The 72,089-nt window shown below is 43.1% G+C and overlaps 1 protein-coding gene and 1 long non-coding RNA gene across 2 annotated transcripts; one reads left to right on the top strand and one right to left on the bottom strand.

Moving 5' to 3' along the window:
• Positions 1-24,612: 24,612 nt before the first annotated feature.
• On the bottom strand, positions 24,613-53,755 carry MAT1A (methionine adenosyltransferase 1A). Its single transcript, XM_006129927.4, has 9 exons — positions 53,408-53,755; positions 45,802-45,879; positions 45,188-45,310; positions 42,354-42,466; positions 39,144-39,287; positions 37,306-37,524; positions 31,703-31,885; positions 30,794-30,927; positions 24,613-29,438 (listed from the first exon to the last, which is right to left on the bottom strand). Exons 1-9 carry the CDS (start codon positions 53,499-53,501, stop codon positions 29,336-29,338), a joined length of 1,191 nt encoding a protein of 396 aa, XP_006129989.1. The 5' UTR covers positions 53,502-53,755; the 3' UTR covers positions 24,613-29,335.
• Positions 53,756-53,805: 50 nt separating this feature from the next.
• LOC142830375 (uncharacterized) lies at positions 53,806-55,814 on the top strand. Its single transcript, XR_012905562.1, has 2 exons — positions 53,806-54,100; positions 54,504-55,814. It is a non-coding gene; the product is annotated as an uncharacterized LOC142830375 (long non-coding RNA).
• The last annotated feature ends 16,275 nt before the right edge of the window (positions 55,815-72,089 follow it).

Here is a 72,089-nt window from a genome sequence, read left to right on the forward strand (position 1 = left end):
GCTTCCTCTGGCTGACCTTCCTTCAACTGCCCTGAGAAACAAATGCTTACCTATAGGATGTAGCTAATGCATTCTTAGCTCACTTCGTCATACTGTCTGCCATAGGTCACAGATTTATCACTCCCATCTGAGTGCACACCCAGCACTCCTGCTCTCTTCACCCCACTTCTCTTCACCCTGCCCAGGGATCTAAAAAGAGCCAAGTAGATTTTCCATGTCTACTGTTTCTGAATAGTGATAGAAATTTGATTTGTCCTTTTCATATGTGTTCATTTTTTTAATTGTATCCTTTGGTATATATGGTTGTGACAATTTTCTTCCACTATTTGATCTGAGGAAGTGGGTCTGGCCCACGAAAGCTCATCCCCTAATAAACCAGCTTGTTAGTCTTTAAAGTGTTACATAGTCCTGTTATTTGTTTCAGCTACTGTTTCTGAGGTATTGGCGTCTGTGCCTTTAAGGATGGGGCTAGAAAGACGGAGAGTCTGGACAAAGCTCCGAGAAGCTCTCCTTGTTCTCATTATGCAGCAAGTTGGATATTGGAATGTGCTAGAGAATAACAGGGCTCTAGCAAGAACCTCAAACCCTGCGTGATCATCACAGTTTTTTCTTGGTTTCCCCTGATATTCTAAATCCTGAAATGCATGGCCTGACTCCCAGCAAAGAGTTCGCAGCTCTGGCAACTATACCCTCTTCTCCAGGATCCTCTAATAAGCCGGGATATGTACAACAGACCTGACTCTCACACCGCATCCTTCCTGCTGTGCCAAAGCCCAGCATTAAATCAAAGCCCTGCAATGAAGCTGGAGCAATGATACCCTGCCTGAGCTGCTGCTGCTGCTGCTGCTGTCTTTCTGACAGGCTGCTACACTGAGGTCTTGACTGCTTACAGACCCATACGATCTCATTGATCTTCTTGCAAGAGTACGAGGCATTAAGTCTGGCGTGGTGGATAAATTCTGCCTTTTTCTGTAATTTCCACTCTGTTTTGGATCACAGAAAGTATCTTTCCTCTTGTCCTAGATTGCTATATGGTGGCACCATACAGTATCAGACACAGTATGGTATTTTATAGAAGTCTATAAAATCATGACTGGAGTGGAGAAGTAAATAAAGAAAAGTTATTTACTTTTCCCCATAACACAACAACTATGAGTCACCAAATGAAATTAATAGGCAGCAGGTTTAACACAACAAAATAAAGTATTTTGTGTCACAACGCACAGTCAACCTGTGGAACTCTTCGCCAGAGGATGTTGTGAAAACCTGGGCTTTAACAGGTTTCAGAAAAGAATCAGTCATAGATGGATCTATCCTCCATAAATTTATCTAATTGCCAGGATGGGCAGGAATAGCATTACTAGCCTCTGTTTGTCAGTAGCTGAGAATGGGCATCAGGGGAGGGATCACTTGATGATTACCCATTCTGTTCCTTCCCTCTGGGGCACCTGGCATTGGCCACTGTTGGAAGACAAGGTAGTGGGCTAGATCTGATCCTGTGCGGTCACTCTTATATTCTTATGTTCTTCATCCTGCAGAAGCAACATTTCGCTGGTGGACCACTGGATCCTTGGGCACCATTTTTGTGTCATTTCATATCCCAGACTACAAAGTATATTGCAACCCTTTTTGCCATGAAAGGTGCTATCTGCATGTAACATTGTTGTGCTAATCCCGCTCTGCTATCAACCTGCTATTTCACTCTGGTTTACAGTCTATCTCCAAGGGCTTGTGCAATGCCTCGCACAAGGGGGCCTGATCTCAAGTGGGGTCTCTAAGCATGATCTGGTTGCACATATATCTAATAATTATTCCAAGCCAGTGTTTAGTCCCCCAGGAACTACCTGTGCTCAAGAAGTGTATGGCTACCACTGGCAAATCTTAGTGGGCTATTGAATGAATCTTGTGTATGTGACGTAAACTTGCAGCCAAACCAAGGCTGGTTGCTCAGCTGCTGCAGTGAGTAGGGTAGAGGGACACGTCAAAAGCTGCAGCAGCACAGCTGAGGCAATTAATAAAGAGGCTACTGTGTGGAGAGCAGCGCTTTTCCCATCTCATCCAGCTCCATGTGAAGCGATGGCTACGTCAGTGGAAGACGCGCTCCAGGGGTTAGGTTGGTAAAACTACGTGACTCGGGAGTGGAGATTTTCACCCTCTGCCCTCAGCACCTTCCGTGCCCCCAGGCATGCAGGACACTGAGCAGCGGCAGAGCCAGACATCAGCCCCTGCAATGCTGCAGATCAGGCTGAGCAACAAAGCTGCCTGCTCAGAAATCCTGCCGGCAACCAGTACACTGGACTCCAGTGACTGCCGGCCTCCTCCTCAGGTTTGCCTGTGCCCTGCCCTGGCCCTGCACTAGCTTCACTCTATCTTAGCTGTCGCAGACCTGCTCCAGTCTTTTCTTAGCCAAAGGGGAAGGTGGGGGGTACGTGTGGGTGTGGGTGTGGGTGTAGGGTATGGAGGCAATCTGGTTTCCAACCTTTGGCATATTTCCAGACCAGAAGCTGATATCCTCCAATTCCTGCAGAGGTGCAGGTAAACAGAGCAGCAGCGGCCCACCACGGTCTAACCCTGCAGGTTGCCATTTTTTGTTGTCCCCCTCCGCTCTGGACCTGGTTTCGGGACCATCTGGGCTTTTCTTTGACCTCTGTCCACAAGCCTTTCACCTGTGGCCTCTACCTGGATCTCGATTTCAGGTCCACCCTTGGCTCAGACCCAATCCTCTGTCTAGCTGTGAGCCACACTCCAACCACTAGGCCTTATTGTCCAGGGCAGGGCCTGACATTGTGTTTCTTTCTCTAGCCTTGTGTAAACATGTGCCAAACATTGATTTGGCTCCGCTCGTGTCAGTGACATTGGGCACTATGGTCTAGACAGGCCACTGACATCCGTGCCAAGTCACACTGTTCAGAGCATGCTGTTCTGATGTACTGGCTGCTTGTTAAGATCAATGAAGCTGAGCTGGTGTTGGCACCCAAGGAAAATGTTTGCATGTGTTCCTCTGTATAGACAACACTCAAGACTCTTGTGTGCTGGGAATTGAGATCTAGGATTTCTTTATTATGCCTTTACACAGCAGGGCTTAGCTCGAAATAAGAAAGGCAAATTGAGCTATGTCGAGTGCGTAGCTTATTTCAAAATGGCTGATTTCGAAAGTGGGAGCGTCTACACAGCACTTATTTCGAAACAGAGCACTCTTCCTCTGAAAGTGGCCTTACTCCTCGTATGCTGAGGGTTACAGGAGTTGGAGTAAGAAGTCCCCCAGCTTGACAGTATTTTGATGTTATTTCAAAATAACTGTCTTCTATGTAAACATGGACTAAGTTATTTCAAAGTGATGTTACTGTGTACACGTACCCCTAGATCTGATTTATTGTGTGGGTTTGAAAAACACTAGTCTACCTCACGGGGCTGTTGTAATCACTGACTGCCCTGTATTTGATTATTTATGGGACAATAAAGATTGTTAATCTGAAATAAACTCCAGAAGATTATGAAGGTGTGATCAAGAGCTGACAGACAAGAGTTCCAGTTTCTAGACCCAGCTGGGCCATTCATTTGCTGTGAGCGTTAACCCAATCCCTAAAGCACTTTGCAAAAGTGGGCAAGATCTGTGGATGAAAAGTGCTAGATTATTCCTAAGCCTTCACAGGTAACACTGATTTTTTGTGTTCTTTCTCCATTTCATGTCCTTGCCCCAAGGAAAGTAAGCACAATGGATACAGTACTCTTCAAGCAGATTTTTTAGAAAAAGACTGAAGTGTGTTCTCTCTTCACAGATTCACTTCTTAACAGTGAGGAAATCATGGTGGATACTGTCTTGGCACCATGGGCGATAATCCTGGTGATCTTTGCTTCGGTGCTGATAATGAGCTTTCTGATGTTTTTCCCCCCTGTTGCGGTGGTGATCTGGAAAATGAAGCATATGCCCCAGATCTCTTTGCATGGAATGGTATAACCGGGCCTAATGGACAGTGTGATGCTCTGGAACCCCTCAAAGAGTCCTGTAACTAAGCAAGCTACAAAAAACTCGTTCACAAACAGCAACTATTTCATAGGATCCATCACAAAAACTGAGCTTTTCCCAAGCCTATTGCTGCTGAAGTCCTGCAAGACACTGCATATAACTTTATATTAACTTGCTACCATTCCTATCACTCTTCTTGTATCGAATCGGCTGCACTGTAATTTAGATGATTTGTTTCTTGGATTGCACTTCTCCTTATGACCCCAACTGACAAAAAAAGAAAAACAAGTAGCACAGACTGTACTAAGATACTCTTTACCTCCTCTGTATTGAACATGCCTTTGTCATTATGACTGTTTGCAAACAGTGCCCAAAAGACACATGGTACCTATATTCGTCTGAAAAGCAAATGGTAAGCCCTGATAGATATATAGATAATCTGATAAAAGCTGACTGCAGTAAAACTTGTGTTATCCGCCACGCTCATGGATTAGGGCATTCCAGTTATCTAAAAATTCCAGTTATCTGAGGATCTCAGCTGCCTGGCCCAGCTCCCACGGTGTCTGGCCAGGAGGGAGGGTACAAGAGGGGACTTGGAGATGCTTACGTGGCTTGGCACCCTGCTGTTGCAGGGAAAGCCTCTGGGCAGCATGCTCTTGTTCCTTGGGAGGGGGAGTTCAGTCCCCCCCTCCATGCAGTGGGGAACCCAGTGCAGCTGCAGCACCAGGTCAGCCTTCCCGCTGGCAGGGCATGGGTGGAGGGTGTAGAAACCCCAACTTTCCAGACCAAACTCTGCCAAATCCCCAGCATGGGGAGGGGCGTGAGGGAGAGAGAGCAGCAGCGCACGGGAAGCAGCAGAGCCTGAGCACGCCCCAGGGGGAGGGGAGGGTAACAGAGTCCGAGCCGAGTTCCGCACAGGCAGCAGTTTAAAAACACCGAGGTCCAAGAGCGGCTACTCGACGCCTCGGACCCGGCCAGCTCCCCCCTCCCAGCAGCAGCGGCCACTGTAAAAGCTGCTGCCTGCACACATGGAGGAGGAGGAGGAGGCTGTGTGGCACCAGAGGCCTTGTGGGACAAAGGCAGTCCTGCGGCTTGGGGAGAGGGTCTGAGTTGTACGCAGTGGTGGGGCAACCGCAGTGGTGGTGGATTGGCCAGAGCTGCGTGCCACCAGAAGCCCCCCTCCCCTCGCTGGCAAAGCTCCAATAGGAGTTGCCTACGGGCTCTGCACGGGGCGGGGGAGTCGAATTTTTTCACACAACCCTTAGTTCCACTTCCCGGGAAACACTACCCTAGGAAATTTGCCGGTTTCTAAAGTGTTCCTGATAGCTAAGTGCCAGATAGTGCAGGTTTTACTATATATTCTCCCTCAAAGGGATCAGTGCAATAAATGGCATAGTCATTGCTATTAACTAATCACAGCCTTATGTCTGTTTGGCTTTCAAACTCATTCTTCTGTTTGGATGGATGGATGGCTGGTTGGTTGGTTTTTTATTTTATTTTTTCCTCAAAATTCTAAGTGTCGGGGCACCAAGCTATTCCCCATCTGGAACTTTTTTGTGCTTTATAACCTGGTGCTCCTGGGCGTTCAAGCACACATGCCACAGGTATTGCCCCTGAATGATAGTTATTTTACTATGGGAAACAGAATGTGATTATTTAGGCTTAAGCATGTTCTGTAATCAGGTTGCTCGATGTGCTTCAGCACTTCCCATTCTGAATATTTTGGAGAAGAGAGATTAGAACAATTAAAAGCTTACTAGCACTCCTATTAGTAAAGTGGCCCCCAGTATTTTGTCAACATACCCAATGTCATATGAGACTGTGGGCCTGATTCTGTCCCCATGCTGTGTTGAATAGTATGATTTGTGCTATATGTGGTTAGTGCTTTCCACTACCATGCAGGTTTGATTCTCTGAGCCACTGTCTGTTCTGTGTAAATCTGGTATAAACACAGGAGCGGCCCAAGACTAGCTGCCAGCAACTGGTGCCCTAGGAAAACCATGCAATCGGCACCCCAAACCACCATTTGGTGCCCCATTGTGCCCCATTTAAGTTGGTGCCCTAGGCAACCACCTAGTTTGCCTATATGGACAGGACGCCTCTGCATAAACCTATGCCACCCATCAGACTTTGTAGTTTGTCCCTTTATTGCTCATTGCTACAGCAACTGCATAGAAACTACTCCTCAAGAGGTTAAGTCCTGCTGCTCTTACTTAGGCAAAAGTCTAGAGGTGTTTTGCCTGAACAAGGTTCAAGAACTACATTGCTTTATTTTGGTGGGTTATAGCACAGTGTGATTCACCACCATAGTGCCTCCTACTGGTCACTCAGGAATTAGCACACCAGTGCTAGAGCACCCCCTTCTGGCTGGTATCATGCCTACTGTTAGCTGTTGTTGTCTGCCACTTTATATTAGGACTCACATCCCTCCCAGACCGTGGTGTTGTCCCCACTGGGTACAGCTCTGCCACAGTGCCCCCCCCCCCACTTTGGAGTACTCCTCCTCTGGGAACCCCAACCCCCTATGCCCACCTTGCCTCAGTGACCCACTGCCAGTCTTCATCTAGCCCCCACCTTAGGGGCAAACTGCAGTCTAAAATGGCCACTCCTCATTGGCAAGGGGGCATATACCTGCTGCCTTCACCAGTCCTGGCTGCCTCCTGGCAGCCCTAATAGCCTCAGGCCTTGCTTCAGACCCTGCAGCCTGGGAGTTTACTTGGCCAGAGCTTCCCCAGCCCGGCCTGCCTTTCCCCAACCCTGCTCTAAGTCAGGAAGCCTCTAGTTTCCCTGACAGCCAAGTCCCTCCTGCTCTATGACTGGAGCAAGAATAAGTTGTCTCTTTCCTCGCCTCCAGGACCCTTTATTTATACTGCCTTCAGCTGGGCCCTAATTGGCTGAGACCTGCCACAGCTGCTGGCTCCAGGGCTCCACTGTTTCAGCCCTCTCCCAGGGCCAGTGCAGGGAAGACACCCTATCACAGTGGGGAAAAAGATAAACAAATCTGCTTCTTTTGAAAGGAAATCGCAATACTTTTTGCCTCACATATAGGGAATTCAGCTATTGCCTGCATGGTAACTGACAGAACCAGAAGACTTTATTCTTTTTTCCTTTTCCACTTCCATCTAATAAATGAAGGAGTTCGGCTGTCTTTTTCAGTTAGTAGGCTGAAATCAAACATTCTGGATAATTCTGCCAGGGGGCTTGTAATTACAGCCTTTTTAAAGCTGTAACTTCACTTCTCAGAGGCACAGAGTACAGACGCCCTAAAATGACTTTCATGATCCTTGGTGATAATGGCTAATGAGAGGGAAGCTACTGAGGATCAAGTGCTGCATAACAACTCTCTTTCTTTGTGACTTCCCTTCATCGTCATAAGGACTGGAAAAAGGACCTGATGTGAGAAAGAACACAAACAGTGAAGGTGTCTGTAATCAGATCTGGGGACACCAGATAGTGTACAGTAAACAAAAAATAGTGTACAGTAAACAAAAAATAGAACAAAAACCCTCCATGCAGATTACTGGGAAACTAAGTAGCCACCAAACCCTCTGTTTATTTTTTTACAGTTGTTTGCTTTCATGATCTGTAATGATGTCACCCAACATAGAGTTATACCATCTTTGAAAAGGATCTGGGATTGTTTTCTTGCCTTCAGCTCCAGGTGACCAACAGTGAAGTGTTGTTTTCCTCTTCATGTTCCTCATTTCACTTGCTAAACAGTGATATTGCAAAATGGACTTAGCCTCCATCTTCCTCCAAATTTAAATGACAGACCAAATCATTATGCATCTCTGCTACCAAACCTGCCTCAGTGCATAATTGGCTGGATAACCGTAGTCAGAGAGTGGTTGTTAACGGTTCTAAATCCTGCTGGAAAGGGATAACAAGTGGAGTTCCTCAAGGGTCTGTTTTGGGACCCATACTGTTCAATATCTTCATCAATGATGTAGATATTGGGATAGAGAGTACGCTTATTAAGTTTGCAGATGATACCAAACTGGGTGGGGTTGCGACTTCTTTGGAGGATAGGGACATAATTCAGAATGACCTTAGCAAGTTAGAGAAATGGTCGGAGGTAAACAGGATGAGGTTTAATAGAGAGAAATGCAAAGTGCTCCACTTAGGAAGGAACAATCAGTTCCATACATACAAGATGGGAAGCGACTGTCTAGGAAGGAGCATGGCAGAAAGGGATCTAGGGGTCATAGTGGACCACAAGTTGAATATGAGTCAACAGTGTGATGCTGTTGCAAAAAAAGCAAATATGATTCTAGGTTGTATTAACAGGTGTGTTGTAAGCAAAACTCGTGAAGTCATTCTGCCGCTCTACTCTGCACTAGTTAGGCCTCAGCTGGAGTACTGTGTCCAGTTCTGGGCGCCACATTTCAAGAAAGATGTGGAGAAATTGGAAAGGGTACAGAGAAGAGCGACAAGAATGATTAAAGGTTTAGAGAACATGACCTATGAAGCCAGGCTTCATGAACTGGGCTTGTTTAGTTTGGAAAAAAGAAGATTAAGGGGGGACATGATAGCGGCTTTCAAATATCTAAAAGGGTGTCACAAGGAGGAAGGAGAAAATTTGTTCCTCTTGGTTTCTGAGGACAGGACAAGGAGTAATGGGCTTAAAGTGCAGCAGGGGAGGTTTAGATTGGACATTAGGAAAAAATTCCTAACTGTCAGGGTGGTCAAATATTGGAATAAATTGCCAAGGGAGGTGGTGGAATCTCCCTCTCTGGAGATATTTAAGAACAGGTTAGATAGACATCTGTCAGGGATGGTGTAGACGGAGCTTGATCCTGCCTTGAGGGCAGGGGGCTGGACTCGATGACCTCTCGAGGTCCCTTCCAGTCCTATGATTCTATGATTCTATGATTGGCTTGGAATCAGACAAGGGAGTACAGAAGGGATGTGATTGGAAACTCTTGAAATCTTTCACACAGCTGATGGCTCTGTATTCTCTTTGAAGGTGATGCAAAGGATGGGCTACTGCAAACTGAAGGCAAAGTGTCTCAAAACTCTTACAAGTGACATCATCAAAGGCACCTACAAATGTTCCGTGCTAGCAGCCACCTATGGTTAAGTCCTCTGAAGAGGATTTAGCACTTTAGTGAAGGGTCAAGGTACAATAAGCAGAGACTTAGTGATTCTAATAGGGTATGTGAAAGTAGGACATACCCTCCTGCCGAGCCTTTGCAGGAGGTGAAAGTGACTTATACTGCTTACTTCTTATCATCAGCTGAGCTTATTACACAGTTCATTGCTAAGGCCAGCTAAATAATAGGAAAAAAATATCATGGCATTTTTTTCCTATGCAAAACTCAGAACTTCCATACATTTCCAGCGAGGCATATCCATGTGCATTTAAAGCATGTAATCTCTCCACTGTTCTTGGCAATTGAGTATCATGTTCTTGCTCTGTTAAAAAAGTAGGCAGGAGTTGGAAGGTTTGTGTGACATTGGACCTAGACTAAAAGTTAGTGCAAGATGTCAGTGTGTAGCTCATCTGTTTAATGGAATAACTTTCATTATAATTGCAAAGTGAATCTTTACTGAAAACATATACTTGCATATAAACATATACTGAAAACATATACTTTTTTAATCAGTTTTTCATTAGCTCTGCTATGTTGCAATACGTCTTCATTGGCAATGAATTTGAAAAACCTACCTCCTCTCATTTTATCCATTAATCAAACAGTCTGCTAGACTAGACCAAACTGAGTAAATAGCTTTTGCCACAGTGGTGCGTGACACATCTTGAAACTGTTAACACAATATTTCCAAGGTTTCATTTAATCAGACTTGCTGTTGATGGGACTCAGGGTACTGTAATACCCTCACTTTTCTATGGCAAATAGAATGCAAAAAAACCTGAAAAGTGTTTCAAAATTGGACTGTTTGGAAACCAGGCTATTTTACGCACAAAGAGGGGATAGCTTTCTGACTCTGTTGTGTGTGTGTGTTTGTGTGTGTGTGTATTATATAAAAAAAATTAACAAATTGTTCTTTTGAAAAATGTGTCTGCTTTAAAAATATAATGAATATCTCCTTCCTAATATTCAGTGTTCACTAAGTTGTCTTAGATTTGACACCCAACTGGTCTCACAATCTTCATGTAGATGGCCTTTGTTTTGTCATTTGGGTGGAGTGAGATTTGCACTTTAAGGATATTATATACTACAGGACACAGTCACATTAAGATATGCAACTTCAGCGACGTTAATTGTGTAGCTGAAGTCAAAGTAGCTTAACTTGGCTTTTGGCGCTGTCTACACTGCAGGAAGTCGGAGGAAGAACATGCTTCCTTCAACTTCTCTTACTCCTCATGAAAGCAGAGTTACCTGCATCGACTGGAGTGGCCCTCTCACTTCAAATTAGCCGTCTTAACTAAACTGGCTAATTCAAACCCTGGAATATTGACAGTGGCAGCTTCGATCTTCCTCTGTAGTGTAGATGTACTCTAAGGCTATTTCTAGGCTGCATTTCTCTCTCAAAAGAGGAATGCAACTGAAGCAGATTGAAAATTCAAATGAGGCATGGATTTGCAAATCGTGAGCTTAATTTGCATAATTGCATGAGAGCGCTTTTTCAAAAAAACCCTCAGTCTAGACAGGGTTCTTTTTTAAAAAAAACCCTTTTTCGAAAGAACCCGTACACCTAATTTTTTCAGGAGTACATGTTCTTTCGAAAAAGGGTTTTTTTTCCCAAAAGAACTCCATCTAGACTGCGGGGAGAGGGGAGTTCGAAAAAGTGCTCTCACGCAATTATGCAAATGAAGCGTGAGATTTGCAAATCCGCACTTCATTTGAATTTTCAATCTGCTTCATTTGCATTCCTCTTTGGAGAGAGAAATGCAGTCTAGACGATTCCTAAGAGGACTCAAGAGAGATTTTCCCCAGTTAAGTGGTTTCAATTTTTGCCACTTTAGTAGGGTGATTTTGGTATTTAAATGGCTGCAGGAGTAACTTTTCCCATGAAAGTCATACCAACTGTGCCACTTAAATGCCAAAATCACCCCACTAATTGGTAAAATTGAGATTAAGTGAAAAGTCACCACACACTGCAAAACAAAGTACTTAAGTGAACTTAGTCAACATTTGTCACTTAAATGGGATGACTTTTACCTCTAAGTGGTCCCAGTTTTTGTCTCTTATGTGCCAAGTCCCCTCTGTGGCAAAACTGAGATTATTCAAGTACTAAAATTGTTATATTTTAAGTAGCAGTCACCTCAGACACAGCACCAAAATTCCACATGTAAAATAACTAATGGGAAAAACAGCCTCCCATGTCCAGTTAAATAACCACATCTGAGACCACAAATGTGGAAAAAATGGAACTCTTTAAAGTTGCAAAAAACACCTCTTTGATGTTCCCAGTTTTACCTCTTTACTAGTCTAAGGCTATGTCTACACTACACTGATGGCAGGGAACTGGACTTCATGACCTCTCAAGGTCCCTTCCAATTCTAGTGTTTTATGTAATCAGAAAAAGGTACGCAAATTTTTCAGAAGAGGTTTTTCCTACACTGGACTTGTGGGATGAGGAAGACAGGGTATCTGAAAGAGTGCATCGGCTCTTCCGCATCTTCTCTTAGGCTATCTCTATACTAAGAGTACTTCCAAGAGACCACTAAAGGGACAACTAATGGCAAAGACCACTTAAATAGTAAAGTCGGGTCACTTGGGCCATGTCTACACTAGGAAAGTATTTCAAAATTACTAAATTCAGCTTAACTCCTGATTTAACAAATTTAAACTAGCATGTGCACATTATGGGAAGCCTCAAAATTAGTCCGAGGCAGGCTCTGATACTGCTCTGATACTGATGCTACTTCAGACTTAGAGTTCCAGAAAGCACTGGGAAGTAATTAGTTTGAATTACTCTGTGGAATAATTATTTTGAATTAATGGTACTGGAGCATCCACACTACCGTTATTTCAAAATAAATATTTTGGAATTATCATTACTCCTGATGAAAAACAGGAGTACAAATTTTGAATTCTGCGGATTGTAATTTTGAATTAACAGGCTTGGTAGAGTGGAAACTCGGCTTATAAATTCAACCTGAGGGAGGGGGAAGTTATTTCGAAATAAAGTCCTAGTGTAAACAAGGGCTTAGGTGGCAAAACTCATGAAACCACTAAAGTAGATGACACCAAACGGGAAGGGGTTGTAAGCAGGTTGCAGGACAGGATTAAATTTCAAAATGTCCTTATAAAAACACCACATGCTCACTGATCTGGCAACTATCTCATTCGATTGGGCTGAGTTGACATGCCTTTGGCTTTTAAAATAGTCTCTGGAAATTACAAATATAGGAACCTTCTTGCCTGCACTACATAGTTGTTGACCCCTACACCTAGTTACCACACAATATACAAGCAAACTCCATGTCATGCTTCTGAACGACATCCTTCTCAGCTTCAGCAAGTTCTTTGAGAAAGAGTTCTATCTGCTCTCTTTCAGCCGTGGCATTGGCTACTGTTTCTTGACAGCTCATGTGAGTGGGGAAGTACGCCGACTTGACTCCACTGACGGCAATTGGCGAGACTGTAAAGACAAAAGGAGATTAATTACTAATCAGAAACCAGTGGATTAGGCGTGGCAAGTGAGTGTGGATAGTGGCTGCAGAGAAACTATATTCTGTCCTACTTAGTCAAGATCAGGAAGAACATTTGCTGTCTGAAATAAAACTGCACCTCTTTTTGGACCCTAAAAGTTGTTTCAACCTGATATTATTTGGGGCACTATGTTTATTTGCAATTGCTGCAAGTAAGAGTGAAAGGAGTCTTCACAGTCAAGAGTGGAAAACTTCTACCAAACTCAAGAAGGCTGGCCTTGTGGGAAAGGCACTGAACTAAGTCTCAAAAAGCTCTATGTTCAACTCCTTACTTTCCCACAGACATTGAGTAAGATGTCCCTTCTGCTGGTCCTCATCTTTATAGGGGGATGTTAATGCTTTGATCCTATCTTTATCATTTTTATTTAGACTCTTTGGGGAAAGAATTGCCTTTTATAATGACTTGTATAACAAATCCCCAATTTCACTTGGATTCTTCATGCACTACTGTAATGGCAATCCCTCCTAATATTGTTCCATGCATTGATATAGACACACTATCTATGGAAGGTGTTAGAATCCACACATTGGATATCAAGAACATGTGAACAATGTAGAATATATATATGTTCAGGTATAATGTCATAAAAGGTATACACACTCCAAGATGATTATTGGATAATAAATGTGAAAAAGATCAAAGTTGAAACACAATAACTTTCACATGACTTTGGGTTTAAAACTAACAGTATTTCTAAACCTGCAATAAATAAAACAGTGTATTCCCCATATTGGAATAATTGCTTATTGGAATTTTCAAGAGTTTTCTTAAAACAGTGGTTTTCAATCCATGGTCTGCACTCACAATCTCTAAGACGTTCAAAGAGCTTTGCACCTTCATTTGAAATTTTTTAAGGGTCCGCAAATGAAAAATAAAGTTGAAAAACCATGGTTCTAAATAACAGGTTTCAGCAATACTCACAGAAACAATCAGCCAGCCTGTTGCCACCAACCAATTGGGTTGTCCAGGAGTAACCAGTAGAAGTGCCACATGTCTCATATATCCTGCTTCGTCTCAGAAATGCAAAGTCATAACCCTTGTGCAACACACACAGAAGAAATTCTATGAACTAGATGACATCACTGAATCATGTTTATTACAAAACACTGTAAAGTCAGTCCTCTGGATTTTAGTGAGAGTATGTGTGTTAATAAATGTACACATGTATTCAGGCTTTCATTTGTATACATGTGCAGTGATGTATCCATAATTACTATATTAATTAGCAAACTGGAGGGAGCCAGAAGAAAGCCAAAAAGAAGGAATTTTAAACAATCTGAAACTATGATGACAAGAAACGGAAATATAATCAGATTATAGTTATAGGATAACAAACTTGGGAAGGAAATAACATTAAAGAGACAAAATCTGAAATGTTAAATTAAGAAATATTGACTTAGAACTAAAGCAGGGGGGACAAGTTAAGTATCAGGACTCTAGAAGATAACAAAGGAGGTGAGAGATGCATTTACAGTCCAGTAAATCCAATACAACCAAGCATAATCTGAAGTCATAATGTAATTGTCCTCCAGACAGGTTTCAAAAATACAGCTTGATTTGGTTCTGTAAAAGTCTTTCTATTCCAAGCATCATTCTCCCCAGACAATCGTTGCACAGAAATATGTGGACATGTGTTCATACAAAGACGAGGCTAAGGCTAGCGATCAAACTTAAAACATCATAGGAGTAGCCAAATTAGTCTGTAACTGGAAAAACTTAAAAAACAACAAATAGTCTAGCAGCACCTTAGAGACTAACATGTAAATGGTATCATGAGCTTTCCTGGGTACAACCTCACTTCTTCAGATGAAGACTTAACACTGTGATTTAAGCATTCAGACATGTCTGTGATGGATGCAGGAAAGAGCAACCCAAGAAGAGGGCTATGTCTACACAGCTTCCCTCTTGTGCAAAAGCCTATGCAAATGAAGCGCAGATTAACATATTGCCATGCTTCAATTGCATAATTAATTAGGGGCCGTTTTTGTGCAAGAGGTTTTTGTGCAAAAAGGCGCTGTCTACACAGCGCCTTTTTGCACAAGAAAGCCTTCTTGCACAAGAGCCATTCTTCCTGAAAAAATGAGGAAGAACGGCTCTTTTGCGAGAGGGGGTTTTTGTGCAAAAAGGAGCTGTGTAGATGGTGCATTTTTGCACAAAAGCCTCTTGCGTAAAAATGGCCCCTAATTAATTATGCAAATGAAGTGTGACAGCATGCTAATCCATACTTCATTTGCATAGGCTTTTGTGCAAGAGGGATGCTATGTAGACAAAGCCGAGGAGAGACGATTTCGACACATGCCTTGCAGGGAAGAAAGGCTAATGTATTAATGCACTGAGTTCCTAGAATACTAACTGTAAAATGTGTACAATACCTGATTACACATCGGCTTGCAGTAATGGGCACTGTCAATGTTGACACACACCAGACCACCATTTTTGGGAGCCTCTGGGAAAGGGCAAGTCTTTAGCATGAAGTCCTTGCAATCTTAAGAAAGAGAAAATAATTCAGAGCATCGGAAATGTGGCAACTGGGATTGAATTATGCCAGGATTGAAACAAGTCATATGTCTGAGGGCCACCTTCTCTTCCATGGTGCTGTCTCAATGTCTTGCTCAGGAATCTCAAAGCATACACTTTTCACAAAAATATGAGTGTTGTCAAAACACAATTTTCCATCAAAAACTGTTTGGCCAGAAAATTCTCAACGAGCCTTAGCTGATATTTTTGAAAAATTCATCATGTCGCGTATGGCTCAGGGCTGGCATTTATACATACAATGCTCAGAAATTTGAAAATGTCACATTTAAAATAATTCACGTTACACATTTTTATGGAAAATATGAAAAACTGCACAATCCTCGGTGCTACGGATTTAATAGACCTACTTAATGCAGCTATTTACATTCTGTAACACCAAAGGCAAAAAACATTTTATTTTGTCTCCACTTGAGTTTAGACAATTCAATTCAAGATCTCTCACTTCCGGGGTAGAAACTGAGGAAAGGGCCTTTCTGAGGTTACTGGATCTACACCTCTGGCTTTCTGGTTTGATTTCACGGCGTAGGCCTGTGTGATGTCATTGACTAACCACATCTAAGATGCCATGAGATCACTGGTTCAGGCCTCTATAAAGTTTCTTAGGCCCAAATCCTAAAAAAGTGCTTAAGCGTCTCACTCCTATTGATTTCAATAGAAATGAGGCACCTAAGTACCTTTGAGGAACTGGGACTTCATCATGGGTTTTCTTCCTGCTGCTTCCACTTCAGATCTGATCAGTTCTAATTTTGTCAACCAGCAAAGTGCAGGAGAGGGAGGTTTTCAGGGGGACTGGATCTGACATTCAGGTTCAAGTCCATCATTAATGATGCCCAAAGAATTTCTCCATCTGGTGCACTAGAACATAAGAACAGCCATACGAGGTCAGACCAACGGTCCATCTAGCCCAGTATCCTGTCTGCCGAGAGTGGTCACTATGAGATTGATTTCCCTTTGGGTAAAAATGAAGAGTTTTTCCAGTAAAAGGGGTAAGAACTTCACCTTTCCCTTGACCCTCTGTTAGGCAATCAAGTGCCCATGGCAATGACCACGCAAGGGAATTGATTTCAGTTCTGTTACTATTGGAAGGCATTTCAAGGAAGCACTGAGAAAACCTCTGTGGAGGGAAGAAAGATTGGATCGTTTGTGTGGGAAAGGCTTGTGAAATTCAGAGAACAGAACCATCTCATGGTGCTTTTCATTAGCTTAACAGAGATCGTTCTTCTTAAATTAATTAACCTAAACCTGACATTTGTGAACTTATAAATAAATGTAGACACTAGTATGCTTTTGCCAGTGAGTGCTGGGATATTGACCTTGGTTGTTTAATTTATCTGCTATATATTTGAGAGAGTTTGTCAGTGCATGTCTCTCTGTTCAAGAACTCCTCATAAATGGGAAGAACTAGGACCACCAAATTTGGGATACAGCTTCCTCTTATAACTTGAAGGAAGGTGAGGATTTGGGTGTGCCAGGACAATGGGATGTGCCTGGAATGGGATTGCTTCTCATGAAACTGTGAAAAGGGACATAATCACCAGACAAGCAAAAGGGGATGGCTAGAGGTGCCCCCCGCATTCAGGACTGCCACAGGCCTGAGCCTCCCCTCCCCTGGCACCTTTTAAGGAAGACAGGAATGGGGGGCAACAAAGCTCCTCACCTCCCCCCTGAATCACACAAGAACTTTACTGGCTGTTGCCCTTCATCAGGGAGTGAGAGGAAAGTTCAGCTTCTTGCATTCCTCGCTCTGGCTGGGGAGCGCAGGAGGCAGCTGAACCTGGACCCACTCCAGCTGGGGGACATGGACCTCTCCCCCAGCTGTGCCTGCTGGGGCTGCAGGAGCCATGGAGAAGTGTTTCTCAAATGTCCGCAAGCTGCTGCAGTGAGAGGGCTGGGGTTGTCCACTCTCCCTGGGGCAGACTGCCTACTGAACCCTCATCCCTTGCGCCATCCCAGAACAAATGAAGAAAAACAAAAATTAATGAAGGGCCAAGCTTGTGTAAGGAGCTGTGTAAAAGTGATTTTAAGCACGATTAACCCCATTTCTACCACACACCACTTCTGACTCCCTCAAATTTACTAAGAATTTGCCAAAAGATGTTCCCTCCTCCCATTCCCCCCCGGCCAGCCCCACTCCCCAGTGGCCAGTTCCCTCCGGCCAGCCCCGCTCACCCCAACCCCCTCCCAGCCAGCCCTGCTTCCCACCAGCTGGTTCCCACCTGCCAAATCTCCAGCCAGCTCCACTCTGCTCAATCTCCTCCCGGCCAGCCCCACTCCGCCTTGCTCCCTCCCAGCCAGCCCCGCTCCCCTCCCAGCCGGTTCCTCCCCCCATATCTGAGATCAAATATGTCCAGTATTTTTTTTAAACCATCTGGTGACCCTATCCCCCACCCACAGACCCAACATGGCTGTTGGCCCCCCTGCATGGGCATGAGCAGAGTCCTTTGGAGGATGGCTACATTCATGCTTGTCTTGTACAGTATTATAGCTGAGGTGTAAACTCCCATCTGCTTGATAACTAAGCAAAAGCTCTACCAGCTGAATTAAAAGGTCCAGCCGGAAGGAGTTGTTGCAGAGTAGTGTGCAATGTAAGCCCCTTTCCTTTGTACATCTTAAACCCCATCAGCTCCAGCCCTGAATAAACATGGAGCTATGAAACCAGGCCTTTACCTTCACGTAATGCATTGATAACAGTATGGTTCCTGTTGACAGTTCCAGCTTCAATAACATCTAAAACCAAACAGACATATTTATATGTTAGTGTTTCTGAAAGTGAAAAAAAAAGTACATTTTTCTCTGCCTGTTGGAATGTCAGAGTGGAGCACTAAATAAAGGTGAAGCGGGGATGTTTTCTTATTATGTTCATTATTACAAAGCAGAGTAGAGGGCAGCTACTCCTCAGAGACTTACTAGCATCTGTCCTCAATGTTATCACAACTAAAGAGACACTCAAAGCACAGCAAAGTTATTTCAAAATAACAGCCATTATTTAGAAATAACTTTACTAGCATCTACACAGCCAAACCGCTATTTTGAAATCAATTCTAAATAGCGGAGCACTTATTTCGAATTTGGTAAACTTCATTCCATGAAGAATAATGCCAACTTTGAAATAGCTATTTCGAAATAAGTGCTGTGTAGACACTTATATCGAAATAGGGGGCCTCCAGCCTTCCCAGGGTGCCCTGGTGGCCACTGCAGGCTCAACCAAGAACACTCCTCTCCCTCCCCCCTCCCTGGAGCCCTTAAAGGGTTGACTCTGGCCACAGTGCCTGTGCTAGCTCCAAGCCTGCCAGCCCAGAGCCAGCAGTCACTGCCCCTGACCCAGTGGCCTCAAAACATAAGCCAGCAAGCCACTGGCAGCCAGCCCTCCACCGCTCCCCAGGAGCAGTCTGCCAGCTCCCAGGAGCCTGCCAGGGCCTGGAGAAGGCGGGTGCCTTCCTAGTCCAGGGTGGAGATCATGAACCTTATTCAGGTTTGGGGGGATGCCCCCAACATCCATGATCTCTGCACTAGATGGAGGAACGCAGCCATCTATGGCAGGATATCTGCCAGCCTGGCCACCAAAGGTCACATGCAAACCCAGGAGCAGGTTTGCATGAAAATCAAGTTGGTCCACTGAGACCCCCAACCCTGATCCCTGAACTTCCCCTCACTTCCCCCTTCCAGCTCCCTTCTCCCAGGTTTCCCCCGCCCCTATCCGACTCTCTCCAGCCTCCTTTCCCCATCTCACCAGAGTTTCATTCCCATTTTGTTAAATAAAGAGACTTTGTGTTCATGAAAATACACGTATTTTATTTGACATCAGGAAGGGCGATTAGAGAGGGGTAAGTGGAAGGACGTGAGGGAGGAATGAGGCATAAGTCCCCGGTGGGACAGATCAGGGAGGCTCTTAGTGATCCTCAGGGTGGAAGCTCTCCCGCATGGCCTCCTGGATGCTGACAGCCCCCGATGGACCTCCTGCATGGCCGCCTGCAGAAAGTGCAGCCAGGCTCACAGCAACGCGTCCACAAGGAGCACCAGAGTTCCCAGGTGCAGCTCTGGCTCCATGTTGCAGAGTGTTGTGGTATCCCAAGTTAGGGCAACCAGAGCACGCAAAGACAAAATGCTTTTCTGTCCCTCATCAAGGTAGTCAAGCAAGCAGAGAAAGCTGAGAACCAGCTGTCCAGTGAAGGTCCCTTTAAGCACAGGCCTCAGATAGCCTCAGGCAGCAGCCACACAAAGTAACTCCTGACCTGATGCCCTGCCAGACCTGGTTCCAGCTGGTCTTAAATGCGATTCAGCATCCACTCAGTGTGGACGAGCTATTTCGAAATGCATTTTGTGTGTAGACGTGTTATTTCAAAATATCTTATTTCAAATTAACTATTTCAAAATAAGATATTTTGAAATAATGCTGTAGTGTAGACATACCCAAACAGTGTAGGCTACACAATGCACTATTTCTAAAAGGAAGTTAACTCCAAAGAAATGCCTTTAGTAGAGGACCACACCCTGAGGCAATCAATTATTTTGCTCAGCCCATTCAGGAACAATTCATGACATTTGGCAGGGTGGAAGCATAATTTTGACACCTGAACAGGTAAACTGTGTTTTTTCACCACATGGGCCCAAATTCTGCTCTCAGTGACAGGGGTGTAAATCTGGAGAGAGACTGTTAATTTCAGAGGCATTATTGTAGAATTACACAGGTGTAACTAAAATCATAATCCGGCCTATGAAGTCCATTGAAAGGAGAGATTTACTACTGCAATGGAGTGGCTACTAGACTTTTGTCTTTAGAAAACTTTATTTAAATCCTGGTTTACATCACAGGTAAAACAGCTTTGTTGGTTTAATTCAAATGTCTCTTCTGAGAAAGGCCTTTCAGCCCTCCACCATTGTGTATGCCAATATGTTTGTTAGGCTAGTGAAAGGTATCACAATACCTGGAGTCTCCAGGATTTAAAGATTAAACTTTAAATAATAATAATTTCATATGATGAAATCTCCAGGAATTCATCCAACCAAATTTGGCAACCCTATTTACCTTGTCACTAGTTTTATTATCACCAATATTGTCTTTAGCTACAGGGTGAAATTTGCCTCAGTGCCGACAGACTGCACAAAGCCCCCTGCACCATCTAGTTAAGAGTCCTAATGATGCCCTGAGCTCCGTATAGTGCCCTCAGCATTGGTGTGAACTCGATCCTGAGTGGTTAAGCATGGTTAGACCATTGTAGGGCTTACCCCCATGTAAAATAAGTCCCATATAGTCACCACAGCTAATCCTACCTCATCCCCTGAGCCGAGTCCCTATCTTAAGGTGTATCTACACTGTACCCATAGCTCAAAATAATTATGCAATTTGAGCTATGCAAATAGCGTAGCTTATTTTGAGTTAATTTTGAAATAGCTTATTTCGTAATTTGGCTCGGTCTACACAGCATCAAATTTTGAAACAAACCGCTATTCCAAAATGTCCCTTAATCCTTGTGGAACAAAGTTTACAGGGACGTCAGAATAGCGAGCCCATTATATTTCGAAACAACAGGCGTGCTCAAAAGACGTGGAATAGCTATTTCCAATAGCGCTGCAGTGTAGACGTAGCCTAATTAGGGAGCATGTTTGAGAGAAAGGAGGTCAAGCTAGAGAATTTCTCTCCTCTTCCCTCCCCCCCCCGCCCCCAGCCCCCAGTCCCCACCACCAAACATGCCCAGCAATCTCTGGCTGCTTTATCCAACTTTATGCATCTAGGTGTAGATTAGACAGAAGCTGCTTAAACTTATGCTGAGGACTGATCTTGTCACTGGCTGTCCTATGTTTGGATGGGGTGGAGTACATTTTGCTTAAAGCCACCTTTGCCCATCTCCCTCACAGGACTCCACAAAGAGCAGCTCAGAGAGCCCCAAAGCATGGTCTTGTTAATTCTTCTCTTCATGCATGACAAAGTAATGTGCCTTTGAGATTACTGCTAGGTCACCCACTACTTCCGCTGAAAAGAAACAATAAACTTGAAGATATGTTTTCCCCCTGATGATTCGGGGATCATAAAATCCCACTGTGAAGAGGTTTAAGACAAAGGGTGTCAAATAAAGAATCTCTATGAGCACAAGCAAAGCACAAGTGCAGGGATGCCGTTGTGTGTATTTTTGCGAGTTCAGACAGGTATAGTTTCAATTCTAGCAAGGAGAACAGACACCAAATTTCAGATTCAAGCGAACTGCAGGAAGTGCTCAAATACCCAATTTAAACACCGCAGGTAAAAGTAGCTGCCTACCTTAGGTTGAACGTTGTTTTCTGTGAGGTATTAAAGAATGGCTATAACTTACCTGTCATAAGCCACACTACACTAATGAAAAGCAGCATTCTCCAGAGAAGGTGACAGTTGTACTTCCCCTCTGCAGCCATGGAGCCAGCAGTAGTTACTCTTTCCTTGTGAAGTCAAAAGCAGAGGGGTAGGAAGCACAGAGGTGCTGTGTTTGCACTGAATGCCTGGTTATTTACCTTGTGCTTTGTCCAAAGATAGCAGGGTCTGGTCTGACAGAGTATACACATTACCCAAGCTTCTGGGAACCCACAGGAGACCTTGCCAAGAATGTACCCAGGAAAGATGTTTATTTTCATGGGGTTGGATGAGCCTACCGACCCTGCCACTGCTGCCATGACTGGGAAACCCGCCAATGAATTAACTAGTTTGCTTCAACATCTTGATCACTTATTATTTTCTAACTTTCAAATGCAGCTGGATTTGTCACCTTTAAAAAGAAAAATCTCAAAAATAATTGTCTCGCATCACTAGTTTTCACCCACTTTAGCAAAAATGGACCAGACTCACCATTGGTTTTAGGATACTGCGGTTAGCTAAGAAAGTGAGGGCAAGAGGTAGCTGAATCAATCATTAACCTTTTGGTGCCTGACCTCTTACTGCTTTCAGCCTTAGGTAGCTAGCTGCAACAGTGCAAAATAAGTGCAAAACGGCTCTAAATGCTGCCATTGTGTAGACAAGTGGAGAATTCTGACTTGTTAGCATTTTGCACCTGTTTTGCACGTATTTAAATGGCCACACATGTTGCAATACAACTGAGAATCAGACCCTTTCTCTGGAAATCCCTCACAAATTATTCCTGATTTCTGCTATTTGCTGGTAAGTTTTGTGAAATACAGTAGTTCAGACCGTTTTCAGCCTAAACTTTGTTAACAAATGGCTTGTTTTGACTATTTGCTATTCAACCCTGGGATGAAATTTTCTGACATGCTAAAGAAAAGTAGAAGCTCAATTCTCACTGTCTTTCAAAAGAAGCTGGGTACCCAATACTCTTAAGTGCATTTGAAAATCCCACATTTACTGATTTATGACCAGATTTGTAAAAGTTATTTAAATTCCTAGTGGGATTTTTGACAAAGGCTTATGAATAGAACACCCATGGAACCTAGGAGTCTTAAAACTCCCAATAGGTGCCCATCTTCATATTGGGACTGTCCATAAATTAAGTAATACATTGGGATGGGTGGGTCCTTCATTTTGCACATTTGTTTCAGCGTTATAAGGGAAGAGTAAGTTTTGAAAAAATCACCCACAAATGTGGAATTTGTGGAAAGCCTTTTAAATGCCCAAATTCCTTCACAATTCTGGCCCTTAAGACCTATTTTCAAAAGTGACTTATTCCTTTAGGCCTGAGTGAATAACTGCTTTTTTTAATATGCTAGCAATTCCGAAAAAGTTTTAAAAAAACTAAAAATGAAGGGTTTTAGAAATTTTATTAATTTTTGGAGAATTAAGAAGTCCAACAAAAATTCTTTTCAGGTCAAACAGAAAGTTTTGTTATGATAAAAACTGAAATGGTTTATTTCAGCCTGGATCATTTTAAAATATTTTGGATTTTTTAAAATAACATTAAAGAAAAATATACACCAAAAAATCTTCTGAACCAAGAAATTGAAACATTTGATTTTCAACATGTAAAAATGAAACATTTAAAGTTTCTCTGAATTTTTTTGAAAGGAAACATTTTGGCAAAATCAATATAAATTTCCGAAAGGGTGTTGGAGATAAGGGTCACCATATCTCCATTGTTTACTGAAAAAAATATAGCTTTCTGGCAAAAAAAAAAAAATGCCTCTTCTAATTAGAAGTCTAAGTTTGATTGAAAAATCAATGGGTCTAAGGTGCCTAAGTTACAAGTTCCTTTGAAAATGTTACCCCGTATGTTTAGCAATTGTTTTCCCACAAATAATATTAACAGGAAATAGGATCTAGTTTATGACATGGGTTTTATTGATTCTAAACTGCAGTACATTAAAACATGAAGAAATAGAAATTAAATAGAGAGACCCTTTGCTGTCTATATATGTTTTATAAACAGAACTAACAGGAACAGATAAGGAAAGATGTTGGCAGCACATGAAGATGTCAATAAATAAGACTCTCCCTTGGCAGAGAAAGCAGAAAAACACTTTCATCACAAACATGCTTGGAGATGGATTTACACTTAAATGTCACTAGTGTAATGATGTCATACAGACAGGCAGCTCCCTGGCCAGCTAGACCAGGGGGCTTTGCAGCATTCCTGATGCCCTCACTGCTGCTCTGCAGATGCCAATTGCATAGGCTTGGCCAGGAATATAAACTCCACCCCGGGCCAGACTCTCCACTGGTGTAGATCAATGTAGTTTCACATTGGACCCATCCAGAATCTTTCTGGCTATCTCTGACCAGCTGACATCAGTGGTGCTTTGGTGATTTACAAACACTGAGGGTCTGACTCTACATATTGCTAAACTGTAAGACCTTCTCTTTCTATACTTGGATATAAAATTAGGTGCTTGGTGAGGATGCCCTCGCTGAAAGCAGAGGTGGTATTTTAAGCCAACACAGGTTATACCTTTTGGCTACGTGTAGACTGGCATGATTTTCCGGAAATGCTTTTAATGGAAAAGTTTTCCGTTAAAAGCATTTCCGGAAAAGAGCGTCTAGATTGGCACAGATGCTTTTCTGAAAAGCACTTTTTGCGGAAAAGTGTCCGGAGCCAATCTAGACGCGCTTTTGCGCAAAAAAGCCCCGATCGCCATTTTCGCAATCGGGGCTTTTTTGTGCAAAACAATCTCAGCTGTCCCTTTTGCTCAAAAGGGACTTTTGCCCGAACGGGAGCAGCATAGTATTTCCGCAAAAAGCACTGATTTCTTACAGTAGGAAGTCAGTGCTTTTGCAGAAATTCAAGCGGCCAGTGTAGACAGCTGGCAAGTTTTTCCAGAAAAGCGGCTGATTTTCTGGAAAAACTGGCCAGTCTAGATACAGCCTTAGAGTCAGAAAAAAGGCTTGGGGCTCTCTGATGAGAAGACACTACCCTGGATTTCATGGGGTCAGTCTCATTAGCTGGTCTGTTTTATTCCATCACATAATATTCATTCGTATATGCTGAGTTTTAATGCTTCCCAGTAAATGAAGCCGGGAGAACTGAGGGCAGCTATTTCGTCACTGCAGTGGCCAACATTATGCTGGATTAAAAAAATACTACAGGAGACGGCGGGCAAACCCTACCCTGAAAAATGCCTCTCTACGGAAAACTGAGCCAGTTTTGAGCCATTGTGTTCACACTCTTTGGCTGCCCCCGCATGAGCTGTCATGGTTTAGAGCACTGGAGGACAGGTGGAAACCAGAAAGCTGGTTGGTGGGGTCCTCTTGGCTGGTGGTTATGCTGTGAGTCAGCAAGGTTGGGACATTGGTCAGGAGTTGGGTCATTTGGCAAAAGAGTGTATGTTGGGGATGACAGGGGTGGCACTCAGGTTAGGAGGCTGATGTGGGGTATTGCAGGCGGGTTTGGCACCTGAAGAGTAGGAAAAATTGCAGCTGGAACATGTAGGGAGGCTGTCTCATCTGGGAATGTTCATGGAAGTCGCAGTGTCAGACATTGGAAGAAGTGGAGGGAGTTTGGTCAAAGTGCCTATGGGAATGGTGGGCAGGCTTGGCAGCAGGAAGTCAGGTGGCTGGGCACACGGAAAGGTTTGGCATCTGGGAAAGCAGACTTAGGTTGGGACCTGGTGACAAGGATAAATTGTGAACACTAATGCTGATCTGCAGTACTGGTTACTGGGGACTGCAGTGTTAATACTAGTGTTTCCACAGCACCTTTCACCCACAGATCTCAAACCACTTCCCAGTCACAAGTTAACTCAGTCCCCTCATAATGCCCCAGTGAAGTAGGAACATATTATCCTATTTCCCGGACAGCAGACATGATCCTTGACTTGGCCGGGATCACGCAGGTAGGGCCAAGAACAGACCCTGGGATTCCTGAGGCCCACATTCCTCACTCAAAGTACTAAACTCTCTGGCAGAACATCTGTGACAAAAGGAGCCTTATGCCCATTCCATGCTCAAATAACAGTAGAAAGAAGCATGAGCATAGCGAGTAACCTCCACTACGTAGTTTTAAATCACACATAGAGACTGGAAGCCCGAAACTCAATCACACCGTCTCTAGCTGTTCTGGAAACAATTTTCTCCGGTCTGTACTAGCAGTTAAACTGTTCCTCATGGTTTCTGATGGGTCCTTAGCACCAGATCAGTGTCTTACAGGTACTTCGATGTGTTCTTAAGTCACATATGTAAAAGCAGCAATGATAAGATATGCCAAAGAACGAAAGGCAATTGTAAATGCAATTTAGAATATAAAGCACCATTTTCTGGCCTGCTGACAATTTTTTTCATGCAAACCCTGCTAGGTATGATATATCATTGCTCAGTGTTTCTATGTACCCAACATAAAACTATTTTTATTTCTATGTGTAATGAGCTTCCCTTGCCCAGAACTGTGGCTACCATTTCCTGTGCAGCAGCTTGAGTTGATCATGATGTGATCATGGCACTTTTATATGAAGCTCTACAAGGTTCTCAAGATCGCTGAGTTCTTTCTAGGATGCAGGGGGGGGGAAGGTTGTTTGGTGGCTTACTCCTCCTCCAAGTGGGAAATGAAGCTAATGCTCAATGAAGGCAGTGGAAAGATCACCACTAGCCTACCTGGAGCCTCCTGGTGGAGTTCCTGGAGGAAGGAAAGGTGTAGAACTGCAATCTGGTTTTGCATCCTAATCCTGAGGCCAAAAGATCAGTGCACACTCACTTGTTACCAGTAGCCTATATTTGGGTGCAGAAAAGAGTTGATTAGGTAGCCTTTGAAAAACTATAGCACCTTCTTTTTGTAGTAACTAAGCAGCAAAGCCTGGCTTTTTTTTTTTATCAACAAAAGTCATTTTGCAAAAATTGGCCTGTGTTCATTAGTATGGAAATCAATAAAGGGCCAGACTCTATAATGCAGATCACTGTGTATTGCACTGTTCGGGTAATCTGGCTCCATGCCAAAACCATCCAGGGAAGATCAACTCAAGGTAAAGATGGTCCCCCTACTGCAGAACCAACGTAGAGGCTCTTATGACACTTACTCCTCTCCCCCGTGTTCCCAACATAGCAATAGCAAGGAAGAGAGATAGAAACTGGTGGAAAAGGGACACACCCAGGGGGTTATCACCAATCTTTAGCCCATTTTCGGACCCTCAGGGCCATTTGTAGATAGCATAAGTTAAAACAGCCTTTGGACTCTTCCAACCCAGCACAGAGAATGGACTTCGCAGGGTTGCAACATAACAAACCCTGAAATCTTACCCTGTCCCCTAACAGTCAGTCTGGAGTCCTTCCTGGGTATCATAACTAGCCATAGGGCATCTGAAGTTCAAATTATGCCAGCAAATTCATGGTGTGAGCCCTTGGTTTTCAAATGATGCCTTCAGTTACACCTGCACAGCCCCATTAATCCTGAGAGGATTTTTGGGAGGAAGTTAGGGAATAACATGAAGGCAATGGAGCAGCACAAGTGTATTTCATTTGGCCTCTTCACCCCATGTATCATCACTAGTAATAGAGGGTCCAAAGAAACCAGCTTGCCTCTCTGAGCCTAGGCAGAATTTGTGGGCTGGCAGTTACAAATAACGTAATTAACAAACTATGCAACTCTGGTCTGGATATCAGTGAGTCAAAAGGACTATAGAGCTGCACTGTGGGTTTTTTTCCTAAAATGATTCTTTTACGTGCAGCTGCATTTTGATATTTTCCTGTTGTGGGCAAGCATTTGGGAGGCTAGAGGACGCAGTGGATTGATGTTCCAGGTTCTCTTTTCTGGAGGTATGAGTTGCAAGCCACGCACACAAAAACAAACTTAAACATACAGCAATGAGTCAGGCATTAGATTATTCCAACTCCTCCCATGTTCAGAACAAGTCAGGAAATATGCAAAGAAACTGCATTTTCTAGGAGCAAAATTTCTCCAGTGCAGAAGTCCTCTGAACCCTTAATCCACATGTGATTTTTGAGTGGCAACCCTTGCAGCAGGATTAATTTCACTCTTGGGGTGCATCTGCACAGCACCCGTAGGTCGAAATAAGATATGTAATTGAGCTAAGTGAATTGCGTAGCTTATTTCGATCTAATTTCAAAATAGCTTATTTCAAAATTTGGCACTGTCAACACAAAACCAGATTTTGAAATAAACCACTGTTCTGAAACATCCCATAACTGCATGGAATGAGGAGTACAGGGACGTTGGACTAGCGAATCCTTTATTTCAAAATCTATTTTGAATTAATGGGCTGGTTCAAAAGACACAGAATAGCTATTTCGGGAAACCTCCGGTATCCCGAAATAGCACCATAGTCTAGATGTACTCTTGGTGACAAAGTACCAGAGCCTGGTTTCAGTTAGTCAAGGAGAAAAGCCACCCTGACTCCAATATAATCAAGACTGGCCCAAAGTCCTCTGCAGAACTGGATTAATCCCATCTCCTTTCACTGGCTCAGACTTGAAGACAACACAATATGTGAGCACACAAACTACATGCTGCCCCTCAACAAACTATTGCCTAGATCACAGAGATCCCTCGACCATATTTTGCAATCAGAGTTGCTAAACTAAGAAGTTGGTGCTTTTAACTTTGGCAGTAACATGTACCAAACTCAAGCTATGCCTAGAGACCCAAGATGTTAGACCTCTGAAGCAAGAACAAGTCACACTGCCATCTAGTGGATGATTCAATTGTTGACTTTCAGGCAAAGGTGCTGTCAAATCTGGTCGCTCCAATTTTAAAACAGGGACCTTTCATTTTTATTTCTGATGCCTTCAGGTTATTTTTGTGGGCCTATTTTGTCCCCCTATAACGTTCGATGCCAACAATCAAAGGCTTGCACCTTTCAGTACTGAGCAGCCCTTGAATTACAAGCCACTGTTTGCATAAAAATAATGGGCAGCACAGTTCAATTAATCAAAAGGTTTCAGCATCATTCTCCCAGAGGGTTGTTGTTATACAGACTCCAGAGAGAAAAATAACCACAACAAATTGTGGATGATACCTTGACAGCATGCCTTTGAACAACCTATGAAAATGGGATTCCGGCAGGACTTTGCTGTACAGTGTTTAGAACCACTAGGCAACGTTCATTTTAGCACCCACCTCAAGAAGTCAATAGGGCTCTAATGTGTCATACCTTGAGGTGAGCCAGTGACTCCAAATTTTGATGTGTTAATATGTAAAGTTATAGAAAAGAAGGACCTATAGGAACATAGCAGTGAAAAGCTTTCTGTTGCAAGGTCAGTAGAAAAGAAGAAGGTTGAGTCACCAAATCACAGCTGATTGTAACACTGTGGTAAGTGGAGGTATCTAGTAAAAGAGTCTAAGTACCTAACAACAGTCTTTAAAGGAACAGCTATTTTGCAGTTACACAATAACAAGCCTCCAATCAAAATGCCATATTTCTGTAGGTAATACTAGCGCCTCTAAGAAAATTTGGCTCCCCATATTTCCTAGTGTCCAGTAGTGTGAGAAGACCTTAGAGTCATGGGGGACATCATTCTTTTTGAATGTAAGATCATACTATCACAGCGTTGAGGCCCAGACATTGTTTGTATGTCCTAGTCAGCTTTTGCCTTTGTCAGTGGAACCAAGATAGCAGCAGTAAAATAAACTGTATTTTCTCTTCTTCTGGTGATAAAAACTCTGCCCTTGATGTCTTTGACAAAGAAATAGGATAAGGCACTGAGATTAAGAATTAATTTCCATGAAAATATCTTATCCATTTAAAATCTGCAGTTCCTTGAGCTGGATAAAGATTAGTCATTCCTGCTTTCTGCCAGCATCTTATTGATTAGGAGATCCTCTTGCTTTCTGCTTTGGGGATGGACTCATTATTACTAAAACACAAGTGTCTTTGGCACCTCCCATGAAAATTCATTTCTTCCGAAGTGACCATAGCAGGCAGTCTTCTGATAAATGGGCTTCTTTAAATCCAAATCCCTAAGTGTTCAAGAAAAAGAAAAGAAAATGCTTTACTCTGAAGCGTGACACAATAAATCATTGATGTTCTGCGGACTAGGGCTAGTTCCTGCTTCCAGCCCAGCAAATGGACTGAATTTTGGAAGCACGAATGTCCCAGTTAACTTCTGGTATGGCATAATGACCATGCAAGTGGAGCTAAGGTTTAGTATGAAGCTTTTTCAGGATAGACTCAGAGCCCATTGCAGTTAATGGAAATGTTGACCCAATTTTCAGTAAAATGTTTGTGGAAAATAGTCTCCATTTCTCAAACAACTCTAGTAAAAATGACTCAGAGGGGTAGCTCCTGACCTAATAAATTTGCCTCAGGCCTGCTCCTAGTAAAAATGAGTTAACATTACTGGGATCCAAAACTATTTCAATTACATGTAATACAGAACATGCACATGTACCTTTAGTAACCTCTTATGCAGGGCTAAATTTTGAGAGGGGGAATAAGTTGTTTGCTAATGTAACACTGACAGGCAGACCCAAACCTGGGACTTCTGGAGCTTAGTGCATGTACCTCTACCGCATGTGCTAAAAGCCACCTGGTTGTCAGGTGAGGCTGTTGAGCACACTCATTATTTTGCCATAGTAGTGGCCTATGTACTACTGCATGGGACGACAATATGTCACACTCAGGTTTGTGGGTTATACTAACAATACAAAACTCTGACTGAAACCATTGGAACTTACATCTGGCTTTTTCTAAGATCTGGTATACTATTAGGTCCAGAAATAGTTCCAGTTTATGAACACAAGTAAAACATCTTTTTTGTGCGATAGGGACCAATACTATATTAGCACAGGAGATTGTACAGGCTTCGGTAAGATTTATATATCTTTGAGAGAAGTTACAGGAGGGCTACGTCTAGACTGGCATGATTTTCCGGAAATGTTTTTAACGGAAAAGTTTTTGGAAAAGAGCATGTAGCTTGGCACGGATGCTTTTCCGCAAAAGCACTTTTTGCGGAAAAGGGTCCGTGGCCAATCTAGACACGCTTTTGTGCAAAAAAAGCCCCGATCGCCATTTTCGCGATCGGGGCTTTTTTGCGCAAAACAAATCTCAGATGTCTACACTGGCCCTTTTGCGCAAAAGTTTTGCGCAAAAGGGACTTTTGCCCGAACGGGAGCAGCATAGTATTTCCACAAAAAGCACTGATTTCTTACAGCAGGAAGTCAGTGCTTTTGCAGAAATTCAAGTGGCCAGTGTAGACAGCTGGCATGTTTTTCCAGAAAAGCGGCTGATTTTCCAGAAAAACTGGCCAGTCTAGACACAGCTGAGGTATTCACTGTGGCTGTTTCATATAAGAGTGCTCCTGCAATATGCTTACCTGACAATGACTCCGGGTCGAAGGTCAAAGTTCTTGTGCACAATGTCCAGGAGCTCTTTCTCGGTTTTCTGAGAGGTTCCATAAGTGAACAGTGAAATGGAGAGAGGCTGAGCCACTCCAATGGCATAAGATACCTTGGGCAGACAAAAGCATTAGTCAGAAAAAAAGGATGGAACCTCGTATGACCAGCAGGACACGCGACAGAACCAACATTTTTACAGAGCCTGGATGAACCAGCTCAGAGGAAATAAAGGCTCTTCTTTCACTTCCCATCTCTACCTACCTTTTGTCTGAACGCTAACAGCTCCATTTGGAGCTTCTGAACTTTAATGCCCCCTTTTCCTGGGACTTTGTGTCTCTCCTATCCAATAATGGGACAATTCCAGATGATCTCTAAACCCTCTGACATGACCCACTCTCAATGATGGCAAAAGATGAGGGCAAAGCATCACACACCTCTCTTGATCAAACCATCACCTGCTAGCTGGAACTTATCTATGCAACTATTCCATATTCTGTCATATCCGAACACCCTCCTCCTGAACCTGATGGACCCCGTAAATATCCAGATTAATCTCCAGCAGAATGCAAACTACCCAAAAAAGCCTAGCCCTGGAAGAGCTAACGTGCTGAAAGTCCCAGTGACAATGATCTTGAATTAAACAGAACCAGACCTTTCTCCTGTTCACCCTTGAACACTCAGTCCAGGTCTAAGTTAAGCTTCCAGAGTTCCATAAACTTCTGATTTCTCCCCACCTGCCCCCTTGCAGACATAACCAAGGTAAGGATAGCTTGAGAAGTGCCAGCCACCACACCGGCTCTCTCCCTCACAAACCCATTTTTTCTAAGGCAGATTTTTCAGGGAGAACAGAAACATGAAAAGGTTCAACCTTCAAAAATGGAACATACTTGCACCAGCACACGACGACACAGCCCGGCTTTCACCAAAGACTTGGCCACCCACCGGGCTGCGTATGCTGCCGACCGGTCCACCTTTGTATAATCTTTGCCTGAAAAGGCACCACCTCCGTGGGCTCCCCATCCTCCATACGTGTCCACAATGATCTTTCGACCAGTCACGCCAGCATCACCCTGTGATAGTCAAACAAGTGTCACCTCTCGTGCTTTCATTCGCAAATAGCCTTTTTGTGAACAAAGAACTCCACTATTTCTCTCTCATTTTATTGAAATGGCTCCGGGTTGTGAGCCCTTAAAATGTCTGATGACTACAGTCATTTCCTCCCAGAGAAAGCAACTTCCAGAAAGCAAGACTATGCTTTGTGTGTTCTTCTGGTGTACCTGCAGCTGTGAGCTTATCTCACTGAATTACCATACCAATGGCTATATAAGTTCTTTTAGGGCCAGACTCTAAGCCCACTGGAATGAATGGAAAACTCCCACTGATTTCACTGAGAGTTGGATCAGACATTAATGAGGAGCATTTAGTGAGATGCCTATTGCTCCCAGAAATATTTCCTAATGCCTTTTCCAAAGGCAGATATTCTAAGCTTTCTTAGCTGCCACCACATCCCAAAAATCAGCTTTCAAAATTACTCTTGTATGGGAACCACACTGAAAACAGATCTATTTGCTTGACATCAATAGGTATTCTTCCATGGACTGACTAGGGTTGCCAGATGATTGAAACAAAAATACCGAACTCTCTCTCTTCCCCCCAAAAAAATACAGGGAAAAAATTCTGTTGTTGAGCAAAAAAAAAAAAGGACTCCAAGCACTAAAACAACATGTCTCCTTTAAGAGTGAGTGAGTGCAGGGATAGGAACAGGGGAGCTGTTGAGCACTAAGACCGCTCTAAGGCTATGTCTAGACTGCAAGCCTCTTTCGAAAGAGGCTCTTTCGAAAGGTACTTTCGAAAGAGCCTCTTCGAAAGAGAGCATCTAGACTGCACGCGGAACTTTCGAAAGAGCAAGCCACTTTTTCGAAAGAAAGCACCCAGTGAGTCTGGATGCTCTCTTTCGAAGAAGCCCTATTTACATTCAAGAACGCCTTCTTTCGAAAGAAGCACTTTCGAAAGAAGGCGTTCTTCCTCGTGAAATGAGGTTTACCGCCGTCGAAAGAAAAGCCGCGTTCTTTTGATTTAATTTCGAAAGAACGCGGCTGCAGTCTAGACGCAGGTGAAGTTTTTTCGGAAAAAGGCTACTTTTCCCGAAAAAAACCCTGAGTCTGGACACAGCCTAAGAGCACTAAGGGGAAGCATCGGCAGCCATTTTGTGCTGGAAGCCTTGCAGAACCAGGTAAGCATGGGAGACGAGGGTGTTTGGGGCTCAGGGGGGACTCGGGGTGGAGGGAAGCTGAGCGCTGAGTGTTTGTAGGGTTGCCAGGTACACGGCATTTCGTCTCCTGGCCGGGGGGAAAAAATCAGAAAATACCGGACATTTTAAGTGTCCGGTATTCTCTGAATTTTTTTACCAGACAGGATGCGAAAATACCAGGCTGTCCAGGTGAATACCGGACACCTGGCAACCTTAGGACTGACTAGAAGCAGGATCAGGCTCTATTACTTGGATACTTTATGAGGGGGGCGTAATCCCTTTATGGAGTGGGGCATAATCCCATTGCTGGCTGTTCCTCTTTGTCAGGGAGCAAAGGGAAAGTGCACAGTGTGCTGTTTTCCTCACTCTGGCTGGGGAGCACAGGGGACAGATGAGCTGTGCACTTGCTCTTGCTCCTGACAGGAACAGGAAGAGGAAGAACAAGTATCCGTGGTATGAATCTCGGGGGAGAGGCCTCATCTCCTCTGTCCTTCCCACTCCACTACACACACACACACAAAGTTCCCTTCACAGAGCCCCTCCTCACACCCCACCCCTGACTCCTGCACCCTCCACACCTCTAGCCTGCTATCCTGAGCCCTCCTTACGGACCCAAGCAAAGCTGGGTAAATGTGCTAGTTAATAATAATTTGCATTTTGGCAGCTCCCACAAGTCTTAATCATGACCACATTATCCTGGGTGCTCTATAGGAAAACACAATCCTTGCCCCCATGGCGTTCACAGTCTGTTTTAAGACAAGAAATGGCAACAGATGGGTGTAATAGAGATAACTGGGGAAGGAGGAGGAGGCTATCTGTGATAGGAATATGAGGCTGCCTAAATTAGTTATGCACATGACTTGAGGGTTCTTCGTCACTTACGTTTTAGGATTATTATAAATTCTCTTTGTAGAGAATTCATGGCAATAAAACTCAATCACTGGGAGGTTTGCAGATAGTAAATAAACAGAGAGGCAGAGCTTTACTTAGGAAATATTCACAGAAAATGTTTGGCCAGTTCTGCTAAGAAAATTCTGAATGACAGAAAACGGAATTTCAGCTGTCTGATCTTGAATATAATCTGAGCTCTCTCCCCTGGGAATCTTCTGTTTGATCTGCAGTGCATTCAGAATTTAGGCTTGTGTAGCGCCGCCTGTTGCAGTGGGAATGATTGGGATGTCATGAACTTAGCATTATTATGACTTAACTGAAGGATCCTATAAGAGAGCATCAGATGTATGAGTGAGAGACAAGATATTCACACAGAGATCACTTTTAAGGTGATTAAAAAAAAGAGCTCACATTATGGAGTCACGCTTTTAAGGGAGACGGTATATAATTAAGGAGCCATTAGGTGCTGCTGCTGCTGCTGGGAAGATGCTCTACAGAAGTTTCATTATAACTTGGCATTCACCATAGCTCTCAAATTGCCAAAGCCAAAATGCAAGTCATCATTAGCTTTGGAAATGTGATGCCAAGAGCCCAAATGAGATATGACTTTGGCTAGGTCTACACTGCAAAGATAAACTGGAAAAAGAAACACAATTTGCAGTATGTGAATTGCATATCTTTTTCTGCTGCATTGTCGAAAGAGGCTTTTCCGAAATTTAGCATGTCTAGTGCTGCAGTGTAGATGTAGCCTACATAGTAACTGCAGAGGCAGTGTGAACAGGTGTTTGATTCCCTATAAATCTGACTTCCATAGCTACCCATTTCTAGGCTACCTCTAGACGGCACACCTGACAGATACTGTTGACAAAGCCTCTGTCAAAAAAGAACATCTATCTAGACTACGATCAGTATTGTCAAAAAAGCCAGACGCTTTTTCGAAAGAGAATCTAGATTCTCTCTTTCGAAAAAGCAGTTTCCATGCAATAGCGCCTTTTTTTGAAAGAGTAATTTCAAAAAAAGGCGTTATTCCTCGTTAAATTAGGTTTACCGCTGTCGACAAAACTGCCGCATTCTGTCAACTTACTGTCGACAGAATGCGGCGGTAATGTAGACGCAGGTATAGTTTTGTCGACAAAAGCCAACTTTTGTTGACAAAACCCTGTAGTCTAGACACACCCCTACTTTTGTTGCATGGTCTTTTCTGTGTGTTCTGTGTATGAGAAGGTACACAGAACAGAGTAAGACATGGAAGAAATTAGTATTGTTGTAGCCATGTTGGGAGGGAACAGGAAAAGGGGGAGGAGGGGAAGAAAGCAAGCAAGCAAGCAGTCCTGTGGGGCTCAAAAACTTATCTCTGTCACCAACAGAAGATGGTCCAATAAAATATATTCCCTCACTCACCTTGTCTCCCTAATAGAAAAAAGTCATACACTACTCAGTATTATTTATAAAGCCAATATTTGTCAATGCTGATGGTGTTTCTTAGATTGGTAATACTGCACAGATTTGTTTATTACTAATATTACTATTAACTGACCATTTCTAGTCTACATTTCTAGTATAGGTCATAATACAATGACAAACTAACTTTAGCAATATGCTTTATACCCCAGCATGCCAGTACCAAGATCAGGCATGTCCAAAGTCCGGCCCGCGGGCCAATTGCGGCCCGTGTTCTGATTTAATACGGCCCCACAGGTAATTTGGCAATATCTATCTTTTATGGCCCCCAACGAATCCATATGTATTGAGGTGAATACATTGTAAAATCTCAGTTAATGTCAGTTGGTCTAAATCAGTTATAAATATATTTGGACACAACGTATATACTTGGTGTTATGTTCCTGTTCGTATTTTTTTAACTTAAAAGTTGACAGACAACCTTTATTACCAATAATATGTAATGTACTTTACAATGTTCCTGACATATATTTCAGCTTCCTGGATTTTTTTTTCATCTGGCCTTCAGATATGAAAGGCAGAGTGATTTAACACCTGTTTAGATTTGTCATCCATGTGACGAAATGAAAAGTATGCCGTTTGCAATAAACTTTGCATAAAATAGTTAATTTGCATTTAATTTTAATGGTTCAAAGAATGTCAGGCAAAATGGTCGGCCCTCACGCATGTTTACTTCATCAAATCTGGCCCTCTTTGAAAAAAGTTTGGACACCCCTGACCTAGATATTATGGTAACAGCCTTTCTAGAAATACCTGAGAGAGACTTCAGTAAAGTTAGTGAATTTAAAAAAAAAAAAAAAAAAAAAAAGAAGGGTAAACAAGGATAGACAAAAAATAGCCCCGAGAGTCAGGAGTGCCCCGATAAGAGGGCATTGTGCTGGCTAGTTCTGCAAGGAAGCATCATAGGGGGAGAGGAACAAAGAATGATCTAAGAGGATGTTTTTACAAAATGTGAACTAAAGGCCTGGTCCTGCAGTAGTGAAGTAAATGGGAATTCTGCCATTCATTTCACTGAGTGTCAAATCAAACTCCAAATCCTGGCCCCTACTCCTTAGCCAGGCAAAACTCTCACTCCTATTCCCCTCTTGAGCAATCCTGGCTTCAGCTTGTGCTGCTGTGCTCAGCACCTCTGAAAAGCAGGCCCCCAGTCATCAGCTGCTAAATGTTGGACTGTCCCTTTTGCTTCTCTGGATGTTTTGCCTGAGAAAGGATTGAGGGTCTGCTCTTGTGAGATGCTAAACTCAATGGGATCTGAGCATGCCCAGCCCCTTGGGGGGCTAGAAATATTCAAAGTAGGATTGGCCCAACTTGCTTATCTGCATAGGACATAACCATGCTCTCAGAAGGTTCTTTGGAACACTGTACAGGTTGGACCCCCTGCTCCAGCACCCTCAGGACCTGGCTGGTCCCAGATGAGGAATTTTGCCAGACCAGAGGAGGTTAGGCTCCCATGCTATCGGCTCCCCCTAGCCCTGACCAGTCACTGCCTCCTGGCTGACTCCCCCTTGCCACCAGCCTGGCAGCCCTGCTGGGTTGTGCCAGGCTGCCCAGATGCAGTGCACCAGGTAGCCCAGCAGTGGGGAGCCCAGCCACCTGCCCTCCACCAGAATAATTTGGTCCTGGAACATCTGTGGCAACAGACGTTGCCGGACCAGGGAATCCCGGATTACACAGGTTCAACCTGTATATTAAGGCCTAGGTCTGGATCCCATGTAAATCAGTGGTGAAATTCCCACTGGCTCCAAAGTTGCAGGACCGGTCTCTTAACACGTGTTCAGTCTGTGCCCTTCTGTTAGAAATGCAGGCTGAGGACACAAGTTCATCTGCAGAGCAATGCGATGGGGAAAGGCAGATTAGTAGAAGGATGAAAAGAATAAGAAAACACACCTGTGGCCCTCCAATGACAAAGCGCCCACTGGGCTGGAGGTGATAAATTGTTTTCTCATCCAAGTATTTGGGAGGAACTACAGCTTTAATGACACGGTCTCTCAGGGTTTTGCGCATGTGCTCCAGCGAGATAGTTTCATCGTGCTGCACAGATATCACAATGGTGTGAACACGGACCGGGATGACAGCTCCATTTTTCTGGGTGTACTGAACAGTGACCTGAAGAGGAATGAGGGGGGAAAGAAACCGCTGTATGATAATGTTGAGAGAAAGAGAGAGCAGGCCATACACCATGCTGTGCTGTACCAGATCCGCAGGCAGGCAACAAAATATGAGGAGACAACTGTTTAATGGGTGTGAGGCATAAAGTGGATGGTTTTCCCATTTGCTAAATATACTGGTGAGCAAAGAGGCCCCAAATTCAAAAGGCTCCTGTACAAATCAAATAAGTTATCCCTAAGCACCATGCACTCCCCAGTGACACGCTTAGAAATACATACTAAGATTATGATTTTCAACTAGGGATGTTAAATTTAGATTAATCAGCTAATCGAATCGTTGATGCAAATTGCATCGACAATTCGATTAGTCAATAAGGGCATCTCCGCCTTTGAAATGTAGCAACAGCCCCAAGGCTGTTGGTACACTTCGAAGGAGAAAGTGCTGCAAAGATCAGTCCACAGCCGGTCCCATGCTTCCCGCTGCATTACAAAGTGGCAGTGCCACATAGAGCTCAGGGTCGACCCTAGGTTCCATGCAGCACTGCCACTTTGAAACACCACATGCAGCCCGGGGTCAGCTGTGGACTGACCCCAGGCTGCACGTGGCACTGCTGCTTTGAAGCACACCCTCTTCTTTCCCCCTCCTTCCTACCTCTTTCTGATAGAAGCAACAAGGAGGCAGGGAAGCAACTAGTTGACTAGTGTGTTGACTATCCGATAAGCATTTGCTTATTGGACAGTCGACTAGTCATTCACATCCCTATTTTCAACTGCGCCTAAATCAATTAGGGTCTCAAATCGTATTGAAATTCAAATCCTTAGGATTCTATGGAAACCACAGCCTTAATTCATAGGTACTGATGAACCAGATTTGCACGTTAGGTTTTTTTGTACATATTTTTGGACAGCAGGGAGCACCCGTCTCCTGGTACAAAAGAGTTAAATGTTTTGTCAAAGCTGTGCAGTACCCTGTGCAAGAGCCAGATGCATGCTACCAGTTTTTGTGACACTCAAGAGATTGCATCCTGAGCAGAGGAACTGCTTTATATGCAGTCAGTAAGAAGCTGAAATCAAACTAACTACAAAATCAGCTTCTGCTCTCTTGGAATTCACACCTCCAGATCAACTGCTAGAAGTGGGCCTCATCCTCCTTGATTGGATCCACCTTGTCATCTCCAGCCTGATCCTGGCCTGCATATTTATTCCTGCCTCTGGAAATTTCCACTACATGCATCTGACGAAGTGGGTCTTTGCCCACGAAAGCTTATGCTCCTACACTTCAGTTAGTCTATAAGGTGCCACAGGACTCCTCGTCGCTTTTGCAGATTCACACTAACACGGCTACCCCTCTGATACTTGAAATCAAACTGCGTGTTATAAAGTGGACATTCTGCCCACTTGAAGTGACACCCTGAACTAGACAAATAGCAGTTCCAATTGAAAACCAGGAAAAGACAGCTGTGATTTTTTTGGAGAGTAAAATGGTGACTTTACTGATCTAGATAGATCAGTGATCTTTACTGATCTAGCCTGCAAGTGATCAGGACTTGAAAGGATCCTTCCTAAAGCTACTGTATTGAGCAGAGGAGAAAAACAGACCGAGAAAGCAATATTTACCTGTGTCTTAGAGTCAGGTCTTAGCCAAGGGAGATCACCGTTGTGTCTCAGCTCAGCTAACTTGGTGTTCAGTTTGTGAGCAAGGATGATAGTGAGAGGCATACATTCTTCTGTCTCGTCTGTTGCATAACCAAACATCAAGCCCTGCCATCGAAGGGGAGGGTTAGATGTTAAATCGCTGGGACGTGCAGAGTTTGCAAGTCTGTTAAATTATTAATACGAGCATTGCAGAAGTGCCCAGAGACCCCACCATCTCACCTGAAGCAAACATCAAACAGGGCCCTACAATTACTTTTGATTGTTGTTATTGTTGGTGTTACAATAGCATCTGAGAGCCCTCCACCGAAAGCAGGCCTCCGCTGTGCTAGTCACCACACAGACACATCATCAGAGACAGTCCCTGCCCCAGTAGTTTTCAGTTTTTGTTCAAAACGCTTTCAGTTTTTGGCTGAAAAGTCAATGACAGAACCCCAGAATTGTCGGTAGAAATCAGACATTCCTGGAGGCAATTTGTGTTTTATTAAATAACAGCTTGGATGGAAAAATTTCCACCCACCCTATTGGCAAGGACTATCCCCAGATAACACAAGTGATTTATCTCCTTGGAAAAATGGAAAGAAAATATTCAGCCACATTTTGGAACTAACTCTGCTTTGTTCCTAGGCAGAGTTTCACAGTGAGGAAGGTGGCCTGGTTAGGGTTAGAAATACAACTTGAGACACGGGCTGCCACCTACCTGTCCAGGCTTTCCCAACAGCCCCCAATTTTTTGAGGTAGCTGCTCTGGGAAATCTATACTGATGCTCAGTACATACTTCCAGCTGCCTGTTTCATGTGCTCAGGAGCACCCCAGATGTCCCAGTTTTTTGTTCTCAGACCTGGCAACCCCTATAAGAGACACAGTATACCTGAACAGGCCAATGGTGTGTGTTAGCAGAGGTATTCCCTTAGTCTTACTGCTTCTTCCTCAGCATTCCTGTGGAATGACACCTCATAAATGGAATTAGAGAAATACTGCAGCGAGGAAGCAGGACCAAGCGCTTTGGACCTGTTTGCTGTGACCTGGTAAAAGTCATTTTGTTTCTCCCTTCCATGCCTGTTACCTGGGGATAACAGCACTGCCCTCTCGCTCCCGGGTGCTACAAGAATAAATACATTGTGGAAGGTGTTCAGCTACTGCTGTGATGGGAGCTAGGACAAATGCATTTCTATTGGGTCCCTTTGCTGATAGAAATGCAAGTTAATTTAGTCCTCATGAGGACTTGGGGGTACAATTACTTTGATTCCCAGCCTCTATGATGATACCATTACAATTCTCAACAACATTACCATAAACTAGCTCTTACCGCTAATGAGAACTACTGTAAATGTTAAACACGCGCTCGCATTGGCTTCAATTGGAGTTCCAGGATTTTTAGGCTGGTATCTATCTCTTGGGGAGAGACTGTAATTATCTACATGTGCTATTCAGCTCACAGAAATATGCCTTGGACAGTCTTAATTATATGGAACGCCAATTATATTAAAACTGATCCCTGCCTCTGGGAAATAAATGAGAGTTACAAATGTTCTGGCTGAATTGCCTTCGTTTTACAAATGTTGTCTTCTTGCTTGTGCTTGAAACACTGATCATGAACACCTTTTTACAATGTACAGTCTCAAGAGGCATGTAAATGTGGCAATATCTTGAACGATCTTGTTTGTTTATTATTTATTTACTTAATCTTATGGGGCAAGCGCTGCTCTGATTAATGTAAGCCTGCTAAGACAGAAATATGAAGCATGTTTGAAAAAGCTAACTTTGCTAGGCTTTAGGGCCCAGATCCTTAGCTGGTGTGTAAATTGCCACCGCTCCATGCTACGACAATTTAAACTAGCCAAGCATCTACAGCATGATCTCCTGTGAGGAATAAAATTATCCTCAATGTAACTCCACTGAAGTCAAAGAAGTTTCACCAGTGATAAACTTGGCCTCCTGGCAGCTCCATCAATGTATTCACATAGACGTGCATTTTATTTTGTGTTAGCACAGGGCGAGATTGTACAAATTCTCATTAACTATGACCGTGCTGGGTTTGATTTAGAACAGTGGTTCCCAACCTGTGGTCCATGATGGTACTGCAGAGGTTCCGGGGAAAGTTTAAAAATGAGGATTGGGCCCACCGCCATGGGCTTGATCTTTCCTTTTTTTTTCTCCCCCAGTGATGGGGGGTGTCTGTGAAATTGTAATAGATTGAAAAGGGGTCCATATGCTCAAAAAGGTTGGGAACCACTGATTTAGAAAAAGTGATGTCTTTGTGGGAAGGGATTAAGCCCTCACTTTCTATCCCTGACCTTTTCTGAAGAAATGTGTTCCTTTTAAGGAGATTCAGTGATCCTATCTATCCCAGCCCTGAGAGTAAAGCAGAGCTTGGAGTGTACTAGTGGATTGTCCTATAAACTGATACTGTAATTTGGATTTCCCTAGTCTGGAAACATACCTGGTCCAGCATTATCAGTGACCCTCTGCGTGCTCTGGGGATCGAACACTCATAGGCTACATCTACACTGCAATACTACTTCGGATACCGGAGTATCGTGAAATAGCTATCCCACGTCTTCACAGCAAGCCCATAATTACAGGTCACTATTCTGATGTCCCTGTAAACCTCATTCCATGAGGAGTAAGGGACATTTTGGAATAGTGGGTTATTTTGAAATTTGGCACTGGGTAGACAGCACCAAATTCTGAAATAAACTCTTTCAAAAAAGAAGCTTATGTTTCAAGCTATGGTGCAATGTAGATGCACCCTCTTGGGGAAAAAATGGGGGGCTAGGACCAGAAGCATTGCCAGACCTGGAAAGAATGGAGACCTGGTAATTTGAGGCGCTGCCCTGAGGGAGTGGAGCAGCAGAGCGGTGGTACCCCAACGGCTGGAGCAGGGGAGCTCAAAGGGCTGGCAGCCGGAATAGAAGAGTCCTGTCACCCCAGGACCGGGAATAGGGGGTAACAGCACTCTAGGGGACAGAGCAGGAGAGCCCCAGTGGCCAGTGGCCAGATGCAGAGCTAGGTCAGCCTCCAAGAGCAAAGGGGCTGACATTGAGCTCCCCGGTCTATCAAATTCCCCAGTTCAGAACCAGTCAGGTCCCAAGGGTTCCAGACCAGAGAGTTCAACCTGTAGAGTGTTTCACTTTACTACTCTTTGTGTAAACATGGATCTTTTCTGATTACCTGGTCACCAGCACCAACATCCTCTTCATTCCTGTCCAGATGAACACCTTGGGCAATATCCGGCGACTGTTGCTCAAGTGCCACCAGAACATTGCAAGTCTTGTAGTCGAAGCCTGTTTAGAGGATGACACCAGGAGCAAATGAACTTCCCCGCACAACTAAGCACAGCAACACGGAACCGCATGCCCGGAATCCCAACCCTGGACCACGCTGCCCCAAAACTCACGATCTGCCTGTACTTTGCTCCTGGCATTTTTGTCAGTGTCGCCATTCTAATGTATTTTTCTCTGCCTAGCCTCACAGTGAGGTGTCATCTCTCTTAGCTGCTTAGCCACAGGCTTTTCATCTAAAACAGGGCTCAGGAAAGTCCCAACATTAGGAACAATAAGAAATCATGCATGACCACAGTTGCTGTGGTCCTTCCCCATTAGGGTTTATACATGCTATGTCATCACTGCATTTAGTATAAACACCAAGGAGGACAAGTCTAAGGAAATACCACTAGGGACAATGAATGAAATGAAATGAAGTAAAGGACCATCTGAATATGAAGAATATTTCTTCTCAGGGTTATGTCAGACAGGAATATTCTCCCAAGGTAAATGGCAGAAGCCTCCCCACATAAGCTAAGTGAAGCTGAAGTAGACCAAATAAGCAATAGAACATGTTAGGGTACAATCGTGTTGGCAGGAGCATAAAGAAAACAACACTATACAATTCCCCTTTAGTTTCTCTGATTCTGGAAAATCAACCCAAGCTGCAGCACCAGAGCCATTAGCATTGCTAATAGTTTCTTTCCAACCGCTATATCTAATGTCCCTGGGAAACTAGCCAACAGCAAAGCACCTCCTGAAGATTAGCATGATCTGAATACAGTTGGAATTAATATTTTAGGACTCTCTATGACATTACTGAACAACATGAAAGGCCCACTGTATTTTCTGTCAAACGGGCATTTTCAGTAAAATTCTCCTCTTGGTGGAACTCTGCTCTGACATTCTGTTTTCCATGCATATAAGAGTCTCATATGGGGAGGGGGGGTTCAATGGGAGATCCACACATGTAAGGAAAGCAGATTTCAGACTTGCCATCCAGATCTTAAAGGAGAGCTTTGCCTTCAAAGGCCAAGTGAAAAGGATTTAAAAAAAAACCTGTCAAGGCCTTGCAGAATATTTTGGCAGAATTTCCCATTTTCATCCCCAGTTAAGTAGAAATTAATCAACTTTTCCCTATACTCATCTCTCCCAAAATTTCAGCTACTGGGAGCTAGCCAACTATAGGATCAAACTCCTGTACATTCAATATGCATATCCAGACAACTGTCTACCTGAAAAACACTCCACGCCTTCTTTCCTTTAAATAAGCTGTGATGGGAAAGAACTCCGCAAGGGAAAAATCCTGTCCCTTTTAGCTTTTCTTTGATAGTTTCTGCAGGGGAAGGATTTTGACTGGATTCGCTATGTCATATTGCTTTGGTGGTGAGATGGTACAAGAAGAGATTTCTACCCTACTGAATGTGGCAATACTTTCTGAGAGCAATAATGTTACACAATGTTCTGCTTTTGGAGCCAACTAGCGTATGTGCTTATACAGCATTTTCCCACCATTCTCTCTTCAGAAGTCTTGTACCAACATGATTATCTCAACCAGGAAATATTACAAACAAACGTTTTTAAAAAAAAACCTTAATCTTCATGGCAACTGAAAAACATTTGCTATATATAAATAATATGATTGATAAGTTTACAGAGACTGAATGTTGAAATATATCTCGAATCTAAGACCCTCTGCTCTTTGCATCATTAATACAATTTATGGTGCTACGAAATATACCCCTCTGAGCTGGGGCTGTTTCTTTGTTCTATGTTTGTACGGTGCCATTGGGCACAGTCTACGGATGCAGTCCAAGGTTCCGTGATTTGAATTCAACAAGTCTTCTCTTTCCAGTCCATCTCACCAATTGACATGAGTCGGGTTGGTTATTTGAATAACATACAAGTTACAAGGAGTTAGACTGAGAACTAGATTCTATAGCACAAGTTTACAGCTAGTACTACTCTGCCAATATGCTACAGTTCAAAAGATTTTCCTAGCTGCCTTTTTCTGCTATGAGCTTTAACCATACAGTGAATGGTTTCTCCTTGGGACCAAGTCAGAATGTTTCTCTCGTGGCAGTGTCTGAGCAGCTCAAGCCCAAATATAGCACAAGTATGTACATGGAGATATACCTGTTCTGCAAGGTTAAGATAAGGGCAACAAATATGATTAGGGGTTTGGAATGAGTCCCATGTGAAGAGAGATTAAAAAGACCTTTTCATCTTAGAAAAGAGGAGACTAAGGGGGGATATGATAGAAGTCTATACAGTCATGACTGGTGTGGAAAATTGAATAAGGAAAGTTATTTACTTACTCCCACAATATAAGAACTAGGGGTCACCAAATGAAATTAATAGGCAACAGGTTCAAAACAAATAAAAGGAAGTTTTTCTTCACTCAGCACAGTTGACCTGTGGAACTCCTTGTCAGAGGATGTGGTGAAGACTAGGACTTTAACAGGATTCAAAAAAGAGCTAAATAGATTCATGGATGGTTAGGAATGGTGTCCCTAGCCTCTGTTTGTTTGGAAATGGGTGACAGGCGAAGGATCACATGAGGGTTAGCTGTTGTGTTCCCTACCTCTGGGGCACCTGGCATTGGCCACTGTCAGCAGACAGGATACTGGACCAGATGGACCTTTGGTCTGACCCAGTAGAGCAGTTCTTATGTTTTTAACTATTCACTGACCAGCACACCATGCTGGCAAGAAACAGGATTCCTGGAATTTTTCCACCAACCTTTGGCTGAATCATCATAGCCGATGTGCTTAATTGTGTCTCGAACTACTCGTTGATAATCGACAACGGCGAGGGATGTGATCTCCCCACAGAGCAGCACCATGCCTGTCTTACACACTGTCTCTACAGAAAGAAGGAAATTGGGATAAAGGAGGATAATTTAACATGCTATTGCAAATAATTTCACTGCTGGTAATGGAGCTCTGAGCAGCCCCTACTGAACACAAATAATAAATGGAGTTATTAGTCCCATCTCCATAGTACTAGTTCCTGGCACATATGAAACCATTTATCCTCATAATATGCCTTGAGGAAGGGAAGGACTAGCAGGCTAAAAAGTTATTCTCCTTAACATCTGAGGATAGGACAAGAAACAGTGGGCTTAAACTGCAGCAAGGGATGTTTAGGTTGTACGTTAGGAAAAGCTTCCTGGCTGTCAGGACGGCTAAACACTGGAATAAATAAACGTGATAATTAGAAAAAAATGAGTGGGCGCCTATTGCTATCAACCTCCTACACGTATATATGCTAAAGGGGGAACAGCAAACAGGTGGTAATGGAATAGTCATTTTTCATCTAGTCTAAGTGAAAAAAGAAAAAGTGCATGGCCTTACCACAAGCAACTTTGGCATCTGGATCTTGTTGAAGATGAGCATCTAGTACAGCATCGCTGATCTGATCACAGATCTTATCTGAAAAAGAATAGAGCTGTGTATCTAAAACAGCATTCTCTACAGAAAATATGGACTGGTAGCATCACGGTGAAGTAAAAACCGTTTGTGGGAGCAGTTTTTTGCTTAATTCTTTGTCTATCTGTCTAGTAACCTAGCTATCATACTTATATGGTCCCCATTACTGCAGTCTCTAAGCTTATCTAGATTTTAAAAGCCATATGACACATCTTGCAGGCAAAGAAGATACACAGTGATGATGCCTCAACCCATTCAACATCAGATTCAGGGTAGCATTTGACTGGTGATGTACATTACCTCTGAATACAACTTTACCCACCTGTTTTTCCTGTCGACTTCTGAGTGAAAAATGAAAGGGATACACAACAGTCTTTCTAAAAAAGACAACATTCAGCTATTAAGATAACCTCCTCGAGCCCAATAGAGAGTGCAATACATTTCTGGGGAATACAGCAGATAAAGCTAAGAAAGAAGCTGAAAAGAACTTTAAACTTTATAAACATCCATAGATATTTTCTTGATTGTTTTTAAGAACAAATATTCAATGACTCCTATTGTCCTACCCAGCCTTCTCCCACAATCCCCACACTCTACTAGGCGTGGAAGAGAGGTGGAGTAGAACAGAGGGGGGAAATCAGGAGGGGATTACAAATTGAAGTCCACTGAAGGCACAAAATACCCAAGGCCAATCCCTAGGTCTCTCTGAGGTGATGCATCAAGTACAAAGACCCCAGCTCCTTCTCTCTCAGGACAGAGATATTTTTGTTTGGATTTTGGTTTTTCAGCTCTCCAAATAAATAAATTGTATTAATAAAAGATGTATCCACTGTAAAAAAAAAAAAACAGAAAGGGCAGCATCTGGAACAGCCAGCTCCCCACAGCCAGAAAATAGTAGTTCAACTCATCTTATTCAATAGCATATTAACAAGTTCAGTTATTGAATGCAATCCAACATGATCCAAGTGACAACACAAGTGAAATCCTCCATGACACCTGAATGGACAGTATGAATTGGTGTGAAATCAGAGTTCTGCTGAGGAGCATAATTTGGAACTCTGAGATATTTATTTTATAGCCAGTGGATGGTGTACATTTGTAGAGTGACAAATGAAGGCCCAGATAAAGGTGTCATTGGTGAGAGGGTAATTTTATGTCCAGTATCAGCCACGTTAAAATGAAAAATGCGTGTCAAAAATTGGATCTGGATTTAAATTGCCGGCCCTCTCAGAACTGGAGGAGCTTGGTAAGAGAGCTATGATACCCTTACAAAGTCAGCTAATGTGCTTGTTTCAAATAATTTATGATCCACTCAGATAGATAGATTAGATAGATAAAGTGGATGAGAATAGGTAGATTGAGTGGACGAGGATGGATGGATGGATGGATAGATTAGATTAGATAGGATCAGGTCTGAGGCATACCACATTGAGAAACAACATTGAAGCTATCACATTGAAAGACTTCCTGATTCTTCATGGAAAACTCTTACAGACATTCTGTTTGCAGGCAATTCTACTTAAGGTTGCATCAGCCATTTCAGCTGGAGAGGAGGGCTTAAGTTTTAAAGGCCAAAGGTGTGGGACTTGGGAGGCACTGCGACTCAGGAGACACAATGCCTTCCAAAACACAATGCACCATTTTCAAAGAGGATGCAGCATGGTTTCCCTTTCTCAGGCGGTCAGTTCTCCTGGACAATTCAATGTAGAACAAATCTTAAATGACTTGAGACCTGCTGACCTGAGAAACTATCTGGCTTCCCATATGCAGTTGTGATTAGAAGAGCTGCTTAAAGTGGGATGTGGAATTCATTCTCCTCTTTAGTCTAACAGCACCCAGGTTTATCAACCTTCTAAGAGCAATATCCCACTTTTGACAGCCCACCTGTATTCTGAGATGTTTGTGAAGAGATTGAGCTACTAAGGTGGAAGCCAGGGAGTTATTATATAATGTTAACTTGTCAGGCTTGTGTAACGGCAGTTCATTAATTATTGTCAGATCTCAACAGTTTGTGCTGAATCTGGTCTTTTTAGTACCTGTAATGCACACAGCATGTTACTGGAGGTCATTACGTCTCAATAGAAATGTATTCCCTGTATTTTCCCTGCCTCGCTTGTTAAGAGGGGCATTTATATGAAAATAGCAGATCGGATCACTGCAGCTCAGAAATGGATCTAGTCCAGGAGATTTACTTCTTGGAGTAATCTTACAAATTATTCTAATATCCAGAGAGGAGAGGGATAATCACTTGTCACAAATGAAATGCCTTTTCAAACAAATATCTCCATGGTATCCAACAGGGGAAGAAAAATGTGAATATGTAAATGCTGTGAGTGTTCTCTGTTTCTAAACAGACTCTTCTAATAATTTTCCACCAACTGTTAGATTATCTGTAATATGTGAACGCTAATGAATATTAATATCATCATAGTATTTAGAATATCAATTAACCCTTTTAAAAAGGGGCTATAACTCTGATACAATCCCACCCCTTCAACTACAGGATCCACCAATAGCAAACCATGCTGCTAGATTTATTAATATCGTGCATGTGACATTAACTTGTGTAGGATGTTCCAGCCTTTTGCTTTGCCCGATTGCTTCAATTTCTGTAAAGAGTCCATGGTATAGAGAACATCATGGAGACAGTATGGTTCTGTAAGTGGTCAATTCTTGTAAATTTCAGCAGTATACCCATTTTAAAGTTTGCAAAGATGGTGTGTCCATCACCATGCACAGCTACAACAAAAGCCAGGTCATTGAGTGCAATATCCAGAAAATATTTTTCTGTCCTCCTTGATGGGAACTTTGGTACAACTGACATAGTAATGTCCCCCTAAAGCATCCATTCTAGATTTTACACCCAAAACTGGGAGTGCTTTTAAAAAGTACTGAACTATCTCCCACCAGTCACTGCACAGAACACACTGGCATTCTTATGCACCTCTTTTTCCAGAAGAAATGTTGCCGAAACTTTATATTCCAAGAGGCGTCAAGAGAAATATTGGGCATTTAGACATTCCACTGACTGGAGGGGCTAATTACAAATTAAAAAGGAAATCGCAGAGAAATGTTTCCAATTAAACCAGAAACCAAGCAAGAGTCAACTGGTGTCAGTTTTAGTTACAAATGCAAAAACTGAAAACTCAGGATGAAATCCTGACCCTGTTGAAAACTAGCTCCTCTCTGAGTTGTATTTCAGCCTCTGCCTCTGAACTGAACCTAGTTTTGAAAAAATCTAAGATGATTTGTGGTTTTGAGCTGCCACCTACAGCAATTTGTGGTTTCATACAATTTTGCAGCTGAATGCCAGGTTCCACCTTATATATTTACTGATTTAGATTTCTACAACACTTTGACTTTTTCTCCCTGGAAACTCAGAGGAAACCTCACGAGTAATTCCATGTTAGACAATACGGGTCCATCAGTGTAAGTGACAGAAGGATGAGGGCCACAAACCCATGTGAGTGTAAGCCAAAATAAACATTGGCTTCAACCCCAGTGACTCACATGTTAGATTTTTCATAGTTTTACTATTTAGTGTTAAATTAACGTTTCAAATAAAAATGAGCTTTGTTCAAATCTGGATCCAGTCTCTAACATCTTGAGAGGCTGTGGACATTCAAAGCTGTTATTTAGTTTGGCTCATCTTTAATTAAAATTGTGTAACCAATTCCTCTTCTTCACTGATCACAAAATTAAATGTGTGTACAGGTAACAAATGCTCATCTGTTTCAGTGTTCTACAATGTATGAGCATTTCCCTGCCTGCTTCTGTCTTCTGTTACAAAGTGCTCTCTCTTGCTGTTTGCTCAACTCCAGCCTGGCAGTATTTGATATCTCCTAATAGTGCCTGGGAATTTTACCATATACATTACTTCAGTCAGTTCTATGCAGACACCAAGTCAGAACCAATGTACTCAGGGACGCTTATGTTGTAACATTAACACGCAGCAAACTTGGGATCCCATTCTTGTGACTATGCCATGAGTCTATTGCAGTGTATATTACTTCTGTGTAACCAATTGAGTCGTCTATGAAAATAGACTAAGGGAGAATCCTGGATTCAAGTTCAATAGGTTGAGCAATTAAGCCATTTAACAAGAACACAGTCACAAAAGGTAGCATTTAAGAATTTAGACTTACATATATTCAATAGTGTTCTCCCAAAGGACGCGTCCTACAGACCTTAGGGTAGCACCTCAGCCCTGTTAAGTCTGCTTTGCACCACACACACGTCTGATTCAAGTCAGTTTCACTGCACAGTAGAATTTGCACAAAGCAGACTTCAGTCTAACATAAATGGCCAGCTGCTACAGGCCAGTGTTGCAGTTCCTACATCACCTGTCCCTGGGCCTCATGGAGCTAGGGAGAAGAGAGTTTTAGCTAGGATGCAATTGCATCCCAGTGAACTCCAGCAGCCAGAACAGCCATTAGAGGCCACTGAGGCTTGTCTACATCACACCAGGGACTGGTACAGCAGCAACCATTCCACCGGCCATTGATTTTTCATGTCTGCTGTAGACACAATAAATTGATCTCCAAGCGTGCTCCCATCGATGCTGTCATTCCAACAAGACCAGAAGAGTAGCCAGTGTTGACGAGAGAGCAGCCCCCACTGACCTTAATGAATGCAAGACACCACGGTTTGTATGTCAGCTTCAGCTACACTATTTGCATAGCTGAAGTAGATCAACAAGTGTAGACAAGGCCTGATAGAAGGAGTATGATAGAGCAAAGGGTGCGTGGGTGCCACCCTTGCCTGCCCCAATCTGAAAGACTTTTGACTTCTATTTGGGAGGAATGGCTGTTTTTTTCACATTGTTATGCATGAGAAAGGGTCTATTGTTTTTAAAACCACCAACATTAGATCATACATTAGCTCAACAATTGACTTGATCCAAATAAACCCAAATATTTTTACGTAGCAGAATTCAAAAAGCTCTGCCATGTTTTACCTTCCTTCTCTCCTTATTTTTAATCTACAACAAGCCTCCTTTCTTCCCTGAAATATCATTTGAGACTTCAGAGGATCTGGCCATCTCTACTGTGGGTGATACTATCCCACAAATCTTGTAAATCCCTAAATTTTCTTAAGGCCAGGGGGAGGAGGGGAAGTTCCATTTAAGGATGCCATGACATGTGGGAGTTTTAAATAATACAGACAGAGAGTTCAGCAGGGAGTGAGAAAAGCCTGAATACTCAATGAAAAATCACCAGTGATGCAACTAGTCCACTTGTTGGTGATCAGAAAGGGAACGGGGGGGGGGGGGGGCTAAGCAGCTGCTGGGAATTGCAAAGAGGGAGCCGGACATCAGTGAAGCTCTTGAGAGTTGAAAGAGGAACTTTTGGAGGTGAGGAAAGGAATTTGGGGGCCAGCTAAGCTAAAAGGTGGATCAGGTCAAAGAATGGGAGATGGAGTAAATGGGGAAAGAGTGGAGAGGAAAAGACACTAAATCAGTGGTCTCCAACCTTTTAAAGCACGAGGTCGCTTTTTTAATTTAAGTGCAATCCAAGATCTACATCACACCCAAATACCCTTGCCCCACCTCCTTTGTGCCCCTGCTCCTAGGCCCCGCCCCCTGCTCACTTTCACCCTCACTTTCACCAGTCTGGGGCAGAAGGTTGGGGTGCAGGCTCTGGACTTCAATTAAGGGATTTGGAGTGTGAAAGGGGCTCTGAGCTGAGCTTGGGGCAGGCAGTTGGGGTGCTGGAAAGGGTTCTAGGTGCAGGCTCCGGCAGGGCATTTGGATGCAGGGGTGCTCGGGGCTAGGGCAGGGGCTTGGGGTGCAGAAGGGGGTTGATAATGGGGGCAGGATTTCAGGATGTGGACTCCAGCTGGGGTGCAGCTTACCTCAGGTGGCTCCTGGGTGGTGGTGCAGTGGGGCTAAGGTAAGCTCACCCCTGCCCTGACCCTGCTCCGCTCCCAAAAGCAGCCAGCAAACTCCATCCCAAGACCTGCTGTGCCCCCTCTCTGCTCTTGGAGATAGGACACAGAGTGGGAGAGGGGGCACCCTCACATAAGCATCCTCCTCTCCCTCTCCTGCCTAGTAAGCAGGAGGCTCTTGAGGGGACAGGTCCAAGACAAAGGGCAGGAGAAGCGCAGCAGTGGGTGGCGGGCAGCTGAAGAGCCAGCACTTGATAGCTTCTTGGCCAAACCTGTCAGGATCACCATAGCAGAGGCTCCAAGACCTACCAGTAGATCCCGATCTACTGGTTGGTGACTACTGCACTAAATGAAGCAGTTAAACTACTGGCTATTTATCTGAACCTAGCCTCCAAATGCTTGCAGGCTCACCCTCACTGACCAAGGGAATTAAAAAACAATGAAGAGACATTTCAGACACATCATCCTTGAGAGTGATGGTTTAAATTAAAAAGCCATTTGGAATGATGTAAGACACTTTCTGCTAATAATCACCTGTGCTCTATATTTTCATAATACACACTAAGGTGGAAGCCTTCCTTCCGCTGGGTGTGATTGTTTCTTGGTGTTGTTACATCAGTCCCTGACAGCTGATGTAAGATCACTCACCTCTGTAACATGAGAGAGCTCCTCTGAAGTTAAGAGAGATACACCTGTTTGTATCAGCTGTGGATTTGACCCATAGAAGTCAATTAATAGTGTGGAGGTGAGCAAAAATTGGAGAGGCATAAAAGCAGAGATGGTTTTGGTTTTACCATTGATTTCTTTTTTAATCTTTTTCAGATAGGTCTCTTTCCCACTGCACCCCATTTGATTAATCACCCAGGTGAGACCATAGACCTGGCATACATTGTGATGGCAAAAGTAACGGAAGGCAAAACGGTTTTCTACAATACACCTGGAAGGACATCAGATAGGTCATTGGCCTCTAGTCTCAATTGTGGGAATACTTTCTCTTGGCACATGATCGTTTTTTTTTTTTTTTCAAATTAAATTAAGTTCTGCTGACAATACATATGTTTTAGTAAATAAATGATCACTGCATGCTTAAGCAATTCCAAATTCCATCTGTTTCAACAAAAAACAGACCATGGGGGGGTATTAGAAGGGGGGAAGCTTCCTTGCATAGGTGATGGGGCTTGTGTTTTTTAATGCTTTAAAATAGCCTGATAGTCTTGTCACTGGGGACTGAGAGTTTTATAGCAGAACATGGATGCAGGAGAGTTTCACAAAACTTCAAGGTTGTGGAACTCAGCATGTGTGTAACCTGAGGCTCTCAGAGATGCAGTATGCTCCCAAGTGTAATCCACTGAAAGAAAGATGGAAAACAAATAAGCAGCAGCAAGAGCAAATTGCCACATGGTAGGAACACACAGCCAGTTCCCGGAGGTGAATTAGAGTGGCGACATTCACTGTGTTGATACAGCATCATAACCACCAGCATTCTGAAGTCTCAATGGATCAACAATGAATAGAAAATACTCCACTATCAGCATCACCCCATATGATAATACTGACAGTGACTGGATGCGTCACCAGCCTTCCTTAAACAGACTTCAACTGAAAATATTCTGACTTGTCTGTACCCCCACAACCAGTTACTTACCTGGATGTCCTTCTCCCACAGACTCTGATGTGAACATGAAACCACCTTCACCATCTAGGGTGTGGTCACATAAGCCATCCACCGGTCCATTCATGATTTTGAAACTTTTCCTGATGGGTAAATCAATGCAGTCGTTCAAGAGCTCTGTCCTTAGTGCCTTTCCCTGGCTGAATAGAAGGGCTAAACGTCTGTATTAGCAGGGCTGACACTTCACTCAGTTACTACTGTCCAAAAAACTTGAGCGTGTGAAGTGTGTGTGTGTACGTGTACGTGTACGTGAACACCGATTAGGCATCTGACTGAGATCTATACCTCTACCTAGTTTGTCTGTCACTGTGTGAGTTGCTCCTATATATGGAAAAGTGAAAGTGCCGGGATAATCATGTGAGGAAACTGGGAGAGCCCATTTCCTGGGAGGGGAAGCAAGTTAATACTTGGCTATTTCACGTATTAACTCACGGTTCACTTTTTCAGTAACGTTCAGGATTCAGCCTGTGCTAGATCAGAAGCCATAAAGATTCAATTCAGCAGGTGTTAGTACAGGAGTTCTAGCTTCAGTTCCATTCAGCAGTTCTTTTGGTTTAGCTCTCCCCTAGTTTGGGGCTGTGTGCTGTGAGTGTTCTCTAGCATGTGTTGTGATCTGCACAGAAATAGAAGAAAGTTGTGTAAGCTGGTTCCTTTCTTCTCAATAGAGTGAGTGGTGTGAAATGTGTTAAGCACAATGTGAGCTTATTTCCTGCTTTTCAGTTTCACCTAAAAGTGTCAGAGGGTAGCCGTGTTAATCTGTAACTTTAAAAACAAAACAAGTAGTCCTGTGGCACCTTATTAGTCTCTAAGGTGTCACAGGACTATTAATTATTTTCACCTACATGTAATTCTCTCCTGGAAGGTCTTGTACATTTGATTTCTTTGTGTGCTCTTATGAAAGGAAATATTGTACTAATACCTGAGTAATCTAGATTCTGATTATCGTATTTTCTAAACAATCTCTATTCAGCGGTCTCTTTCTAACTTGCCTGCTAATTAGAGTCCATCTTAAAATTCTATTAGTGTCTCACAATTAGACATACACTGAGTGTCACACTTTTCATTTCAGGGAGCTGGAAAATGCCACTATTTTTCTAAAAAGGCTTTGCAGGTTTGGAAATCGTCATGGTTGAGTTTGGAGTGCTTTGGAATGTAGCCAACCTCAGCCTAAGCCTTCGGGGGAGAAACAAGATATTTATATGTAGCTGAGATACTGAGATCTAGTTACAAATGGATCAAAGGAAGCTATTGCACAGACTGGCTATTGAAACCTTTTTTTGACATGAAGTGTAGTTGTAGCCCTGTTGGTCACAGGATATTTGAGAGACAAGGTGGATAATATCTTGTATTGGATCAACTTCCGCAGATCAGAGAGAGACGCTTTCAAGCCACACAGAGCTCTTTTTCAGGTCTGGAAAAGGTACTCTGGGCGTCAGGTAGCCCGCATTTCGTGAAGGATGAGAAAGAGATTGTAGCATGCATGTGTGTGTGCACATGCATGTTCACAGAGCAAATTGCACCAAACGCAAACAAACTGTGCTGCAAGCAGTTACAAAGTCCCTAGCAGCTACTGTAGCACTGCTAAAGGGAATCATAAAGATTAAATTCATTTAAAAATGAATGATTGATTCAATCCAGTGCCCACTGAAACAGGAAAATTCTCCTGGACTTCAGAAAGGATTGGTTTAAGCACCTTAACGCAGTGTTTCCCAAATGGTGTTTCGCAGAACCCCGGGGTTCCGTGAAGTGAAAATAAGGGTTCTGCGAGAAAATTCCATTACAACAACCCATTTATGATTTTTAAAAAATTGTACACATTAAATGTCATTTTTGTTTTTTAAATATGTGCAATTAAACTAAATGCTGATCTCATGACCTTGTTTAGCATTTGTCTAGTAGTATCCTTACTTACTTATTTGTGGTCTACTTTTTCAGCTCCATATATAAGACTATTATTAGGGGGTCCGTAAAATTCTTTTGAATTTAAAAGGGTTCTGTTGCCAAATAAAATTGGGAAACACTGCCTTAATGTATTTGTCATCCAATTGCAATGGTGATATCCCTAATACATGTATTGGTCCTGGCTAGATCGTTTTTGCCTGCATATGTTGCCAGTTACTTTTTGTCACTTTCCAGTTTGACCTCTGACTATATACTTCTGCCCCAATTATTATTACTAGCATTACCCGTCCCTTTCTGACAGTAGATGTACATGTGGCCTCCTCTCTCCTAGCTGCTCCCAGGGATGGGGATAGGGGTGGGGGCCATGCGTCCTCTTCCCTCCTTGCTGCTCTGGAGATGCTGGGGCATGCACATGCTCAGTGCACTGCTCTTCCTCCCCTCCCTGCCTGCCCCATGAAACTTCTCAAGTCTTCTCAAATGTTCTCTATGGCTATGTCTAGACTGCACGCCTCTTTTGACAGAGGCTTTGTTGACAGATACTGTTGACAAAGCCTCTGTCAAAAAAGAGCGTCTAGACTACAACCAGTTCTGTCGAAAAAGCAAGCCACATTTTCATAGGAGACTGTAGACGCTCTCTTTCGAAAAAGCACAATTTGCATGCAATAGCGCCTTTTTTCGAAAGAGTACTTTCGAAAAAAAGTGTTATTCCTCGTAAAATGAGGTTTACCGCCATCGACAAAATTGCCACGTTCTGTCAACTTACTGTCGATAGAACACAGCGATAGTGTAGACGCAGGTATAGTTTTGTTGCCTTTTGTCAACAAAACCCTGTAGTCTAGACACACCCAAAGACAGACGGCGTGACGGACACCTCTCTTTCTATAATAGTATATAGATGATTATTTTACAAGTAAGAGGAGAATGTGATAAGTCACTTCTGCTTCAAACCCTTGCTTATTTGTGAAAGTATTCCTGAGACTTTCATTTTCTGCATCCCTTCCCAAGAACAATTTACACTGTTCATTTTGTGCGTTATTTGCCCATTTCTAATCACTATGGACATGCAGAGCGGCAGCTGTTAACTCGGTATCTGTTGTCGTTGTTTCATTGGCATAGGGTCAGCCCCAGTCTGTTTGCAATTCAGGTAAATGCGGCCTTGATATCATTGAGGAGAAAATGGTATGTTCAAAAGAAAAGTTCGTCATTTTTAGAGGACCAAAGAGTAACATCAACCTAAATGGGTAATTATATTAACTTATGTTAATGATTAACATTCAAAGTTCATATTAACTTTTAAAGTTACATAAAACCAAGAGGCAAACATTCCTCTGTTAAATGTAGACTTTTTTCTGTATGTCAGAACACAGACACCTGAGAGAACATCTTCCTTTGTAAAAGTTTTAGGACTTTTTTCTCTTCAGTAGAGGGCAGACAAAGGTTCCACTCTAGTTCTCTAGTCCTCCAAGGAAACCTCCAGCAAAAACAGAGCGTACAAGATTTGACATTCTAAATATTTATAATGTAAAACACAAACAGAACAAATCAAAACCCAGGCACAAACCTACCAGGCATTCGTCATATACTGGAAAGAGGCAATAAGAACTCCAAAATCCTACTGCCAATCCTGCAAACACTAAGGCTGTGTCTAGACTGGCAAGTTTTTCCAGAAAATCAGCTGCTTTTCCAGAAAAAATTGCCAGCTGTCTACACTGGCCGCTTGAATTTCCGCAAAAGCACTGACTTCCTACTGTAAGAAATCAGTGCTTCTTGCAGAAATACTATTCTGCTCCCGTTCAGGCAAAAGGGCCAGTGTAGACAGGTGAGATTTGTTTTCGCAAAAAAGCCCTGATTGTGAAAATGGCGATCGGGGCTTTTTTGCAGAAAAGTGCGTCTAGATTGGCACAGACGCTTTTCCGCAAAAAGTGTTTTTGCAGAAAAGCGTCCATGCCAATCTAGACACTCTTTTCCGAAAATGATTTTGACGGAAAACTTTTCTGTTAAAAGCATTTCCAGAAAATCATGCCAATCTAGACGCAGCCTTGAGATGTAAGTAATTAAGGGCACATCTACATAGCAGGGCTAAAGCCAAAATAAGCTACACGATTTGAGCTATGTCAATTGCGTAGCATAAGTCGAAATAGCTTATTTCAGCTTTTGGTGCTGTCTACACAGCAGGAAGTCCAAGTTAGAGCACTCTTCCTCCAACTTCCTTTACTCCTCATAAAATAAGGGTTACAGAAGTAGGAATAAGAAGTCCTCTAATTCGGCATTATTTCGACATTATGTCAAAATAATGCTGCTGTGTAGACATAGCCTACAGAGGAACTTCCATTGAGCTTTCAAGGACTACTTTTGTTTGGCCTTTGCAGCTCCCTTTTAGGAATCCACATTTCTGAGGACTTGATCTAATCTTGCGGACCTTTCAAGTGCCATCCATTCTCTATTGCCTATGTTATGCAAGCGATCAGACCAAATCACCCTGTTCCTTTCTATTCCCTTTGTTGGAACCTATGAATCATTGTGTACAATGGAAGTGCCTATGGAGATAATGGTCTAGAAATACTGGTTAGCTACACGTCACATGATTCATGTAAGACGTCCAGCTTGAACTGCTTCCATGTATAATTTTACTACTAGCAGTAGTGCAATCAGAAATATTTGTTCGTGGAAATATTGCATGGCCGGGGCTCCCTTGACATGTTGTTTTTCAGCCATGTTTTTGCAACCATGAGCCATTATAGGTTGCAATGGTATTTAATTTGGCTTCTCTTCGCAAACTCATGAATTTGTTAAATATTTGTAAAATGGCACAACTGAGCTCCTATCGCGCACCTGGCAATCCTCTAGCATAAAAGAAACACAATAAAGAACAGAATAAAGATCACCTCATCTCAAAAAAGATATCTTGGCACTGGAAAAGTTCAGAAAAGGGCAACAAAATGATTAGGTTTGCAAACCCTGCTATATGAAATGAGATTAATAGGACTGGGACTTTTCAGTTTAGAAAAGAGGTTACTAAGGGAGGATTTGCTAGAAGTCTATAAAATCCTGACTGGCGTGGAGAAAGTAAATTAAAAAATGTGATGTACTTGTTCCCATAACACAAGAATTAGGGGCCACCAAATGAAATGAATAGGTAACACATTTAAAGCAAACACAAGGAAGTATTTTTTCACACAGTGCACAGCCAACCTGTGGAACTCCTTGCCAGAGGATGTTTGTGAAGACCAGGATTTTAAAAAGGCTCAAAAAAGAACTAAATAAATCCATGGAGGTTAGGTCCATCAATGGCTATTAGCCAGGATGGGCAGAAATGATGTCCCTACTCTCTGTTTGTCAGAAACTGGATATGGGCAATAGGGGAAGGAATCACTTGAGGATTACCAGTTCTGTTCATTCCTTCTGGGGCACCTGGCATTGACCACTGTCAGAAGACAGGATGCTGGGCTAGATGGACCATTATGGCTATTCTCAGGGCTCGACAAATCATGTAATCTACTTGCCTATGGCGAGTAGATTACAAGCCGGCACAGCCAGCGCCACGTGATCTGCACATGCGCAGCTCGCAGAACTGTTCGACTGGTGAGCGGGGCTCGCTGCCGCTTGGCGAGCCCTGGCTATTCTTATATTCTAACTGCATGTGCCCCATTTTCCCATTTCCTGCCCTTGTGATAGAGTGCTTGATGCTGCAAATCTACTCAATCTGGATGTCTCCCGTGATCTGAATGTACAGTCGGGAAAGTTATTACATAAAAATAGCAAACCACTGCCCATCAGATTGGCTCCCTGTGTGCAGTCACATCATCTGACATTAGGGGCTACAATATCCAAAGCCAATGAATCCAGAGTGAGTCTTTACTTTGAATTCAATGGTCTTTGGTTTGAAGCCCAACAATGAGCTTTTACTACTTTTTACTCTTGGTGGCCCTGCAGAGCCCACCCAGCAATGGGTGAGTGCCGTGTGCTCTCCTCTGTCTCACACAGCATCAACAGAACCCTTCATTTATGTCAAAATGTAGGGCCAAGTCCTGCTCTCAGCGAGCCCTGTGGGATCTCTTTGATGACAATACACTGGCACAGATGTTAATGAGGACAGTGTTGTGCACAAACATTCAGTTGCTGGCAACAGTGCAATGGCCAGAAAGATGTTAGGTCCCAGGGTAGGCATCAAGAAAAAAAGTTCTGACATCATAAAGTCTACACTATATAAACAGCAATTAAGTAATCATCCTAATGCCTAGGAAAATTTATGGCACAAATATCAGTATTATTGCTCTACCAAGAAAGGAGAAAGGAACTGCCAAGGAAATGCCATGATTTTCTTAGCTGCTTTATGCTCATGCAAATACTTCCAGCACTGGTTGGAGTGCCAAGGTTACATTGTGCACAGCGTATGCACAGTTTTTCCTGTCAATGCACCTCATCGCTGGCATGATGCAATAATCTCTTCTCTTGCAGGTCAGGGTAGGGCTTAAGAAAAGTGTCCCTCGGTGTGCACATAGGCCAGGGCTGGGCAAAAGGGCATCTGGCCCGCCAAGAGGGTTGGTCCGGCCCGTGGTGGCCCTGCCGCTCCCCCACCCATTAGGGTCTGGGGCAGGGGAAGTGCACAAAGTTTCCTCCACCCTACCCCCGTCCTGCGAGGAATGCGGGGCACTTCAAAGTGCTACGTGCTCCTGGCAGAGCGAAGGAAACTGTGCACTTCCCCCGCCCTAAGGCCCTAATTGGCCTGGGGGTGGGGAAGCGTGCGAAGCCTCTTCCTGCCCTGCCAGGGCCATGGGTGCTTAGTGGGGGGGGGCTCCCCCACCCCCAGACCAATCATGGTCTGTGGGTGGGGAAGCCCGGAAGCATCCTGGCCCTGCCCCTTCAATTTTAGGCCTGAGGCTCTTGCTACACTTCAAAGGTAGAGATGCTCTTACAGACTAATATAATAGTCAATGGAAATCCCATCACCCATTTGATTAGTTAATTAATCCAAATTTAACGTCCCGAGTCATTACAAATACCTCTTTGCAACAACATGAACCGTGACAGGCATCAAGACACCATTTGTGCAGAGCCAGGAATGACAAACTATAGTGTCTTCATTTCCTAAATCAGTTTTTATATACATTGGAGCTGGCTGGCTGAGGGAGAGAGAAAGAGAATGAGATTCGTCACTGAAGCAGAGAGTAGGAGGCTTCTGTTACGCAAGGCTCTGTAATGCCTCCAAATCCTACAAACAGCTCAGATCAGGCTGCAGTCCTTTGGCCTCTGAGTAGTACAGCTCCAAATGCTCCATTTCCTTTCATTCTTTCTGGAGCGCTGGGCCAATCTGAGACACTTGCAAGAGTCCCTCTGCAACAAACAGAAAGACAAGGATGCAGGTTTGTCCCGCTTTGATTCCCAACCCATCCGTCGCAGCTGAAGTTGGGCATACCCCACACTCAGTGGCACCCACAGCCACATGGTGCTTACCATGGGCCGAGGCAGAGCTGGGGAAGACAGCGGCTTCAGCTGTTCCTTGGCCCATTCAGACCTCTTGGACATACTCAGTGTCTGTAAGAGAACTCAGGGATGGGGAGTAACAGCTGCCAGGCTGCAAGGCAGGGGCTGAGCATGGCTTGGGTTTGGTGACTTTGTCTCTCTTTCCCTCAGGTTTGCGGTGGGTCCTCTGGCTGTCTTTCTATTTGCAGTATGAGGACCTGTGTACAGGAGCTGGCCAAAACAGCTGAAAACAGGGATGACCCCACACCCCTACCCCCTCATCATGGATGGTTGGCTGGTGGTCTGCATTGACCAGGGTTGGCTATGGGACAAAAAGTTTGAGAACCACTGCTCTACCTCTACCAGCCTCTGCAAACACAAAAAAAACCAGCAAGCAAAGCCACTCTCAACAACTCGTTTCCTGTCTCTAAGGCCCAGGGGCTTGCCCTCCTTCTCCTCCTGCAGATCTCAAACCAGTGGGGTAGCTGGAACAGGAACACTGGGTGGGCTTCAGCTGTTGGATGGGTGGATAGGAAGGGTGGGGGCCTACCTCCTGCAACCCTGCCTTAATGTTCAGCAGCCACCTGGGGTTCACAGGCTGCCAGGTGCACCCAGGGCCTCAAGGGGGGCCCCACAGGGGCTCAAGCTCTGCTCACCCCTCCCTAACCAAGCTCAGGGTCGGTCAACCTGGACGTGTCCCTTTCCTGCTTGTCCACGTTTTGCTAGCCCCAATGCTAGCTTTGCCCAGACCTGCCACCAAAGGCACCACCCCTTAGAGCTAGTGTTGGGGCCGGAGACCGGGACAGTAGCTTACAGCGCTGGCAAGACGGGAACACAGCTAAGCTGATGGACACAGAGCTGGAGTTGGGAGTCCAACCCTGCAGATAGGATGCAGAGAGAAAATTTATTGATACCTTAAATGACTGCTTCTTGGAGCAACAGGTTCTGGATCCCACAATGGGAGAGGCTATTCCTGATTTAGTCCTAAGTGAAGCGCAGAATCCGGTACAAGAGATAGATATAACTGGACCACTGGAAAATAGTGACCATAATGTCACTATTCAACAATCCTGTGGTGGGAAAAACACCTCAGCAGATTAATGTAGTTAATCAGAAAGTAAAGGGTACAGTGACAGAAGTAAAATCCCTACAAGCTGCATGGAAACTTTTCAAAGACACCATAATAGAGGCCCAACTTAAATGTATACTCCAAAATAAAAAGCACAGTAAGAGAATCAAAAAAGTGCCGCCATGGCTTAACAACAAGTAAAGAATCAGTGACAGCTAAAAAGACATCTTTTAAAAAGTGGAAGTCAAATCCTAGTGAGAAAAATAGAAAAGAGCATAAATTCTGTGACATTAAGTATAAAAATATAATAAGAAAATCCAAAAAGGAGTTTGAAGAACAGCAATCCAAAACCTCAAAAAATAATAACAAAATGTTTTTAAGTACATCAGAAGCAGGAAGCCGGCTAAACAACCAGTGGAGCCCCTGGACAATCAAGATGCTAAAGGAGCACTAAATGAATTATTTGCTTTGGTTTTCACGGCTGAGGATATTAGGGAGATTCCCAAACCTGAGCCATTCTTTTTAGGTGAAAAATCTGAGGAATTGTTCCAGATTGAGATGTTATTAGAGGAGATTTTGAACAAATTGATAAACTTAATAGTAACAAGTCACTGGGACCAGATGGCACTTACCCTAGAGTTCTGAAAGAACTCAAATGGGAAATTGTGGTTTGTAACCTAGACTTTAAATCAGTTTCTGTACCTAATGACTGGAAGATAGCTAATGTGACGCCAATATTTAAAAAGGGCGCTAGAGGTGATCCTGGCAATTACAGACCAGTAAGTCTAACATCAATACCGGGAAAATTAGTTGAAACTATAGTAAAGAATAAACTTGTCAGACACATAGATGAACATAATTTGTTGGGGAAAAGTCAACATGGTTTCTCTAAAATGATTTCCCTTTTAATAAGGAAATCATGCCTTATTAATCTACTAGAGTTCTTTGAGGGGGTCAACAAACACGTGGACAAGGGGGATCCAGTGGATATAGTGTACTTAGATTTTCAGAAAGCCTTTGACAAAGACCCTCACCAAAGGCTCTTAAGTAAAGTAAGTTGTCATGAGATAAGAGGGAAGGTCCTCTCATGGGCTGATAACTGTTTAAAATATAGGAAACAAAGGGTAGGAATAAATGTTAAGTTTTCAAAATGGAGAGAGGTAACTTACTAGTGGTGTCTCCCAAGAGTTTGTACAGGGCCCAATCCTATGCAATTTATTTATAAATGATCTAGAGAAAGGAGTAAACCGTGAGATGGCCATATTTGCTCATGATACTAAACTGCTCGATAGTTAAGATCAAACAGCTTCAAAAAGATCTCACCAAACTAAGTGATTGGGCAACAAAATGGCAAATTCAGTGTCGATAACTGTAAAGTAATGCACATTGGAAAAAATAATCCCAACTATATGTACAATATGATTGGCACTAATTTATCTATAACCACTCAAGAGAGAGATTTTAAAGTCATTGTGGCTACTTCTCTGAAAACATCCACGCAATATACAGCGGCAGTCAAAAAAGCAAACACAATGGCTGTGTCTAGACTGACCAGTTTTTCCGGAAAATCAGGCGCTTTTCTGGAAAAATTTGCCATCTGTCTACATTGGCCGCTTGAATTTCCGCAAAAGCACTGACTTCCTACTGTAAGAAATCAGTGCTTTTTGTGGAAATACTATGCTGCTCCCGTTCGGGCAAAAGTCAGTGCCGTCAGCTGAGATTTGTTTTGCGCAAAAAAGCCTAGATCGCGAAAATGGCGATTGGGGCTTTTTTGCACAAAAGCGCGTCTAGATTGGCACGGACGCTTTTCTGCAAAAAGTGCTTTTGCGGAAAAGCATCCGTGCCAATCTAGACGCTCTTTTCCGAAAATGCTTTTAACGGAAAACTTTTCCGTTAAAAGCATTTCCGGAAAATCATGCCAGTCTAGACATAGCCAATGTTAGGAATCATTTAAAAAGGGATAGAGAATGAGACAGGGAATATCTTATTGCCTCTATATAAAACCATATTTGAAGATGATACTAAACTGAAAATTTTAGTATGCCCACATCTTGAATACTACATACAGATGTGTTTGCCTCATCTCAAAAAAGATATATTGGCATTGGAAAAGGTTCAGAAAAGGGCAACAAAAATTATTAGTGGTTTGGAACGAGTCTCATATGAAGAAAGATTAAAAAGACTTGGGACTTTTCAGCTTAGAAAAGAGGAGACTAAAGGGGGAGGGATATAATAGAGGTCTATAAAATCATGACTGATGTGAAAAAGTGAATAAGGAAAAGTTATTTGCTTGATCTTATAAGAACTAAGGGTCACGAAATGAAATTAATAGGTAGCAGGTTTAAAACAAACAAAAGGAAGTTTTTCTTCACTCAGTGCACAGTCAACCTCTTGCCAGAAAATGTTGTAAAGACCAGGGCTTTAACAGGGTTCAAAAAATAACTCGATACATTCATGGAGGTTAGGTCTATCAATAGCTATCAACCAAGATGGGTAGGAATGGTGTCCCTAGCTTCTTTTTGTCAGAGACTGGAAATGGATGACCGGAGAAGGATTCCCTGTTCTGTTCACTCCCTCTGGGGCATCTGGCATTGGCCACTGGTGGAAGACAGGATACAGGGCTAGATGGACCTTTGGTCTGACCCAGTATGGCCCTTACTTCTGTTCTCAATACTCCCATTTAGTATCAAAGATAATATTCTTGTATTTAAGTCCTTGTTGGTACTTATCTATTTTAATGGTAATTCTGTCAGGTCACCTGCCAATTTTGTGTCATACCTAATAGATCAGTGAATTTCAATCCAGAATAGAAGTAGTTCTGAGAACCTTGGCACTCTTCCAAGAGCTCAGAATCTGAACAATCTCATCTGTTCGCATTGCTGAATATATTAGTAGCATAAATAAATAAGATGCTCTGACCTCCCACCTCAAAACACAGAGCCTTGTATCAGGGGTTCTCAAACTGGGGCTTGTGACCCCTCAGATCTCTGCAAGATGTTGCATGAGGGTCTTGACCTGTCAGCTTTATGGGGCTGACAATCCTGAGATCTCATTACATTAAATTCCCCCTATTTTTATGTATAAGGGGGAGTCACTGTGAGGCTTGATACATGAAAGAGGTCACCAATACAAGAAGCTTTGGGTATGTCTACACTAGCTCATTAATTCGAGCTAGGTAGGCAAATCAGGCAACCGGAGTTGCAAATGAAGCCCGGGATTTAAATATCCTGGGCTTTATTTGCATGTTCCTGGCTGGCCGCCATTTTTAAATCCCCCTTAGTTCAAATGAACTGCCCACGACTACACGCGGCAGTTTAAAGTTAATCCGAACTAAGTCCTTAGTTTGGATTAACTGTTACTCCTTGTGGAATGAGGTGTAACAGTTAATCCGAACTAAGGATTTAGTTCAGATTAACTTTAAACTGCCACGTATAGCCACAGGCAATTTGTTTGAACTAAGGGGGATTTAAAAATGGCGGCCGGATGGAAATGTACAAACAAAGCCCGGGATATTTAAATCCCGGGCTTCATTTGCAACTCTGGTTGCCTGATTTGCCTACCTAGTTCGAATTAACAAGTTAGTGTAGACATACCCTTGGAAACCACTACCTAACATGCTTCAATAGCCGTCCTCTAAGAGATGCATCTCCAGCTTCTGCTACAAGATTGGTAGATGTTTATAATATTGTAAGTTAGACTTTGGACTGACACACAAATATTGACTCTCACACTTGAATTCAGGATTTCATGAACATCAGAAACCTACCCAAAGAGTGATGGAGAAACAGTTTCCATAAATCCAGGCAGGCTGGCTTCCTGACAAGGAACATTAGGTTAAATTCAGACACTTTGGACTTTGTCCAGGATATGAAACTCCACCAAACTCTTTCTTTCATGTGGCGCACAAATGTATTTGCATTACTTAATATGTATTTAATTACTTACAGGTCAAAAAGCATATATGAGAAAAAAACATAGTTTCTCTAAAAAACTGTATTTTCAATTGTGCCTCATTTGCATGTAAAAAAGCTGAGCCTTATGCTCCCCAGATAAATATGTACAACTGCCTGACATAAATGTGCAAATGTCCATTTACATACACAGATGTGGGGATTTCCCCACACACGTGTCTAGTATCATGGAGGAGTATTTGGAGGCAGCTTGAAAAGCTCTTTCCATTACATGAGGAGGATCATAGGCCTGGTTTACTCTACAGGTTTAGGTCAATGTAAACTGCCTCCTGTCAAACCTAGCAGTAGAAGCATCTTAAATTCGGCTCCCACCAATGCAAATGCCTCTCTATGCCAATTTAATAACATCACCTCCCTGAGCAGCACAGGGTCACAATCAGTGTAATTAGATCAATGCAGTGTCAGTGTAGACACCGTGCCACTTACATACTGATTTGGCTTTGAGTTGCCAGCTCTCAATGCCAGATACTGGCAATACAATCAATACAGGTTGGACCTCCCTGGTCCGGCATCCAGGAATTTGCTGGACCGGGGAGGTCAGGTCTCAGGCTGTCTCAGGGCTTCCATCCTAGCTGCAGCTCTGGCCTGTGTGCTGGCCCTCACCTGCCTTCTGGACTCTGCTACCCCCAGCCCTCTGCTGGGGCTCCCTTCTGGGCCACCAGTCCCACTCTGGCCAGCGGGATTTCCTTCCTCCAGCTAGACTCCTCTCTGGGTTGCCGGCCCAGCTCGCTGGCCATCAAGGCTTTTCTTTGAGCCAGCTTCACTCCAGCCACAGCAGGATTCCGTGCCCCTGGCTGGCACACCTCCCTGCCCTCAGCTGCTGGCCCCACTCTGGCCAGGCTTCTTGCCCACAGACCAGTGGCATCCTCCACAGCTGGGACTTTCTGGACTGACAGGACCACAGATGTTGCCGGACCAGAGAGTCCAGTACCAGAGAAATTAAAGCTGTACAAGCATTCCTGATACGGATGCCCATGGCTAACACAAGGAGCCAGCTCAGCCCATGCAACACAAACAGTTTTATAACTGTAGTGGCTGTATGCTGAGGGATGTTAGGTTGACATAATTTTGTAGTGTAGGCAGAGCCGTAGCATTTCCAATCCCTCTGGTGTAAAATGACAGAGAATAGTTTAGATTGATAAAAACAGCAGAAAAGTAATTTTTACACTGACATTCTGGGCTTGCAGGATCACCCTTTTAGCAGACAGAAAAAACATGGGTATTTTTGTATAAGCTACGTGAACTTATTAAGGAAAATTTCTAAAATGTCACATACATGGAATCCTGGAGGCAGCCAATGAATTCTTGATATCTTTTTATATTAATTGTTAATCTTTTCCTTCTATTCCTGTTCTGGTGGGAGACATCAACCTGCTGGAGGAGTGGACTTGCCAATTCTCACTTGACTGAAGTGATTCTCTTACATTCTGCACAAATTTAAAAGCCATTTTTTATAGCAGAGTCCCTTGTACCCATGATGATGGATTTTATGTATTTTTCAACCTGACTTTTAATAATTCACTGAATCTTTTTTTAGATAAGGTTGATAGCTCAGAACACATTGGTAAAAAGCTCGAGAGCCTTTCAACTTCCCTGTTGCCTTAAATAACTAATGAATTTCCCTTCTCTCCAGAGTCTTCAGCATTGCTGAGGTATTCCCTGGCGTAAATATAGGAAATATTATACTCTGTGAGCAAGAGTGACAAGTTCTTAAGGGTTGCAACAGTTGTTGGTTCCAATGCGCACCAGAGTACCAGTGAATGAAAATTCTCTTCAGATTTCTCATCAGAGACCTATATGAAGGGATTTTGTTGATCTTGGTCCACTGTCCTGTAGATAGGTGACCACACCACCACAACAACACTATCATTGTGATTACCAAGATTATTATTGGTGGACTAAACAGAAAGGTTAAGGACTGAAAGAACAGAGATAGTTGGATCCCCTGGCATACAGAGCTAGAAATGCTGGTAACTTGAGGAAAGGAAGAAAACTGCTTAGACAAAGATTATTACTTGGTAAAATTAAATTTTAGTCACTAGAAAGCGTGTTTTTGTCTGGTTTTTGTAATGGTCTCTTTTTCTTGTGTTCAGTATCTCTTAAATCTCTGTTCTTTTGTAACAGACAATCCTGTTTTATTACAAAACCATCTCAGTGCTATGTATTCAAGTGAAGTGCGTGCCGTCTGCAAATAGGCTCACTAAATACAGAGTTGATACAATTTCACAAGTACAAAAATGAAAAAGCAGATCAACTCTTTATTTTAAGCAACTTTGTCAATTTCCCATCGGAATGATTTGTAGTAAAAATAACTGGTTCTTGTTTCTTGAATATAGCTGTTTCTTATGTCCTATATTGTTTGTTGCTCTCCTGGAGTGAGTACGTAATGGTTTACACATCACGAATATGTTATTTTAATTTTGGAAAGTAAATAGGAACTACCATACAAGTTTTAAGAAAAACTTAAAAAACAATGAATAGTCTAGTAACACCTTAAAGACTAACAAAACGTGTAGACTATTCATTGTTTTTCTGGTTACAGACTAACTCGGCTACCCCTCTGAAGCTGTGGAACATACAATCCTAGATTGACCTGCATGCTTCCACTAGAAATAGTAAATCACAATCTGGTCTCTTCTTTGTAGATAAAAGTCACTCCTAAGCAAGCCTGGCTTGAGAATTTAAGTTGAATTTAGGTGGTGCACTCACCTTATTCTGGCCTTCATCAAAGGGGGCAATTTCAACCAAAGAAGAGCCACATATGGAGAGTGCCCCTGCTAACTCAGGGCACATCCACAAAGCAGGGCAAAAGTCAAATTCATCTACGCAATTTCAGTTACATCAATTGTGTAGCTTACATCAAAATAACTTAATTTGGCTTTTGGCGCTGTCTACATAGCAGGAAGTCAAGGGAAGAGCACTCTTCCTTTGACTTCCCTTACTCCTTGTAAAATGAGGGTTACAGGAGTCAGAGTAAAAAGTCCCCCAGCTCGACATTATTTCAAAATAATGGCTTGCAGGGTAGAAGCGCTCTTTGTCATTTCCGAATAGCATCAGTTATTCTGAAATAACGCTGCTGTGTAGACATAGGCTCAGTGCTGGGAAAATGTATGAAAGATTAGTAAAAACATGAACATACCTTGGTATCACTCCTTGCGATATGAATTAAGACTGAACAAGATTTTTGTTAGCTGATTTGGAATTGGCCTAAAATACAGCACAGCTCACATTCTGCTTTGACTTACACTCTGTGCAACTCACTTGGCATCAGAGGGATTGTTTGAGTTGAACTGTGGGCTGCCTATGTTCTCATGTGTTATACTTATAAGTATGTGTGATGTTTTCAGAAAGGTTGCAATATTCACTCCTCTAGTTCCACTGGCAGTAAGTTAAATACAAGGAGGAGAAGCAAACTGACACAGCAGTTATAGTAACTGTTGGGTACGTCTACACCGCACGGCTATTTCGGGATTCGGGAGGTATCCTGAAATAGCTACCCCACGTCTACACCAGCCACCCATTATTTCGAAATTTTTTTCAAAATAACAGGCGCACTGTTTCGCCATCCTGGTAAACCTTGTTGCATGAGAGATAAGGAATGGCTTGAAATAGCGTGTTATTTTGAAATTTGGCATGGTGTAGACATGCCAAATTTCAAAATACGCTATTCTGAAATATATTCAAAATAAGATATGCAATTTGCATAGTGCAAATTGCGTATCTTATTCAAGTTTAGGGTGCTGTGTAGATGCACCCTAAGAGAATACAAATGTTTATTCCCTTCCCTATTCATTTTTAAATAATGTAACTTTAATAAGTTCTTTGAAGATGAGAATTTTACAGAGTAGAACCATCTGCATATAGCAAAACGGAAAGCCAAAGTGTATTTAACTAGCTGATGTGTGATTAAACAGAGGGGAACAGATTAGCAGAGGGCATGTCACATTTCAGTGCTGCACAATGTTCAGAAAGATAAACAAGTTCATTTTCTCAACACCCTGCAAAAATATCAATATTTTCCTACAGACAAAGAGATTTGCAGTAATGCCAACTCCAGATGTTCACAAATCATAAGTCAGACTCCAAAAATCATGAGATTGGCTTAAAAATTATGAGATTTTTTAAGAAGTATTGGGATCTTTTTCTTAATCTTGTAATTTATGAGCTGTTATGATTCTTGTTTTCAAGTTTACCGTGCAATTGTGAGGTCTAGAAACCTACATGTGTATTTAAATATTAAAACTGATAGTTTCACTAAATTATTACTATCACCATTAGGATGATGATGTTTATTGGGGGAGTGCGAAGAGGCACTAAAGTGAAATGCAATAACATCCCTCCAGAAGCTGGAGTTTTAAGAAACCTACCAATAATGAAACTCATAATACAATTGTGAGCTGCCAGCTCTGCATGTAGGCTTTCGTTGTGCCTCTGAGGCCCTGCCATGTTGAAGGCGCCGCAGAGCTGCACTGCCTCAGGGGAGTCATAGAAATCATCATGCTTCAAAAAGGAACAATACCTTCCAGGATAATTAGGGCACCAGGAAGTATACTCGCTCGTTTGACCTTTAAAGGGGCGCATCCTTCCTCGCTTGGATGTATTCCTAGCCCCATGCATTCCCCCTCTTTTGTGGTTTGAGGTTTTTTGCCTTTCTCAGTGTGTTGTTGCTGAAAGTGTGCCTCAGTTTGCCCCTATAATACCTCCTCTCTTCTCCCCACCAGGGTTTCTAAAGATGGTGAGCTAGCTTCATGCTGCTTCTTCTCACTGCCTGACATGCACATTTCTTGCACATGATGTATCTACTCCATTGTAATGGCCCCTACCCCACGTGGCCAGATACCACCTTGACAGCTCAGCAGGGGAGCAGAAGTCAGCCAGGAGAGAGCACGCAGCAGCTTGAGCAGAGCCACACCTGCTGTTTGCTCCTTGGACCTCTGAAAAAGCTAGTCCATGGGGCCCATGGCTCTGCCTACAATGCTGGGCCAGACCAGGACAAATGAGCCCATGACCCACTTGCAACCTCAGCAGTTTGTTTCCATTTCAAAGGATAGCTCAGAAATGGAAAAGCTTTGAAACTTGCTATTTCTATAAAGGAATGTTACAGACATTAGCACTGGGCCTTAACATCAGGAGGCCCATGGCCCTCTGCTACCTCCTGGCTGTCCCTGTGCCTTTGCATTCCTGGAGCAGAAGCAGAACTCAGGCCATGACTACCCCAGAATTTGTTGGCAAACTTTTCCCACCATTGCTCCCACGGCTGAAGCAACATCATAGTTTGCAGTGGTGGGAGCACACATTGGAATAAGGCAACATGGCTGCAATGGTTTTCAGTGGCAGGAGCTCTTAGCCATTCCATTTTGATGCCTTTGAGCCACTCTGACAGCACAGAGGGTCTGTAAAGTGAGTGGAAGTGTCTCCCAGCTAATACCTTCAATATATAGCTCCTCTGACCTAGGTGCACCTTGGAAGTGTGGTTCACTGTTGGAATGGCCATTTGAAGTCAATGTTCTATGTAAAATAGAGAAGTTCTAATGTATACCAAAAAACTGGTTAAAATACAGGGAGAAACAAAGGTGGCTTATTTCCAGCTTTGCCTTTACTCCTAGGCATGGGAACTAGGGGGCTACATCTACACTGGCACCCTTTTCCGGAAATGCTTAAAACGGAACAGTTTTCCATTATAAGTATTTCCAGAAAAAGTGCGTCTACATTGGCAGGATGCTTTTCCGGAAAAGCACTTTTTCCGGAAAAGTGTCCATGCCAATGTAGACGCGCTTTTCTGCAAAAAAGCCCCGATAGTCATTTTCGCGATCGGGGCTTTTTTGCGGAAAAGAAATCTGTGCCGGACCTTTTCCGGAACAGTTTTCCGGAAAAGGACTTTTTCCCGAATGGGAGCAGCATAGTTTTTCCGGAAAAGCACTGATGATTTTACAGTAGATCATCAGTGCTTTTCCGGAAATTCAAGGGGCCAGTGTAGACAGCTGGCAAGTTATTCCGGAAAAGCGGCTGATTTTCCAGAATAAGTGGCCAGTGGTGTGTCTAGACTACAGCCTTTTTTCGAAAAAACTTCTCCTGCGTCTAGACTGTTGCCATGTTCTTTCGAAAGTAAATTGAAAGAAAACGGCAGTTTTTTCGACTGCGGAAAACCTCGTTTTACGAGGAATAGTGCCTTTTTTCAAAAGTGCTCTTTTGAAAAAAGGCACTACATAATGCAAACTGTGCTTTTTCGAAAGAGAGCATCCGGACTGCC

This window comes from Pelodiscus sinensis, chromosome 8 (assembly GCF_049634645.1).
Source record: "Pelodiscus sinensis isolate JC-2024 chromosome 8, ASM4963464v1, whole genome shotgun sequence".
NCBI classification, from domain to species: domain Eukaryota; kingdom Metazoa; phylum Chordata; order Testudines; family Trionychidae; genus Pelodiscus; species Pelodiscus sinensis.

Bases quoted from the DNA above. Each gene is read 5' to 3' on its own strand.
- MAT1A (XM_006129927.4), bottom strand. From the start codon at position 53,501: ATGAATGGACCGGTGGATGGCTTATGTGACCACACCCTAGATGGTGAA. The intron at 42,467-45,187 runs GTTGGTGGAAAA...TCCTCTAAACAG, and splicing joins CTATGATGATTCAGCCAAAG to GCTTCGACTACAAGACTTGC. The intron at 31,886-37,305 runs GTGTGTTTTCTT...TGACTATCACAG, and splicing joins TTGTCATTGGAGGGCCACAG to GGTGATGCTGGCGTGACTGG.